The following is a 71,855-nucleotide window of genomic DNA, read 5'->3' on the forward strand; positions in this document are numbered from 1 at the left end:
TGCAGAGATATCTGTGTCATCAATAGCCACAGGTGAGCTGCCAGAAGACTTGAGGGTGGCAAATTTTGTGCCATTGTTAAAGAAAGGCTACAAGGAAAAACAAGGAAACTATAGACCGTTGAGTCTGACGTCAGTGGTGGGTAAGTTGTTGGAGGGGATTTTGAGAGGTGGGATTTACATGCATTTAGAAAAGCAAGGACTAATTAGGGATAGCATGGTTTTGTGTATGAGAGATTGTGTCTCACAAATTTGATTGAGTCTTTTGAAGAGATGACAAGAAGATAGATGAAGTCAGAGTGTTAGACATCGTCTACATGGACTTTAGCAAGGCTTTTAACAAGGTCTCACATGGTAGACTGGTTAGTAAAGTTAGATCCAATGGGATCCAGGGATACAAAATAAGATATAAAATTATCTTGATGGTAGACAGAGGGTAATGGTAGATGATTGTTATTTGGATTGGAGACCTGCGACCAGAGGTGTGCTACAAGAATTTGCACTGGGTCCACTATTGTTCATCGCTTATACAAGTAGGAGGTGATGGTCTAGTGGTATTATCACTGGAATGTTAATGCAGAGAGCCTGATGATGTTCTGCGGACCCAGGTTCAATCCCGCCACAGCAGATATTTGAATTTTAATTCAATAATAAAGAAAAATCTGGATTTAAGCGTCAACAACGACCACAAATCCATTGCCGATTGTTGGAAAAACCCATCTGATTCACTAATGTCCCTTTATGGAAGGAAACTGCTATCCTCATCTGGTCTGGCCTACATCTGATTCCAGACCCACAGCAATGTGGTTGACTCTTAGCTGCCCTCTGGGCAATTAGCGGCAGGTATTAAATGCTGGCCTAGCCAGAGAAGCCCTTATCCCATGAATGAATAAAAACAAAACAATTTGAATAAATAATATAGAAGGTATGGTTAGTGAGTTTGCAGATGACAAAATTGCAGAATCAAAATTAGTGGTATGGTGGACAGTGAAGTAGGTTATCTAAGAGTACAGCGATCTTGATCAGATGTGCCATTGAGCCAAGAAGTGGCAAATGGAGTTTAATTTAAATAAATGTGAGTTGTTACATTTTGGTAAGGCAAACCAGAGCAGGACTTACACAGTTAATGGTAAGGCTGTGGGAAGCGTTGTTGAACAAAGGAACTTAAGGGTACAGGAATATAGTTCCTTGAAAGTGATGTCACAGGTAAACGGGGTGGTGAAGAAGACATTTGGTAGTCTTACCTTCATTGGTCAGAGCGATGAATATAGGATTTGGACATCATGTTAAAGCTATGCAAGACATTGTGAGGTCACTTTTGCAATATTGCATACAGTTCTGGTCTCCCTGCTATAGGAGGGATGTTGTTAAACTAGAAAGGTGCAGAAAAAATTTATGATGATGTGGCTGGGACTGGAAGGTTTGAGTTATAAGGAGGGGCTGGATCATCTGAGACATACCCGGAACATTGGAGATTGAGAGGTGACCTTATCGAGGTTTATAAAATAGAAAAGGGCATAGATAAGGTGAGTAGCCATGGTCTTTTTCTCAGGGAAGGGGATTCCAAAACATGGATTTAAGGTGAGAGGGGAAAAATTTAAAAGGGACCTGAGGGGCGACATTTTCACACAGAGGGTGGTCCGTGAATGGAATGAGTTGTCAGAGAAAGTAGTAGAGGGAGGTGCAATTACAAAATTTAAAAGACATTTGGACAGGTACGTGAATAAGAAAAGTTACCAGTAATATGGACAAAATGCAGTCAAATGGGTCTAGTTAAGGTTGAGATACTTGGTTGACGTAGACAAGTTGAACTGAAGGGTCTGTCTCCTTTCTGTATGATGCTATCACCACATAACTGAGATAATAAACCAGGAAGGTTGCAGAATTCACTGTCAGATTGGATCAGGCAGGCAGACATGCAAGTGATTTACCTTGATTGACTGGATTGAAAAGGTGTTGCCAAGATGATGCTGCTAGAACCATAGATCGTTGTTGAGGTTGAACTATTTTTAAGCAACCTGGCTCCTGGGGTTGACTCAATCAATAGAGAAATTACAATACCTGACACTGCCTTTTGTAACACCTTTTCCAGGGCAGAAACCCATTCACATTGAATAACTGGACAACGTTAATTACATTGCTGTATCAAACTGCTGTAACTACATCAGAGTTTGCATGTCAGTTACCATGCTGATAAATGATAGTATACAACTTTGTTGGGATGACCCGGAGAACTGTATTTAAAGGGGCCACTTGAATCAGAGGTGCTGACATTCGGAGATAACATCAGCACCATGATGTCAGAACCTTGGGAGTGAGAAGAACAGGATCACTATCAATTCAGCTGTAACCGGGATTGTATAAACGTCTTTACCATCTTGCACTTCAAAAGCAGATTTTAACCCAGTGTGAGAATTTAGTAATTATAGAACTGTAAAGAAATTAGAAGGAAGGATGAGTTTCATAGAATTGCATGTATGTGCCTTGTGTTTCACTGATAATAAATAACTTCTTGTGTTAAGTAATGTCTTATTATTAGTGTAAAATGAGTCCCAACAAGTAAGCAATAATTCAGACAAACACTCCTTCATATTTGTTTTTGTTGAGCTAATGATACCAAGTGGGGAAGGATACCCACATGTGAACACAGGCAGAGGTTAGCTAGATCTCAATGAACAATAAGTAGACATATTACATTTAGGATACATGATAATCTCCTGTGAGACATCGGGCTTAACATAAGTGCATGTGCTGCCTTCTAAGTAATCTCCACACTATGAAAATAGTGTGATATTAACACAAGATATTCACAATATTTAGATCCATAAAGGAGTTGACCCTTTCAGGTTCTAACAGCCTTATAAAACAATGATGACCTGATGAACTAATCCCCAACAGCACCCATGGAGCTCATCTGCACCAAACACAAAGCAAACCATATGTCTGACAATCCATCCACCACTGTAAATTTGCACATCCTCTACCAAGTGGTGCATTGTGACAGCAAATACCAGCTACAAACCGGCAATCAGGACAAGCATCCTTTGGGCCAACTCTCAAAATCCACTGTCTGGAAGGTCAAGGGTAGCAGATCCATGGGAATACCACTGCCTGCAAATTCCACCCTGAGCCATGCACCATCCTGGACTCACTCGCCTCAAGGCTTGTACTAGTATAAGAGATGAATACTTCAAGTTCCATAGCATACACGGCTACAAGTACTGGGATTAGAATGGATAAATATTTGATGACTGGCACAACATGATGGGCCAAAGGGCCTCTCAGAATATGACTCCATGACTTGGATATCTGCCATTCCTTTGGTGTTGCTTAGTCAAAATCCTGGAAGTCCCTCCCTAATGGCACTGTGAGTGGCCCTACATCACAGCAGATCAAGAAGGCAACTTGACACTGCCTCCTCAATGGGAAATGAGGGATGCTACAATAAATGATGACCCATCCAGTGACACCCATGAGCTAGCATATCACCAGTATAGCAGGTAACTGGTCAGCCAGGAAGGTCTCCATTGTGAATGTACTAAATTGTCAGACTGTGCAATTTCCCTTCCCAAGACCTCACAAATATGCAATGTGAAAACAAAACCCTTCCTTTACCAAAATGACGACACACAAATGGGACACAGGCTGCTTTTGGTTTGGGGAAGTAACAACATGATAACACTATCGTAGGGGTTTTCTTTACAAATCGAAAGAACTGAGCAGATCTGGCGGCATCGGCGAAGGGAAAAAAAATCAGAGTCCAGTGACCCATCCTCAGAACTGAGCCCCTCCCCCAACTTTGCTTTTATTCCTTCCCTTTACAAAGATGGCTGCGATGCCGTTCTCCGATTGGCTATCTCCGCGCCTCAGGTCGCTATCCGGTACTGCGCATGCGGTTCCAAACAGGGGCAGGAAGATGGCCGCTAATGGGATGGAGGTGGAACCGGCAGGTGAGTGAGTGAAGTGGCGACTCTGACGGTCGACGCTATGAGGGAACAGGGAGGTGGGGGAGCGCAGGGATAGAGATGGACAGGGAGACGGTTGAGGGTGGTGCTGCAGCCCCGGGCGTTGCTATGACGCCAGGAAACTGCCAGGCCTGAAATCGCCACCGGAAGTCCCACCCCGAAACCTCTTCAGCTGCACCACCCCCCCAACCCGATAACCACCCCTAAACCAGAAGCCCCCACAGCCTACATAAAAGACAGAAGAGAATAAACTTCCTCAGACCTACAAACACGCAAATCGAACACCTGACAAGGACCAACTAATCAGAGCAAACAAAACAGGCCCACCTACTTATCCCCGCCCACCTCAGCCCCTCGCCACCCCCTCCCACCACCCAACACATCCACAACATGGGCCACCAACACCTTCCCCCCCACACCAGACCCTTCCCCCAACCCCCCCCCCACCCCCACCCCCCCTTCCCCCCCCCCCCCCCACACCACCCCCCCTCCCCCCCACACCACCCCCCCTTCCCCCCCCAGCACCACCCCCACCCCCCACCCCTTCCCCCCCCACACCACCCCCCCTTTCCCCCCCCCACACCACCCCCCCTTCCCCCCCCCACCCCCCCTTCCCCCCCCCACCCCACACCACCCCCCCTTCCCCCCCCCACACCACCCCCCCTTCCCCCCCCCCACACCACCCCCCCTTCCCCCCCCCACACCACCCCCCCTTCCCCCCCCCCACACCACCCCCCCTTCCCCCCCCCCCACACCACCCCCCCTTCCTCCCCCCCACACCACCCCCCTTCCACCCCCACCACCTCCCCCTTCCCCTCACCACCACTGCCCACCCCCCCAGCCCAGTGTTCCTGTGGAGCACTTTGAAAAAAAATTTGCACTCTGTTGTTACTGTATGGTGAGATCGCGTCAGTGTTTGTGGAAAACACTTGTGTATTTACAGAAGAATGGAAGTCCAAAACTCCCCTGTGCCTTGCGTTCTCTTGCTACAGCAACACCGAGTGTGATGGCGTCTGGAGTGACAGGGAGTGTCTCTGTTGCCTTGCACCCACTCGTTATTCTGAACATCTCTGACCACTGGATCCGGATGCGCTCTCAAGAGGGGAGACCTGTGCAGGGTATGTATGTGAAGAAATGGCCAGCAGGGGCTGTGCAGGGTGATGCACTCAGTTATGGTTAATGGGACCATGAGGGGCATCTGGTGTATATGGCAACAGTTAAAGGGCTGGGCAATGTGCTAGAGGCATGCAGTATTGGTTAAAAGTATAGTTAAGGCCTGTGGTAGATCGACAGTTGTACAAGAAAGGTTAAATGGTCATCAGGATCTGTGTGCCATGCGTTGGGTATGTAACACTAAAGGATTAGACAGGGTATGTGAGTAATGGTTAGACCATCATGTCTGATGCACAAAATGTTGTGCAGAGCCCTGCCATTAAGCCTCCTAGGTTAATACCAATGTTTACCTCCCAGTTGTAACCCAATCAACAACGCTTTCACTTCCTTCTCTCTTCTGTATTTGCCCAGGTCCTTTTCAATGCATCTAAAACACACTGTGTGGTAGCAACCTCCACATTCTGAACCCTCTGAGAAATTTCCTCTCAGGTCTCTGCTGGATTTTTCATTGACTGACTTTTCATTGTAATTTCTTGAATTCTGGCTTCATCTGTGAGCAGCAACATCTACCTGAACAAAATCTTTCATAATCTTGTAGGCCTACATCAGATTGTCCCTCAGTTTATACAATAGAGAAATTGCCCAATAGACCGAATGGTGCCTGATAGTTGTGTGAGTGATAATGGGAACTGCAGATGCTGGAGAATCCAAGATAATAAAATGTGAGGCTGGATGAACACAGCAGGCCCAGCAGCATCTCAGGAGCACAAAAGCTGACGTTTCGGGCCTAGACCCTTCATCAGAGAGGGGGGATGGGGTGAGGGTTCTGGAATAAATAGGGAGAGAGGGGGAGGCGGACCGAAGATGGAGAGAAAAGAAGATAGGTGGAGAGGAGAGTATAGGTGGGGAGGTAGGGAGGGGATAGGTCAGTCCAGGGAAGATGGACAGGTCAAGGAGGTGGGATGAGGTTAGTAGGTAGGAAATGGAGGTGCAGCTTGGGGTGGAGGAAGGGATGGGTGAGAGGAAGAACAGGTTAGGGAGGCAGAGACAGGTTGGACTGGTTTTGGGATGCAGTGGGTGGAGGGGAAGAGCTGGGCTGGTTGTGTGGTGCAGTGGGGGGAGGGGACGAACTGGGCTGGTTTAGGGATGCAGTGGGGGAAGGGGAGATTTTGAAGCTGGTGAAGTCCACATTGATACCATTGGGCTGCAGGGTTCCCAAGCGGAATATGAGTTGCTGTTCCTGCAACCTTCGGGTGGCATCATTGTGGCACTGCAGGAGGCCCATGATGGACATTTCATCTAAAGAATGGGAGGGGGAGTGGAAATGGTTTGCGACTGGGAGGTGCAGTTGTTTATTGCGAACCGAGCGGAGGTGTTCTGCAAAGTGGTTCCCAAGCTTCCGCTTGGTTTCCCCAATGCAGAGGAAGCCACACCGGGTACAGTGGATGCAGTATACCACATTGGCAGATGTGCAGGTGAACCTCTGCTTAATGTGGAAAGTCATCTTGGGGCCTGGGATAGGGGTGAGGGAGGAGGTGTGGGGGCAAGTGTAGCATTTCCTGCGGTTGCAGGGAAAGGTGCCGGGTGTGTTGGGGTTGGAGGTCAGTGTGGAGCAAACAAGGGAGTCACGGAGAGAGTGGTCTCTCCGGAAAGCAGACAGGGGTGGGGATGGAAAAATGACTTGGGTGGTGGGGTCGGATTGTAGATGGCAGAAGTGTCGGAGGATGATGCATTGTATCTGGAGGTTGGTGGGGTGGTGTGTGAGAACGAGGGGGATCCTCTTAGGGCGGTTGTGGCGGGGGCGGGGTGTGAGGGATGTGTTGCGGGAAATGCGGGAGACGCGGTCAAGGGCGTTGTCGACCACTGTGGGGGGAAAGTTGCGGTTCTTGAAGAACTTGGACATCTGGGATGTGCGGGAGTGGAATGCCTCATCGTGGGAGCAGATGCGGCGGAGGAATTGGGAATAGGGGATGGAATTTTTGCAGGAGGGTGGGTGGGAGGAGGTGTATTCTATGTAGCTGTGGGAGTCAGTGGGCTTGAAATGGACATCAGTTGCAAGATGGTTGCCTGAGATGGAGACTGAGAGGTCCAGTAAGGTGAGGGATGTGCTGGAGATGGCCCAGGTGAACTGAAGGTTGGGGTGGAAGGTGTTGGTGAAGTGGATGAACTGTTCAAGCTCCTCTGGGGAGCAAGAGGCGGCGCCGATACAGTCATCAATGTAACGGAGGAAGAGGTGGTGTCTGGGGCCTGTGTAGGTGCAGAAGAGGGACTGTTCCACATAAACTACAAAGAGGCAGGCATAGCGGGTGCCCATGGCCACCCCCTTAGTCTGTAGGAAGTGGGAGGAATCGAAAGAGAAGTTGTTGAGGGTGAGGACGAGTTCGGCTAGGCGGATGAGGGTGTCGGTGGAGGAGCACTGGTCGGGCCTGCGCGACAGGAAGAGCGGAGGGCCTTGAGGCCGTCTGCATGCGGAATGCAGGTGTATAGGGACTGGACGTCCATGGTGAAAATGAGGTGTTGGGGGCCACGGAATTGGAAGTCCTGGAGGAGGTGGAGGGTGTGGGTGGTGTCACGGACGTTATAACCTCTCAGTTTGAATATCAGCCTAATAAAAAATATTCCAGTTCTGGATGTGAGTTTGCTCGCTGAGCTGAATGGTTAGTTTTCAGACGTTTCGTCACCATTCTAGGTAACAGCATCAGTGAGCCTCCGACAAAGCGCTGGTGTTATGTCCTGCTTTCTGTTTATCTGTTTAGGTTTCCTTGGGTTGGTGATGTCAATGAACATCAAGTAGCCACAAAACGACATGACCCACTATCACTAGTATCCTTACATATAGTTGAGGAAGAACACCACTTTGATTGGGACAACACATCCACCCTAGGACAAGCCAAACAGAAACACGCACGAGAATTCCTAGAAGCATGGCATTCCAACCGGAACTTCATCTACAAACACGTTGATTTGGAGCCAATGTGTTTGTAGATGAAGTTCCGGTTGGAATGCCGTGCTTCTAGGAATTCTCGTGCGTGTTTCTGTTTGGCTTGTCCTAGGGTGGATGTGTTGTCCCAATCAAAGTGGTGTCCTTCCTCATCTATATGTAAGGATACTAGTGATAGTGGGTCATGTTGTTTTGTGGCAGGTTGATGTTCATTGACATCACCAACCCAAGGAAACCTAAACAGATAAATAGAAAGCGGGCCATAACACCAGCGCTTCATCGGAGGCTCATTGATGATATTACCTAGAATGGTGACGAAACGTCTGAAAACTAACCTTCCAGCTCAGTGAGCAAACTCACATCCAGAAACTCAACCTGACCTACAAATCTTCTCAAAACTCGCTATATTCCAGTTTTTCTATGCATTTTTAAATATAATGTGGAGACCAGAACCGTTGATAATAATCCGACTATGCTTTAATCAAAGTCCATGAAGTTTAACATTACTTTTGCTTTTCAATTTTATCATTTGAGGGAAGTCATTGATAGGGTGAATAGTCAGAGGCATTTTCCCAGAGTGAAAAGGTCAACTATTGAGGGCACAGGTTCAAAGTGAGAGGGGGAACGTTTAGGGAGAGAAGTGCGGGGAAAATTTTTCAGAGGGTGGTGCAGGGTGCCTGGAACGCACTGGCAATGAAGGTGGTGGAAGCAGGTATATGTTCATGGTGTATCTTGATAAACACGTGAACGGGAGGCAAATAGAGGGATAGAAACCATGCATGGGCAATAAGGAGTGGATCTAAATTTGGAATTGCCACCAACTTGGTGGGCCCGTTCTTGTGCTGAATTAAATTGTTTGAGGACAGTAAGCTTTGCTTGCTGTTCACGACTGTTAATAAGCTACTAACCGTGGTTTGAAGGAGCTATTCATGAAAAAGATGATGATGATGCCGAAATATAGGAAAACATGAATAACATTATGGAATAGGTGCACAACAAGAAAATAATTTTCAATAAGGATAAGAGAAGTTTTGCCATTCTACTGGGAAGTAATAGAAGGCTTTATACTTAATGGAAAATGAGACACTCGTTGAGTTAGAAGACTAGAGGGATCAATGGTTACAGCCTGAATTCTAGTGAGAGTAACTGATGCCCTGACTCCCCGGAGCCTGTTCACCAAGTACAAGGCACAAGTCAGGAGTATGATGGAAAATGCTCAAATTTCCTGAATGGATAAAACCCCAAGAATGCTTGAAGGTCGACACCATCCAAAAGAGACCCTACTTGATTGACACCCAATTCACCATTCACTCCCTCCACCAGTAGCAGCAGTGTGTACCACCTACAAGATGCACTGCAGAAATTCACCAAAGACACTTAGACAGCACCTTCCAAACCCACAATCACTACCATTTTTAGAAGGACAGAGCAGAATGTATGTGAGAACGGCACCCCTGCAAGTTCCCCTGTAAGCCACCTACTATCCTGACTGGCAGTTATGTCGCCGTTCCTTCACTGGCACTGGGTCAAAATCCTAGAGCTCCCTCCCTAATGGAATTGTGCTTACGCTAGGTGGAGTGCAGCGGTACACTATCACCTTCACAAGGGCATTTCGGGGCAGGTAATAAATGCTTTTCCACCCCCGCCCCCTTTCCCCATGATGCCCATATCCCTTAAACCAATAAAGAAAGAGTGGTAGGCCCTCTGTTACTTGCTGTTTGAATAGTTTTTATTTGTGGCCTGTTGAATCAGTTGTGGTTTCTGTTCACAGTGATTGGTGCCTTGATTGGAAAGCAGGAGGGCAGAAACATCGAGGTGATGAACTCTTTCGAGCTGCTGTCTCACACGGTGGAGGAAAAGATTGTTATTGACAAGGAGTATTACTACACCAAAGAGGAGCAGTGTGAGTTATAATCTCACTTCCATGTACCAGACAGTTCCACAGATGCTGCATAATAATGTGGGTGCTGTGTTGGCCCAACACTCTGGCGCTGTGCGACTAAGCTGGGTTAAGGTTTTGTCTGCGTGCTGGGTATGTAGGCGTGAGTGATTACTGGTGGACTGAATGGCAGGTTCTCTACCATTAAATTACATTCTACTCTGTGGTGCTGTATCCTTCCACTCCTTAGTTGGCAAAATGACAGTTTATTCAGACCACAAGCTAAAATCAACCCTCAAGACATCCTATTGCCATGGCATATCATAGAACATATCAACCTCCCACTTTGTGCTGAGACCACTGTGAAAGCCCACTACTACCCATTGAGCCACTTTCCTTTCCAAAAGCCTGTGATATAATCCGTTGACCAACATTTGTCATCCTTTGATAACCTATTTCATAGCATTGCCAGTGGGGATTCAAGAAAAATCTTCTCATTTTGCTTTTTGCGTCCTTTCCAAGGATAGTGTCTTTCACGAATGAGGAGTTTGCTCAAGTGCACTTGGTCCCTTTCCACATTGAACCTATGATCTATCAGTCTGACTTTCATCTCTGTCTCTCTAGTTAAGCAGGTCTTTAAAGACATGGAGTTCCTGGGCTGGTACACCACGGGGGGCCCTCCAGACGAGTCTGATATCCATGTTCACAAGCAGGTCAGTGTACAGCATGCACAGTCTGACGCAAGTGCTAGCGGACTCCTGTCCAGCATGAGATCTTTGTCCCTCTTACTTTTTCTGGGAGCTTCACTTGTCTGCCTTTTTGACCAACCTGTATGTCCTTTTGAACTTATGCCTGATCCACCCCACCGTTTCACAATGCTTTCAAGTTTCGGATAGTTTACAAATTTTGAAATCACGCCCTGGACACCAAGGTCCAGATTGTAACTATGTATCATGGTAAAGCGACCCTCCTCCAGTCCAAAAAACATGCATTAACCACTGCTGATACAACAAGGTGTAGAGCTGGATGAATACAGTAGGCCAAGCAGCATCAGAGGAGCAGGAGGGCTGACGTTTCGGGCCTAGCCCCTTCAGCCATTTTCTGAAGAAGTGTCTCGACCCGAAATGTCAGCCTTCCTGCTACTCTGATGCTGCTTGACCTGTATTCATCCAGCGCTACACCTTGTTGTCTCAGATTCTCCAGCATCTGTGGTCCCTACTGTCTTATTAACCACTGCTGTCTGTTTTCTATCGCTCAACCAATTCTGTATCCATGTTACTAAAGTCCCTTCTTTCATTTCATCACTTGTACCCATAAGCATAACTTAAAACAAAGAATTGTGAATGATGGAGATTGGTAAGAAACAGAAGTAAAAGTTGTTGGAGAAACTCAGCAGGGCTGACAGCATCTGTGAAGAGAGAACAGTGTTAACATTTCAAGCCCAGTGAAGCGTTGCACAGCGAAGAGGATAATTCTGTTAAAGTGGCATAAATGGAATTTGAAAAAACATGTGTAAGTGTTGCACATCAGACTTTTGAGCAGCAGCTGTGAAGAGAAATCAGAGTCCCTCGAACAGACGCAGGATTCACAATATTTCTGTTCACAGATGCTACAGTAAGTCTGATGTACAACACTTTCAGATGTCTTTTCAAATTCCATTTATACCACTTTGACAGCATTATCCTCACTGCGTTATCTTCTATGCTCCATCAGAAAACTTCAACAATTTACTTAATTAATGGATTTGTAAAGGACAAATTATATTTAATTCACATTTGCTGAACTGACTTTTACTTTTGTCTGAAGAAGTCATTTCTAGAAGCTTTTACACTGCCATCTTAATGTAGGGATAGCATTAACTGTCTGTCCGTCCTCTGGAACTGCAACCTCTGCTATCTCTTTCCCACATCATCTGAAAGTACATGAATACAATCTATCCTGATCATGGTTTATCCTCTGAATTTGCTTGGTTTATCCACTGCGTACCCTTTGTAATTTTAAAAGCATTTATTTTATTACTGTTATCCTGTATCATCCCTATCAGTTCAAAGCAAATTAATTATTTAGTATTTTATACCATATCTCTGTTGTTACGTATGTTTTTATTGACTGTTCCTTGATGATCCTAATACCATCCTTCCCCCTTTATTGATGTGTGTATATAACATTTTACTGTTTTGTTTAATGTTCCTTAATTTCAATGTCATAACTCCTTTTTGCCCAATTGATCACTTTGTATTCTCTCTTTAAGTGCGCCCCACGTCTGTATTTAATATGTGCCACTTTCCTTATCCTCTGTTATACCCTTACATTTTTATTCACTTCAAGAGCCCCAGTTATGTTTAGTCTGTTCTTTTAGTGAATTATATTTTGCCTGGATTCTTTCGAGAGCTTTTTAAAATGTTTCCCAATGTTGATGTTTGCCGGTGGTGTTTTTTATTTGCCTAATTCTATTTCAAGATCAGCCTTTTTAAATCTCTGGATTTGAGTTTTGTTCTGCTAACATCCTTTTATCAATTCATTTGCGGGTACTGGGTGACTCTGGCTGGGCCAGCATTTTTTGCCCATCCCTAGTCACCCAGAGGACATTTGAGTCAATATCATTGCTGTGGGTCTGGAGTTTCATGTAAGCCAGACTGGTTAAGGATGGCAGATTTCCTTCTCTATATCCACAGTTAAAAGTAGGGTCTTGGGTAGTGTCATAGAGACCTAATGGTTCAGGTTCACATTCTTTGCAATTTGGGTCACACACAGACAGGTGAAGAAGACGTTTAGCACGCTTGCCTTCATTGCTCAGACCTTTGAGTATAGGAATTGGGATGTCATGTTGAGGTTGTACAGGACATTGACAAGGTCTCTTCTGGAATAATGCATCCAGTCTGGTCATCCTGTTACAGGAAGGATATTTAATGCTGGCGAGGGTTCAGAAAACATTGACCAGGATGTTGCTGGAATGAAGGGTTTGAGTTATGAGGAGAGGCTTAATAGGCTGAGACTTTCTCATTGGAGCATAGGATGTTGAGGAGTGACCTTATCGAAGTTTGCAAAATCATGAGGCGTATGGATAAGATGAGTGGCAGATGTCTTCTCTCTAGGGTGAGGAATTTTTAAGGTGAGAGGAGATTTTAAAAAGTCACGGGGCAACTGTTTTTTTACACAGTAGTGTGTGTGGGGAATGAACTTTGAGGGGAAGTGGTAGATATAGATACAGTTATGTTTAAAAGGCATTTGAATAAATACATAAATAAGAAATCTTTGGACAGATATGGGTCAAGCAGAGGCAGGTGTGACTAGTTTAGTTTGGGATTGTGGCTGGCATAGACTGGTTGGACCGAAGGGTCTGTTTCTATGCTGTGAGACTCTTTCAGTGATCCAGATGAGTTCTTACAGCAGTTAACAATGTTTGTTTGGTCACAATTAGTCTAGCTTTTTATTCCAGAATTTTACTGAATTCAAATTTCACTCTGTCATGATGAGAGCTGAACCTAGTCTCCACTTCTCATGAAGAGTCATATCGGACTTGAGATGTTAACTCTTGTTTTCTCCCTGCAGATGCTTTCAGACCTGCTGAGTTTCTCCAGCACTTTCTGTTTTTGTTCCTTAAACCTTTAGCCTGGGGCTCTGGACTACTAACCCAAAGACATTACCCCACCCCTCCCCTCAAGCCTTCTCTGTCACCATCTTAAATTTTATTTAATTACGGTCAGTATTGCTTGTATGTTCTCCTACTTTCACTTTTCAAAATATTTTGCACTATTTTTAAAGTGCAGTAATTTTTTTAAAGGAGCAAAAGCGCAGTATATGTTTTGGCGAGAGAGAGAGAGATATTAGCTTTTATTTTGTTCTTGCTTGGAAAAATCAGTATAGGTCTGGGCATTAGGGAGAACTGCATTTCTCTTCACTAAGTAATGCCATGGGACCTTTAGCATCCATGTGAGAAGGCAGACCGACTCTCTGTTTTGCATCTCATCCAAAGATACTTCAGTACTCCGTAGGTATTGCATTATCTCGGCTCAAGTTATGGATTTTCCTTTAATTGGATGTGGACCCAGGGCATAAAGGTGAAAGATGAGTGACTGCTATGCATTATTGGAAGGGCTGGAGCCCTGGTTCTGGGTGGGTTAGTCTCCTTGTCTGTATACTGCACTGAGTTTCCTGACCTCCTGTAAGATCTCTTGGACCACCAGTGCTTTTCCTGTCCAGTCACTGACGCACGTGTCCTGTTGTGCCGCAATGCAATGGATTTGCTAAGGAGCCACTGCCTCCATTCGGGGTTTTCCAGTGTAGAATTGAGTAACTTTGCACTAATGCTCATTTTCCTTCTGTCTGCAGGTGTGTGAGATTATTGAAAGCCCACTTTTCCTCAAGTTGAACCCCATGACAAAGCACACAGATGTAAGTAAGATGTGTTAAAGTTAGACAATGGTCAAATAAAAACAGTGTTCATGTAAAATTCCACTGTGCAGTTGCTGCGCCTATCATTAAATCCTGATGTTCAGTGGTACTGCCCCGTGAGATCCTAATGTTCAGTGATACTGCCCCTCATGACATTCTGATAATGATGTTTTGTTGCACTGTTCCCATTTCATCTTGATCCCTATGTTGTGTGGTAGTATCCCCATCAGGCCCTGCTCTGATGTTTTGGAGCACAGTGCCTTGTATAATCTTGATGTTTTGTGACACAGATTGGCATCAGGATCCTGATGCCAATGTTCTGAGAAGCTATCTGCCATTTGATTCCAATCTCAACGCTCTGTAACACTGCAATCCCTGCTACCACACCCCAACAGTCAGCATTCCCTTAAATTTTTGTTTTCTTCTATACACACTTTAGAGGTCAGTGCTGTGACTGGTGTCAGCACAAACAGTCGCTGTGCATCGGCCATCAGAGTGATTGCACGTGACACGCATTTTAAAGGGAACGTTGCCCAACCCCTCATCCACCTTCTTAGAACCTGGTGTTTTGTGACAGTGCTTCCCCCAGCCCCCACCACCCATCGGATCCCAGTCTGAATGCTCCATGATACTGTCTCTCGTTAGGTTATGATGCATTACCACAACCCTTTGTCCTTATTGAATCATAGCCTCTCCGTTCTGTGCTGCTATCCCCTATTCAATCATGCCACCCTATTGTGCTGCCCTTTTTACACATACTATTCCTGTATAAATCCTGATACTGTTACAGTGCTGCTATTAAACCTCACCGTCCTTAGGACGTTCGCATTCATTGAACCCCTGGATCTCGTGTCTTGCAGTTGTTGCCCATCGTCTTTCGCTTCTCTGTTTTGTATCTTGTCCTGTTTGCATTCCCTTTTGCTGTGAACCATCTTCCCAGTTACCACTCAAACTGTCCCTTATCAACATCCAACACCCCACCCACCATCGCCACGGTGACGAGCTTTGTCTGGCTGATTTTCTAACATTGTGACGGATCCATTCTTGATACAGAATGAAGTTTAAAATCCAGCAGTTGCTCAGAAGTTGCACTTACTTTAACTCCATACAAATGTTTTTGATTTGATTGTCTGCAACAATTGAACTTACAGCCAGGTGGCGTCAAACCAAAGCCAGAATCTCTGCACTTGACAGGAGTTTATTTTAAGCTTGGCCTTTAGGAGGCTCCAGTCTCTGTTCTTGTTGATGTTCCGGAGTTGCAGTTGTTTTAGGGAAACAGTTCCTCCAGTGACGTAAGTAGAAAAGGAGGAATAAGAGGCATTGGGTGTAAACGGCTTGTGCACTGGCATTAGCTGGTTGTTCTGCTTTTACTGTTTCGAAAGACTGATCGTCTTCAATGATGTCAAATGTTGTTCATGAGATTCCCCTCCTGCCCCCTTGACCTCACTCCCACTGAACTCTGACTTGGTAGCTCAGTGGTCAGCAGAGTTTGATTCCACCCTCAAGTGACCGTGTGTGTGGAGTTAGCATTTCTTTACGTGTCTGCATGGGTTTCCTCCCACAGTCCAAAGATATGCAGGTTAGGTGGATTGGCCATGCTAAATTGCTCATAGTGTCCAGGCCAAATGGGTTAGCGATGGGAAATGCAGGGTTACAGGGATAAGATGAGTCTGGGTGAGATGCTTTTCAGAGGGTCGGGGTGGTTTCAATGGGCCAGATGGCCTGCTTCCACACTGTCAGGATTCTATGATTCTATAGATCACATGTTGATCCTTCCTGACACTCACTTTGTTGACATTATAAACCAGCTCCTCTCCTCCGGAAGCAAGCACCCCCACTAACCCCCTTTCAAAACTGCCCCCAAAATCAGGATTGTTCCTGATTTTGACTTGTAGCAATTTTGACAATTCCTTTGACCCGCAACCCACGGGTTTAAATCTTCCTATTGGAAAGCAGCTGCAGCCATCGCAGGTAACGAAAGGTGTTGGAAGTTCTGCAATTCAGAAGAAGAGGCATTTTCAACTTGATAGGCTGGTGTTGTTTTCCTTGCAGCAGAGAAATGTTTGACATGTAGAAAGTTGAGTGGTATTGGTAGTGCACAAAGAAGGAAACTTTTCCTATTGGTGGAGGGGTCAGTAACCAAAAAGCACAGATTTAAGGCAAAAGTAGGTGGTTTAGAAGGGATTTTAAAAAAAACTTATTTTTTACTCAGAGTGGTGGGTATCTGGAATTCGCTGCCTGAAAGAGTGACAGAGGCAGAAGCCATCAGTATTTCAGAAGCTTTTAGATAAATACTTGAAATGATATACAATACAAAGTTACAGGCCAAGTGCTGGGAAGTGGGATTAGAGTAGATTGATGCTTGATTACCAGCACTGCCAAGATGGGCTGAAGGGCCTCATTCCCTGTTATAATTCTCCGTGACTCTCGGACTCAACTTCACACCTCCCCCCGCTTCTACAGGCCTGATGTACAGTCCTGCATGAGCCATGGTTTCCTTCAGTTGGGGACTGTACAGGCCAGAAGCATGTTCAGAAATCCCAGCTGCCCTATTCCTCACCTGAAAACAAAAGGCATCTAGAGTTGCAGCCTTTCCTTGCCTGGGCACCAACAAAAGGCGTGCTGTTTCATACTTTACACAAACCTTGTACATTGCCACCAGTTCCCTGACCACCTACTGTCAGACTGAAACACAAAATTCACAACTTATTTGACCCTGAGCTGATTGCTGAGTGTGGGACAGCTATGCATATGCGCAGTCACACAGCCTAGAGGGCGCGTTGCTTTTGACCTTATCATGGAGGGAAAGTCGCTGATGAAATGCTAAGGTTAGATCGGCCTAGGACACTCCCCTGAGAAATGTCTGCAGCAGTGTTGGAGTTGAGTTGAATGATCTCCAGCAACATCAACCATCCTCTGTTTTGACAGGTTTGACTATAACCAGTGGAGATCTCCCATTCCCATTGATTCCAGTGTTGCTAGCTATCCGTGATTCTGCTGCGGTCAAATTCTGCCTTCATGCCAAGGGCAATCACTCTCAATTCAACCGAATTGATCCCTTGAGTCAGGACCCTAACAACATCTGGAACTGAGTGTCCCTGATCAAACTGAACTGAATATCGTTGAGCAGATTATTGCTGACTAAGTGCTGATAGAACTGTCAGTTAAATCTTCCATCTCTTTGCTGACGATCAAGAGTTGACTGGGGCAGTAATTGGCCGGATTGGGTTTACTCTCCATTTTTCCCAGGATATACCTGAGCAATTTTCCACTTTGTCAGTAGATGTCAGTGTAGTAACTAGCGAGTTTTGAGAAGAGTTGTAACTCAGGTTGAGGTTCTGGATGTGAGTTTGCTCGCTGAGCTGGAAGGTTCGTTTTCAGATGTTTCGTCACCATTCTAGGTAACATCATCAGTGAGCCTCCGACGAAGCGCTGGTGTTATGTCCCGCTTTCTATTTATCTGGTTAGGTTTCCTTGGGTTGGTGATGTCATTTCCTGCGTTGGTGATGTCATTTCCTGTTCTTTTTCTCAGGGGATGGTGTAATAACTCAGTGTAGTAACTGTTCAGGAAAGGCTTGGTTTGGGATGCAGCAAGTTTTGGAGCACAGAGCTTCAGTACTATTGCTGGAACGATGTCAATGCCCCTACACTTTGCAGTATCCAGTGCTACTTATTGATATCGGGTAGAGTGAATTGAATTGGCTGAAGATTGGCATCTGTGATGTTGGGGGCCTTGGGCGGAGACTGAATTTGCATTTCTGATTGAAGATTTTGACAAATGCTTCTGCCTTGTCTCATTCTGGGTTCTCCAGTTGGTGACAAAGCAGGTATTTGTGGGGTCTCCTCCTTTTAAGTTATTGAATTGTCCACCACCATGCACAACTGGCTGTGGCAGAACTGGAGTGTTTGGATCTGATCAGCTAGTGGCTTAGTCCTGTAAAATGAATGTTACTTTCTCTGTTTGGCCTCTAAGTAATTATACATTGTATCATCATCAGATTGACACTCATTTATAGATATGCCTGGTGCTGCTGCTGGGATGTCATCAAGTGCTCTGGATTATACCAGATTTGGTCTCCCAGTTTGATGGTAATAGGAGAGATCGGAGGATGCTGGGCCATGAAGTTTTGTGGTTTAAAGAATTCTGCTGCTAGTTTGTGGTGGCTTCTTATACGATTATTGCTGTGCAGAAGGAGGTCCCAACACTCTTGGTGTGCATGGCGTTATATATCCATTTCATTATGCACATGAAAATGAGCCAACTGAGCAACGCTAACACAAACCAGTGACTTCCCCTGTTCTCCTCCTTGGTCTGCTTTGTGTACCAGTAAAGATGCTGCAGTGAGTCCTGAAAGTTAACAGGCAATGGCGCCATGACACATGAGACTTTGTATGTTGAAGACTCTCCTTTCTCAGTTGCTAGTTTCTTGGAGATCAGATACAGTACCAACATGTTGGGCTCATATTCTTCAAAGTTTAGAAGAATGACAGGCAATCGCTTTGAAACAAATAACTTTCTTCGGGGACTTGACAGGCTAGATGCGAAGAGGTAGTTTCCTTGCTGTGACTGTCTCGGACCAGGCAATGTAATGTCATAGATGGCTCATCTGTTTAAGACAGATGAAGGGGAATCTCTCCCCTCGAAGGGTATTGCATCTGAAGAAAACAAAAATACAAAAAATCATAGCGGGTCAGGCAGCATCTGTGGAGAGAGAGAGCAAGCTAACGGTTCAAGTCTAGGTGACTCTTCATCAGAGCTGGCATGATGTATGGAGGCGTCAACATTTGTGCAGTATTGGATGTGGGGTCTGTGTGAATTCTTTGTTGTAGAGGCTGGGTGATTAAATATATTTCAGGCTCAGATAGGTTTTTGAATCAGTAAGGGAATCAAAGTTTACAGGGGAAAGGGGAGTTGAGTTATCAGAGCAGCCATGATTTCATTGACACGATTCAAGGAGCTGAATGAACAACTAATGTTCCTATGTCTTACAGTCTGACTGTTAAGTCATGTGTGGTTACATGGAGCTGTTTTGAATCTAGTCCATTCAACTGTGGCAGAATACCTTGTGTGCAGATAGGACTTTGGCTGCAGAAGGATTGTGCAGTAGTCACTCCTACTAATACAGTCTTGACCATAAGTGTCTGCAACAGGCGATGGCTGAGGCCCTGGTTAAGTAGGTATATCCCCTGCACATACTCATCCAAAACTCCCATATATCCCATAGCTACCCATATTCTAACCCACACCTCGTGCCACTTACCCCCAACCCTATGTTTACTGATGCACCCAACACGTGAAAATTAAATATTTCTACATCTCTCCATGACCTCTCCTCTTCTTTCTCTGTAGCACCTTCCTCCAGGCCTACTACCCATCAACCTCTTTGATAGGGGACCAGAAGTTGAAGAAAGCACTACCCTCGCAAAGGGACTAAAAGGACCTGAAAATTTGCCCTTATTTTCCAACTTGTTTTAATTACCAGAGCTGATTAACATGGCAATGTGGGGGGGAAGCAAATTTATTCTGAACAAATCGCCCATGTTCACCTTTCTAAGTATAAATGAATGTCAGCACAGATGCTATGGATTACAGCTGTTGACTATGTTATAAGTCCAGCTGTTTGCAATTGGAACAGAGCCCTCGTTAATATTTTAAATGTGAAATTTGCCTGAAGTAAAGCTATGGGAGTTTCATCTCCAACGTGTTGGAGCGCTGCCCACAAGGTACCGTTATGGAGGGAGGAAACAAGCCAGTTCAGTTGGGGTCCCAGCAAGCAGCAAGAGGGAGGGTGGAGGAGGACCAGAAATCAACAGTGTTAGATTGAGCTGAGCTTGAGTTTTAAAAGCTGCTGACCCGAGGGAGGATTGAAAACCTGAAGGTGGTGAGGGGGTTCTGGAAAAAAGGAGTTTTAAGTGGGAGAAGTTTGACTCCAGTGGGATGGGCTTTGAACACAGGAGGCTGCTGCCTTTGAAAATGCAGCAGGTAATTAGAGGAAAACATAAAAGCTACCAGATTAATTAAAAGCATGTTCCTGTTCTGAAAGCTCCACAGCTTGATCCTACTTTGTAGCACCTAATTGCAAAAGACTTGGCTTCAGAAAAAAGAACAAGTGTAATAAATGTTTACCGCCTGACTGTGTGTCTTATCTTCCAGCTTCCAGTTAGTGTTTATGAGTCAGTCATCGATATCATCGCTGGAGAGGTATGGAATTAATCAACTTCAGTTCTATCCTGTTGTATGTACGTCTGTATCATGCATGATGCACAGTCCCCCTCTGAATCAGTCTGTGTCTATATACTGCACCATGCACAGTCCTCCTCGGGCTCTATCAGTCTGTGTATATATCCTGTACTATGCGCAGTCTCTTTCTGTCATATCCAATGCTGTGTACAGCCCCTCTCTGTGGGTTTTGCAGGATTTCCCATCCCAATTATCCTGGAGAAGGTGGCAGTCAGCCACAGCAGCCCTTGGATGTAGATATGTCTACAGTGCTGATAGGGCAGGAATTCCAGGCTATGGACCTAGTGACAGTGAAGGATTGGCAACATAATTCCAAGTCAGGATGGCGTCTGACTTGATCTGTCCTGTAGAATGTTGCAGTCAGTCTTTGCGCATCCTGCACTGGACTCTGTCCTGCTGTTTCTGTCCGTGTTTAACTAAATATCCAGCACCATTTACAGTCCCACTCTTCTTACCCATATGTGTGTGTTTTCCACGATATCCCATTGGCATTTTCTTCCTGCTAAAGTTATGCATGTCTTTAACCTAGATTAGTCATATTATATTCAGTCTCCATAATCATTTCAAGTTTATTTACGGTTCTATTGTTTCTTCCTTCCCTTTTTAACTGCCAGAAAAGATTTTTCTAACCAATTCATTTGCCACTGAGATTTGTAGACCTGTTCCATGCTATTTACATAAAAAAAGCAGAGCTACAACACTTCCTGTTTATCACTTATCCTTCAGATAATCAACTCGCAAACATTCTGCATTATATTTCCATTCTTCATGGAGACCTGGGCATTCTTACCACAGGAGAAGACCCTTGGGCATACAATGCATGTGCTGGTTCTTTGCTAGAGAGATCAACTGAGATTTCCATAGTTGCACTCTCTCCCCATAGCCCTGTATCAATCTTCAAACAAATCTCACTGATCCATTCTCTCCCTATAGCTCTGTATTAGACCAAGACTAATTCCACTGCTGTCTCCCCACAGTCCTATATCAATCCCAAACTAGTTCCATTGCCCTGTTATCTATATATAGCTCCATATCAATCCTAAACTAATCTCATTGTCCCATTCTCTTCTGATAGCCATGTATCAATTTCCAAACTAATCTTACTCCAACGCTGTCTTCCCCATAGTCCTTTGTCAATCTCAAATTAATGCCATTGTTCTGCACACTCTGCATAATCTTGTACCAAGCCTCAAACTGATCCCACTGACCCATTGTTTTTCCAGTAGCCCTATATCAATCCTGAAACTGATCTCACTGCCTCGTTCATTCCCTGTAGCACTGTATTGAATCCCAACTAATCCCACTGCCCTGCTCACTCCATGTAGCCCTGCACTGTTTCTCACACTGTTCCAAATATATGCCTCATTTTGAGTTTCAAGAAGCGATTGTCTGTGCCTCCATTGTTCTCTGTGGTAAACCTTTCCACCTTCAGCAATCTTCCATGCAAAGAAGTTTCATCTGACTTTGGCACTCACATAGTGACAGTTTTTAACCGTTAACCTTGCTAACCAAGAACTATTGAATTCCTAACTTCAGCGTGGTGTATTCTTGCTGGTTTCACTCTGTGTGTGGTTGTTAAGTCTGCTTTAACATCACCAGTATCTTCTCATAATAATGGTTTCTCATTCCTGCTAAAGTTCTGATGTATCTGCATAGTCTGTTCCTTCTCTGCGGCTTTTAATGTCTTGCTAGAATAGGTTACAAAACTCCACATGCTGCTCCAGCTGTGAAACAACCAATGTTGTCTGCAAACTCGTCATTATTTATTTATTCCTGCATACTGTACACCTATTAATACACCCCAAATTGTGTTCACACGTATTGTCTGCTCTCCGTTTTCTGGAAGATTTTGTTTCTGAACCCTGAGCTTTTGTATTCCTTCACCCACTCCAGTAACTCTTCACTCCGTGTGAATGACAGATGCTTATTTTTCCCAGATTGCCTCAGACCTTTTCACATTTTCAAGGGTCTAGCTCCATTTTTCCCATGTGCCTGTTAATCTTTTGCTGCTTTCCAAACCCTTTGTAGGAAAGTGTGAAAATTATGGTGATTGCTGTCAAGTTTTAAATTGTCCTGGAATAAAAGTGGGTGCATCCTGGGATGTTAGCACTTGGCACCTGTGCCCACTTTCTCAGGCTGGGTCATCTTTTATCCTCCTCTCCAGGAAGGGCCCCTTTCTCTCTACCTGCCATCTCGACAGTCACTGACTCTCAAACTCTGAAAACTGCAGGAGTCAGGTTTCAGGCAGTCCAGTCTCCCCGTTCTATCAGGACAGATTTAGGGACAGTCATCGCCGTTGACTGTGGTTGCTCCACTGCAAAGTCACAGTGAATTCTTGGGGCTGTTGGCCCCATGGATGTTAGACTCTGCCTTTCTGTCCTACATCCAACTGGAGGATTCACACAACAGCAGACACTATTCCCATCCCAAACCCAACCTGCCCCGTACCACCACCTTTCTCCCATCACCTTTTATTTCAGCTCATGGTTGACCAGGCTAGCTCTGGAGCTTCTCGTAAGCTTGGCTGATTCTTTCCACGCCCCCTTACTATTTTTGCCAGGTCGGTGCCTCGTTCACTGACTCCAACTGGGGTATAGGTCCATGTGAAGACTGGCTAACGAGCAGACCATTCTTAACGTGCGAGTCCAAGGTAGCGTCAGCAAGCCATTCCACCTAAAGAGTCATCACAAAGTCTTCTCTTGTTGTCCGCTCACATGCAGCAGAAAACCTTCCTGAGCTGATGAGTGGATTCCTACTGACTGTAATAAGAGAAGAAGCTATGCATTTTCCAAGTAATGCGCTGGTTAGGCCCTCAGGAAGGGCCCCAGTTCTTGAGGTTTCCCTGGACAGCGCGCACGCTCTCCTGTCCTGACGGTCTTTTTTTCCCCCTTTATTCATTCACGGGATGAGGACATCTGTAACTAGGTCAGCATTTATTGCCCATCCCGAATGGCCCAGAGGGCAGTTGAGAGTCAACCACATTGCCGTGGGTCAGGAGTCACATGTTGGCCAGATCAGGTAAGGATGACAGCTTCCTTCCCTAAAGGACATGAGTGAACCAGGTGGGTTTTTCCGACAATCGACTGTGGATTTGTGGTCATCGTTAGATTCTTAATTCCTGATGTTTTATTGAATTCAAATTCCACCATTTGCCATGGCAGGATTCGAACACGGGTCCCCAGAACATTAGCTGGGTCTCTGGATTAACAGTCCAGCAATAATACCATTAGGCCATCACCTCCTACACTGCTTTTTTCCTGTCCTTTGCCCAGGCCACAGTGCTATTTGCTGAACTGACCTACACTCTGGCCACGGAGGAGGCAGAACGCATCGGAGTTGATCACGTGGCTCGCATGACAGCTACTGGCACAGGCGAGAATTCCACAGGCAAGGACTTTCACCTATGTTCTTTAAATCTGGAGTGGAGGGTGGAGGCGGACAAGGATGGGTGGGGTTAATGCTTGGAAACTGGGGTAAACCTGAGTTCCATCAGACAGGAACAAACTTGTAATAGAATGTAACCAAACTCAGCATCCCAGGCCAAGTATTGCCCTTTTGCCAACATCTCCTTGTAACATGCAAAGAACAGGTCAGTTGGCAAAAGGACATATATTGAGATTGAAGCTGATGTTTTATTTTGGGCTGTCCCTCACTGTTTTTAATGTGGAGCAATTGATTGATCTCTGTCTTGTACATACTCAGTGACTGACCCTCCACAGGCCTCTGTGGCAGAGAATTCCAATGATTTGCCACCCCTTGATTGAAGGAATTCCTCCTCATTTCCATCCTAAGTGACCTGCCCTTTATATTGAGACTGGGTCCCCTGGTTCTAAACCACTGACCCAGCTAGGGAGAAGCAAACGTCAGCTTTTGTGCTCCTGAGATGCTGCTGGGCCTGCTGTGTTCATCCAGCCTCACATTTTATTATCTTGGATTCTCCAGCATCTGCAGTTCCCATTATCACAGCATCCTTCCTGTGTTTGCCTTATTGATCACTATAAGAATCTTGTCACTTTTCGTTCTTGTAAACACTAGAGAATACATGCCCAGTTTCCACAATGTCTCCTAATACGTTAGTCTAACTCGGGAGCTGGTTTGGTGAGCATACATTACACCCTCTCTTTATTAAGTATGCCTTTCCCCTTCTGTAATAAGACCAATACGTCAGTGCTCCAGGCTTGGTCATCTTATGCTTTCTGATTGCAATAAGAACATCTTTATTCTTGTATAAGGACATCCAAGTTCCTTTGAAGTTCAACACATCCCAGCCTCTCACTGTTAAATAAATAAAATGTTTCCATTTTTCCCTACCACTGGTCTGCACTGACTCCCAGGTGATATTTAGATATGAGATATTAAAGGCATCTAGGTATATGAAGAGAGAGGGACTGGGGGCATAAAGTTGAGAAAAAGGGTCAGCTATATTGAATTACACAGTAGGCATGAAGGCCCTAGTTTCTATGTTCTTCTCTTTTCTAAGGACAAGAATACCTTAAGCTGCCTACTGGAATTCCCTACACAACTTTCTCTGCCTTTTCCTTTAAAACCTGTTGCTCTGATTAACAGATAGAGTCACCATGGTCCTACAGACTGTACGATTGCACACTTATTAGGGAGAGAGGGGCAACTGGTGGTCGTCCAACCTGAGGGTGCACCTCAGATGAGGGGGAGAGATTGAGAAGATAACCTGAGCTAGTGTGGGAATTGAACACATGTTTTTGGCATCGCTCTGCATCACAAACTGTCTAGCCAACTGAGCTACCCAACTCCCTATCACTGTAGGTTTTTGGTAATTGGCTCTGCTGTCACTGAATGTGATTCAGTATTGTTTGTCTGATAGCATCCCTGTAAAATGGTGGCTCAGTGGGAACCAGCCTCACCACCAGAGAAAACCCAGTAACTTACTGCCTCTTTCCACAAACAAGTAGCTAACTTCACTCTTGATCCTGTTACAGTGGCTGAACATCTCATTGCACAACACAGCGCCATTAAGATGCTGCACAGTCGGGTCCGCGTCATCCTGGAATACGTTAAAGCTGTAGAGTCAGGTAGGAGAGCCCAGTGCTCTGTCGTCGTCATCTCCCAGCCCTAAGTGGCTGGGGGTCAGTTTGGGGAGTGTGTGGGTCCTGGAGGAGAGAGTGAGTGAGAGTGTGTGTATGTGTTGGGAATGTGTGTCTCAGGTCTTCTGGCTACTTTTTTGTTCATTTGATACAGACATTACTGGCTAAGCCAAGATTTAATGCCCTTCCCTAAATGCCCAGAGGGCAGTTAACAGTCATCCATGTTGCTACAACTGTTGAATCACACGTCGGTCAGATGAGGTCTCCTTTTCTAAAGGACCCCACATGTTTTTATAATGATTGGTGATCGTTACGTGGTTGCTGTTATGCTGTTTTTTTAATGCCAGATTCTTGTTGAATTTAGTTTCACCATCGCCCGTGGTAGTGTTCGGATCCCGGTCCCCAGAATATTAGCTTGCAATTATGCGTTACTAGTCCAGGACGTTACCGCTACACTACTTTCTCCCCTGTGGCTGGTTTTGACATGAGTGTAGGGTACACAGAAGGGATATTATTTGTGAGGAGGTGGATATGTGGGGGCTCAGTCAGGGTGGGCTGCACCATTTGGGGATGTACATCAGTTGGAGTTGGACAGCTGGAATAGAGTACGTCGAGCTGCTTGTTTGCCGATGCTCCATTTGTGTTCTTCCACAGGTGAAGTGCCGTTTAACCATGAAATCCTTCGTGAAGCTTATGCCCTGTGTCACCGGCTGCCAGTCCTCAGCACTGACAAGTTTAAGACTGACTTCTATGATGTAGGTTGAGCTAGTTGCTTATCTGGAAAATGAAGCTACTTCCTGTTTGGGCTGAACTTAACGCAAAACAAAACCCAACATTCCATCCTTGATGGGAACAAAAAGAGACCATTCATTAGAGTAGTACAGCATGAAAACAGACGCTTTGGTCAAATAGTCATGCCGGCCATAATCCCAAACAAAACCAGTCCCACCTGCCTGCCTTTGGCTCGAGTACCTCTAAACATTTCTTATTCGTGCACTTATTTGAATATCTTTTCGAAGTTGTAACTGTACCCATATCCACCACTTCCTCTGGAAGTTCATTCCATACATGAACTACTCTGTGTAAAAACAAAAATTGTCCCCATGCCATTTTTAAACCTTTCTCCTCTCACTTTAAAAACATGCCTCCTCGTTTTCAAATCCCCTACCTTGTGGAAAAGGCGCTTGCCATTCACCTTATTGATCCCTCACATGATTTTATAAACCTTATGGAGTCATTTCTCTACCTCCTATGCTGCAGTGAAAAAAAAAGTCCTGGCCTATCCAGCCTCTCCTTATAACTTTAACCTTGCATTCCTGGCAACATCTTGGTAAGCCTATTCTGCACCCTCTCCAGCTCAATAATATCCTTAATAATTCCTCATCGACATTTTACTTCATCTGTTTTTCTGTGCCATTTTAACTCCTAACACCCTTAACCGGTTACAAACAAAAAGTCTTACCTGTGCCATCCTTTTTATGAAGAAGCATATTCTACCTTCCAACCTAATTAGTCCAGCTCTGGTTTTATAGTCATGCCCCTTTGTCCTATTCTGCCACCCACCAGCAATAGGAGTTTTTGACTACATTCTCTCACTTCTTTTCAAAGTCTTGAATCCTCAAGCAAATCTCCCTGATTTCTACATTGCCACAAAAGACAATGTTTATGTCACGTCGTCTTATAATCTAAGTGTGGAAACCCCAGTTACATTCTCATGAATCTGTGTCCTACGTTGAGGCCAATATATTCTTTCTGAGTTGTGTTCATAGTGTGATGAACGTTTATAGATTTTTAAAAATTATTTTTAAACTTGAGTTCTAAAGTAGAGGTAAATGGAGTTTTGTTTTTCAGTTTGTAAATGTGACTTTTTTCTTTAAGGGTCAAACTTTTTTAAGCACTGGGTTGAAATAGCATTTCCAAGAAATTTTGTGACTTAAGCTGAGAGAGTCCGTCTAATGAGACAATTCCTGAAATGTTCAAGAGGTTGCAAAAATGTCACAGGTTGCTGGAAAAGCTCAGCAGGTCTGGCAGCACCTGTGACCAAAAATCAGAGTAAACATGCCAGGTCTGGTGACCCTTTCTCAGAATCGATAAAGCTCGGAAAATGTTGGTTTATGTGTATAAGATAGCACGGGGGGAGGGGGTAAGGAATAAGCGATAAGTGGGGATAGAGCCCAAAGAGAGAGAAGAACAGTAGGACATACAAAGTTGATAACAATCTGGCAGGGAGGGTGATTAGCTGTTAATGGAGACTTGTTAGTGGCTAACAATAGGTACGTGTAATGGCAGACTGTGATAACAAGGCCTGGTGTATTTGGAGTAGGGGGCCTAGGACATGGCAGAGTTCTTGGCCCTAAAATTATTTGCATCTGTATTAAGCCTGGAGGGCTGCAGGGCCTTGAAGCAGAAAATGAGGTGTCACTCTTCCAGCTTGCACTGAACTTCACTGGAACACTGCAGCAAGCCTAAGACACATTGTTGGCTAGGGAATAGGGTGGTGTGTTAAAGAGACAGGCAACTGGAAGCTCAGGCTGTTTTTGAGAGCAGAGTGTAGATGTTCTGTGAAGCAGTTACCCAGTCTACACTTCGTTTCCCCAATGTGAGACCGTATTGTGAGCAGCGAATGGTTTGTGGGCAGTGCAAGTAAAGTGCTGCTTCGCCGAGATGGTGTGTTTGGGCCCTTGGGTACTGGGGAGGGAGGAGGTAAATGGGTAGGTATTACACCTTTGACAGTTTCAGGGGTAGGTGCTGTGGGGGTGTTGGGAGTGAAGGAAGAGTAGACCAGGGTGTCCCAGAGGGAATGGTCCCTGCAGAAGGTGGACAAGGGAAGGGAGGGGAATATGTGTTTGGCATCTCACTGGAGGTGGTGGAAATGACAGCTAATGATCTTCTGGATGTGGATGCTGGTGGGATGGCAGGACAGGACCTCATACCAGGCCTTGTAATCACATAGACTTACATTACCTTATTGTTAGCCACTAGCAGTCTCCATTAACAGCTATTCACCCTCCTAGCCAGATCGTTATCAACTCCTTTGTCTGTGCAACTGTTCTTCTCTCTCTTTTGGGCTCTATCCCAATCCACCCACCCCCACCAACTCCTTACCCTGTCACCCCCCCACCCTATCTTCTCTAAATAAACCAACATTTTCCTAACTACCACTAGTTCCGAGGAAGGGTGACCAGACCTGAAATGTTAACTTGGATTTTTCTTCACAGATGCTGCCAGACATGATGAGCTTTTCCAGCAACTTCTGTTTTTGTTCCTGATTTACAGCATTCACATTTCTTTTGTTTGCTAGGTTGAGCTTTTATGATTAAGAGGGGCCAGAGGCAGGCACTCTTCAGAAAAACAGATCTGTGCCAACAGATGCACTCTTCACAAGTTTCAGCGTAACCAATAGTTTGAGTTTTCTTAGGGCTAATCAGAAAAGTCAGTGAATTAGCCTGTCCATTACATTACATTACATTTCATTTCCTCCGGTTTGAAAGGCAAGAATTACAATTGACTTTTTGATTGCTACGTTGATTTTTGATTGTGCCTGCTTAGTACATGCATGGAGCCAGGTGAGAATGCACTGCCTGATAGTGTGGTGGAGGCAGGTTCAATTGAGGTATTCAGAAGGGAATTAACTCTTTGTCTTAAGGAATGTGCATGATTGCAGGGAACAAGAGGGAGAATAACACTTAGTGAAATGCTCTTTCAGAGAGCCAATGCAGATAGGATGGGCCAAGCGGGCTCCTCCTGCATCCCAATGATTTTCCAGTTCTGAGTTGGTAGCCAACTAGATGGGTGGGATCTGGCTCTGTGATGTTGCAGTGCCATGTTATCATTGCTGTCTCTATCTCTCTGTCTCTCTCAGCAATGCAACGATGTGGGCTTGATGGCTTACCTCGGCACCATCACAAAGACCTGCAACACCATGAACCAGTTTGTGAACAAGTTCAACATCCTGTATGATCGGCAGGGTATTGGCCGACGTATGCGAGGCCTCTTCTTCTGATTGAGAGTCCAAGCGGACTTTGCCCTCTAGATACAGCGGGAGGTGAGAGTTTACAACACGAGAGGGGCAGCCTCTGACAGACACCGACTGAAGTGCATCAGCGATTCTCTGGAGACCCTTTCCCCCACTCCTTCCCAACCCCCCTCCCTCCCTTACCTAACCCTGCCTCTCAGCATTCCACCCTGTGCTGCCCTGCCCTGCCCTTCCCTTCCCTGAGAAATGTTTGGGCCAGCCTTGTGAAATGGGACAACGTGTCACCCTGTTCCATTGATGACCGGGTTTTTTTTTCTCCCCCTCCCTCTCCCCCGGTTGTGTTACTTCAACGACAACGTGACTGGCTGGATTGGAATTCAAGTTCGCACTGTGCTGCATGCGTTATGTGTTTACTGCTGGCGAGCCGATGTGAAGTTGTCAGTTGTGCAGCTGAAATATGTGCATTAGAAATAAAGTTGAAAGGAATTCGTTTGTTGTCAATCTTCTGAAACTGCCCCGAAGCCCACTAAACTTGCAGATGGGACTCATTTCTCTGTGTGATGCCTCTTTACGCCAATGTCTGTATTTCCTATTTACCTTCCCACCCCATTCCCTTCCTCCTCCATTCTTCCAGTCTGCACCCGTGCCCCAACTCTCCTCACCTACTGCTGAACCCTAACCCATTCTTCTGCTTCCTCCAGGCTTAACTATTTGGTTGCTCTCCTAATTGCACTCCCACCTTCCAATTTCTATAAACTTGGGCTTCTTCGAAACCCTTAATGCCAAATCCTAACCCACAGTATGTTCCTTTCACTCATCATGCAAATGCTCACAGTCTCACTTGGTTTCCAAGTGAGCACTATATCAATTGTAAAGTTCCTAACTGCATTTATAACTGCATTCAGCTGTACAACCCACTGATATCTCTGCACTCCTCCAATTGTGGTTTGATCCCTTATTTTAACCATTTGACCATGCCTTCAGTACGTAGGTTTTGGAATCCCCTCCCTAGATCTCCCCACCCACCCCTGTAGGTTTCTCTCTGCAAAAGGACATTAGTGAAGCTGATGGATTTTCACAACAATTAACACTAGTTGCTATGATCGCAACTGTCAATTCCAGATGAATTAATTAGCTGAATTTAAATTCCGCTGTTGGTGGTATTTGAACCCATGACTCCAGTGCATTTACCAATACACCAACATCTTTGAGGACTGCCTGATGATCCTTCTATGAAACACCTTGAGGTATTTTCACTGTGATAAATGCAATTTGTCTACCTCAGTTGTTGGAATACCCAAGGTTGGAAGTTATGTTAGAGCTTTTCAGAACATTACTGACATCCTATTATGATGGTTCAGTGGCTAGCGCTGCTGCCTCACGTCGCCAGGCACCCAGGTTCACTTCCAGCTGTGGGCAACTCTGTATGGACTTTGCACATTCTTGCCATCTGTCTGTGGGTCTCCTGGCTGCTCCAGTATCCTTCCACAGTCCAAAAATGTTCAAGTTAGGTGGATTGGCCATGCGAAATTGCCCCATTTGTGTCCAGGTATGCGTAGGTCTGTTGGATCAGCCATGGGAAATCCAGGGTTACAGAGACAGGGTCGGTGATAGGTCTTAGTAGGATGCAGTCCACAGGGTCTTGATGGGCAGAAAGGCCTGCTTCAATGAACTGTGTTCAGTTATATGCATATTGCCTCAAGAAAGGTGTGTTGGCTTTGAAACAGTTTGATTAGAGTGGCACTGGATCTAAAAGGATTAAATTATTTGGAGAGGTTGCGTAGTCCCAGCTTCTGTTTTCATTAATATAGAAGGTAAAGGGGAAATTTGATAATGGTGGAAGTTACTAAGTAAAGGAGAGAAAAAAATCCCCCCACTGATAGGGGATTCCAGAACAAAACCTCAAAATTCAAATTGGGTGGTAGTTCTGGTGGGGGGAATGTCAAGAAATGCTTCACACAAAAGGGAGTGAAGTCTGGAACTCTAATCATCCCAATAAAAGCCTCGGATACCAGGAAGCAATCACAAGGATTAGCCCATCAACTGCAGAGCCTGTGCCCATTCAGTTGAGCAGTTCAACAAAGCTTAGGGCAAGCACAAAGATGTTAAAACAGAGTAGGAGGCATGTGGAGAGAGGGAAGGATAAAAGGAATGTCAGATATTGGATAAAATTAAGGAGTAGCAGCACAAGAAAGCAGGTAAGTGATCGGCATGAATGAATTTCTCTTGTAAACTAGGGCAGTTGTTTAAAGCATGAGCTGGAGAAATATTTTACTTTATTAAATGAATAACAGAGAATATAACTTGAGGAATTATGTTAGAGCCACAATGGGAAGCACTCAGAATGATGGCCAACAAAGTGCAGGAAAATATGTTTCTCACAAAACAAGACGGAGCTAAACACTAACATATCACTGAGTGACTGAAGAGGAGCTAAATCTTCCAGTCTCTGTTGACTGAAGATGGTCATTGGGACCCTGTGGAAGCTCTGATGTATGGAACGGGACGGGAGTTGTTTTAAGAAGTGTTAATATCCAGGAAGCCAATTCCCTTTTTCCACTGGGATCCTTGGTGAATACCTCTGACTCCTTAACAGAATCAGAGATTTTGGACCCTTCCACACTGCTCAGCCAGGGAAGTTGCATCATGAAACCTAGCACTGTATTGCCTAACTGCACAAATGACCCTCACTCTTGACTATCCCCTTCACCTTGGTTGCCAAGCAACCACCTGACTACTCCCCTCATACCTCCTGGTACAGACCTGACTACGTGTCCCCATCACCCTTTCTCCACAACTAAGTAAAGTAAGAGATGGAACAGGTTTGGAGGGATTATAGGCCAGGAGAAGGCAGATGGGACTATTTTACTTTGGAAATATGGTCAGCATAGGCTGGTTGGGCTGAAGGATCTGTTTCTGTGCTGTATGATTCTGCGTGCAGCAGGCTCATGGCTTCTGCTGTACTGACTAGAAATAGGCCATTCAGCCCCTCAAGCCTGTTCCACCATCCAATAAGATCATAGCTAATCTGTGGCCTAGCTCCAGATAAATGCCTTTGGCTCATATCTCTTAATATCTTTGCTTCACATAAATATGTATCTCAGATTTAAAACCTCTATCACTCTTTGTGTGTCGAAGTGCTTCTAATGCCTCCTCTTGCTCCCAGTTTATCGACAATGCCCCCTCGTTCTTAAGTCCCTAACCGATAGACATTGTTTATCTACCCTGTCTTTTCTTGTTAATATCTTGAAAACTTCAATCAGTTTACCTCATAACTTTCTAAATTCTGGAGAATTTGTATAACTTTCCCCATAATTTAACCCCTGAAGTACAAATATTATTCTTGTAGACCTACACTGTACTTCCTCTCGTGCCACTATATTTTCCTAATGTGTTACCAATGTATATTGGCTTTCAGAATAAATAAGTTGTAGAAATTTTAAAAGAAACAGCAGTGGAGAGCAGTCTTGAGAGAGTATGAAGAAAGGAACTGGCATAAAACATAATTAGTGCAAAAGAAGACCTATAAAATCAAATTATCAAGGAATGTAAAACAAAGCTCTTTTGTATCTCATTTTTAACTTGCAGTCTTATCCAGCTGGATTGCATTAACATGAAAAAGCCAAAATGAATTAAGTCAGGAACTGTAAGTGTTTATAGTTTCTAAAATAGCCAAGATAATAAATTATTATGAATGTGCTATGAGAGCTTCATTATGAAAATGGCCTAAAGAGGTTTTAATTCCAGATAGATTGTTGATGCAGCTGACTTTGCTAATAGCATTATAGACTCAAAAAAGTCAAGTCGCGTGGTAATTCAATTCGGTATATTTTAATTTTGTTTCTTTTTCGTCTTTTGGTACACAAAAGCAGTACATGCATTTTATTGAGCATTTATGCAACTTCTGCAAGACGCAATTGTTAACTTGCCAAATATTTGACCTGAATGCCTTTTTTTCTTTGTTTTGGGCAAATCTCTCTAAACAAAGCTCTTCAGGTAGTAAGACGCGGGCAGCAGATGCAAGATCATAGAATCCCTACAGTGCAGAAATAGGCCCTTTGGCCCAACAACTCCGCACTGGCCCTTGGAGCATCCCATCCAGACCCATCCCCCTATAACCCACCTAATCTGCAGACCCCTGAACACTACGGGCAATTTAGCTTAGCCAGTCCACCTAACCTGCACATCTTTGGTCTATGGGAGGAAACCCACACAGACACGAGGAGAATGTGCAAACTCCACACAGACAGTTGCCCGAAGGTGGAGTTGAACTTGGGTCCAAGAATGTGCAAACTCCACACAGACAGTTACCCAAAGGTGGAATTGAACTAAGGTCCCTGGTGCTGTGAGGCAGCAGTGTGAACCACTGAACCACCGTGCTGCCCACTAAGGGAATACCGCTGGCTGCAACACACAATCATGACCCGGAAACACTGACTATTCCTTCAGAGATAACAAGGTGTGGAGCTGGATGGACACAGCAGGCCGAGGAGGAAGGCTGATGTTTCAGGAATAGACCCTTTTTCAGAAATTTTCTGAAGAAGTGTCTAGGCCCGAAGGATCAGCTTTTGTGCTCCTAAAATGCTTGGCCTGCTGTGTCCATCCAGCTCTACGCTTTGTTAGCACAGATTCTGCAGCATCTGCTGTTCCTACTATCTCTGAGACCATTCCTTCAGTGTTGCCAAGCTAATGTGCTGGAGCTCCTTCCATAAGGGCACTGTGGGTGCCTCTATACATGCATGGACTGTTGCTGTTCAAGGCGGCAGCTTGTTGCCACCTTCTCAAGGGGCAGTTGGGAATGGGCAATAAAATATTGGACTAGTCAGCAAGACCCATATGATGTAGTTTTTTTAACCTGTAATTGGTGTCTGCCACTGCTAGAATATTCGAGTGCAGCACCTTGCATCCGTTGTGTGAAGGCACCATTCAGATATGAATTGTCGCGCATGACGCTACAGAAATGCACCTTGGAGTCTGAAGGTCGTTTGCCTTCCCCAATTAGTCACGGCAAATTCTCTCCTGCTCTCGGTTTTTCCTCCCCACCCCATTGATCGGGTTACAAGGTAGAATGCTGTCGGAGAGCTGGTGAAGGCCAATTTAAAGCAGACTGATAGTGACTGGTGTACAGAGGCGTTTATTGATCACGACAATAGCCAAGTATAGTTACAGCAACAGCTGGCAGCGGGAGGACAGACTGTTCCCAGCATCAAGTAAATCCGCGGCACGGGCAAAACCCGGAGGAAGCCAAATTTGTGTCTGAGCAGACAAGACGAGGCGATTGGTGTCTGACTGAAAGAGAATGCTTTGTACTTCTCATGGCTGAGAGTAGATTAACTTTCATACAACCACCAAATGCTGTTTCAATATTTACTTTAGAACAATCGCATCAGTAACAGTGAACCTCCAAGACAACAGGTCACAATAATCACACAGGGCACTCCATCCTCTTTCCCCTTTCTTCATGTTCCCAGGTGCAGCTCTGTATATGCAGGAAGGGCAGCTGCTTTATCACGCTGTGTGACCTGGGGGTGGCGGGAGCGCATAACTAGCGATAACTTGGGGGCGAGGGGACTGATGAGGGAGGGGTTTGAGCCTGGGCTACTCACTACCTCCTGGGTTCCTTTATGCAAACCACCGTGAGGCTGTCTCTGATCTGATCCAAAAGAGTGAAAATCCCACTTCCTGGAGAAGCTTGGCAGGGGAGGGGGTAGAAAACATTCGTGGTCCCTGGCCCTGCTGACTTGGAGGGTCGACATTTTCTCGTTAGTACTCATCCTCATCCTCATCCTCATCTTCGTCCTCGTCCTCGTGATCATAACGAGAGTCATAAGGTGCCCCATATGGAGAGTTGTACGGAGATGGATATGGGAAGGCGCCATATGGATTTTCATGGGGTGAGGCGCCATATGGATTTTCATGGGGCGAGGTGCCATATGGATTTTCATGGGGAGAGGCGCCATATGGATTTTCATGGGGCGAGGCGCCATATGGATTTTCATGGGGAGAGGCGCCGTATGGATTTTCATGGGGAGAGGCACCGTATGGATTTTCATAGGGAGGGGAGTCGTATGGATTTCCATAGGGAGAAGTATCGTACGGATTTCCATAGGGAGGGGCCCCATATGGACTTCCATAAGGAGGGGCACCGTATCGATTTCCATAAGGAGAGCCACTGTAAGGATTTCCGTAGGGAAAGGCACCATATGGATTATCATATGTAGGGCCACTGTGTGGATTGCTATATGTCGAGGCACCATATGGATTCTCATTTGTGGAGGTGTCATCTGGATTTCCATTCATTGAAGCACTGTGTGGATTTCCATATGTGGAGACATCATATGGATTCTCATCTGTGGAGGCACCATGTGGATTTCCATATATAGAGGCATCATACGTATTCTCGTTCGTAGGGGTGCCATGTGGATTTCCATACGTGGATGCACCTTGCTGATTATAGTGGTCATAGTGTGAACCAGCTTGTCCATAGTAGCCAGGATAATATGGATCATAGGGGTCAACTTCATCATTCTCCCCGAGACCCTCATGTTGGCGTGGCTGGGGTGTCGGAGACTGGTCCTCGCTCTCCTCATCCTCCTCATCACAGTCAGGGTCGTACACGGGGTCGCAGTACATGGATTTGGAAGGCGCACAGGACGGGTCGTACTTGGGGTCGCAGGGAGGCGTTCTGGCCACCCGCGGGCACTTGGGATCCATTTTGGGGTCGCACTTGGAGTCTGTCTGAACGTTGGCTAGAAACTGGTAGAAGTACTGCAGCAGGCACGCCGGGTCATGAGGGCTACAGGGCAGTTGAGGTGGGCCTGCATGCTGAGCCTTTTTGGGTGCAGGCGGGGGCTTAGCTACGGGCACCTTGGGGTGTGGAGGCTGAGATTTACAGTTCTTATCCATTTTGGGGTCACAGGAAGGTGCAGGCACTCCTTTGCCATGTGTTGGGGGAAGGCCAATCGTGTACTGATAGAACGGAGCATTCTTTCCATAGACATTCTCCAGATGCCTCATTTGCAGATAGATTAACCGAATCCGATCAATCTCATACAGCTGGAAAGAGCAAAGAGAGAATGAAATAGAAGGAAAACCGATCTTTGCATGTCAGCCCCTCATCGTCGCCTTCCTTGACCCCCTGAGATACCACAGCTGCTTTCTGCGCCCAGCCTCCGCACAGAACCCACCTCACTCACCCTTTGCCGGTTTCAATATCCCGAGACCGTTCGCCTTCCCATCCTCCCAACCCTCCCTTAATCTCACTCCTTCCCCCATGAACTGTGCCACCTCTGAATCTATGGGCAACACTGTCTGGAGAAGTGAGGAGTTAAGGGGTGAGCAGGCAGATCGCAGCCCCTGTTCACTGGCTCCCTGGCCTGGCCAAAGTGAGCAACCTCAGGGCCAGGCAGTGGGCTGATGGGGATATCTGACTGCCTGTCCCTGTTCTGCTTTGCCATCCACACTATGGTGCCCATCACTGATGGAGCTTACAGTGACCATGGGTATGACAGTGATCTTTAGGGGACTGGTGGGCATCATGGGGGCTGGCAGGCATCAGCACGCCAGATAACAATATTTTGATTTGATTCTCAAAAGTTTACATTTTCAGTCTTGCAAGTTTCCAAAAGACGTTGGCGAGCTAGGCCATTCAGCCCATCAGATCTACTCAGTCATTCAATGAGATCAGTAGCCAACTTGATCATAGTTATAGCATCATACAACATGGGACAGATCCTTTGGTCCAACACATCTGCTCCAACCAGATATCCTAAACTGATCTAGTCCCATTTGCCAGCATTTGGCCTATATCCTTCTAAACCTTTCCCATTCATGTCGCATCCATATGCCTTTTAAATGTTGTAATCTGGCAGCTTGTTTCATACATGCACCACCCTCTGTGTGAAAATGTTTCCACTCAGGTCCCTTGTAGGCATTCCGCTCTCACCTTGAACCTACGCCCTCTAGTTTTGGATGCCACTAGCCTGGCGAAAAGACCTTGGCTATTCACCCTATTCATGCCCCTCATGATTTTATAAACATTTATAAGATCACTCCTCAGACTCCAACGCTCCAGGGGAAAATGGCCCCAGGCTATTCAGCCTCTCCTTACACCTCCAACCCTGGCAACGTCTCTGTATCTTCCCTGAGCTCTCTCAAGTTTAACAACATCTTTCCTATAGAAGTACACAGTATTCCAAAAGTGGCCTCACCAATACCTCAACAGCTTCAACATGACATCCTACATTCAGTGTCCTGACCATCAAAGGCAAGCCTGCCAAACGCTGCCTTCACCACACTGTCTACCTGTGACTCCACAGTCAAGGAACTATGTATCTGTACCCCAGGTCTGTCTGTTCGGCAACACTCCCCTGGGCCCTACCATTAAGTGGATAAGTCCTGCTTTGATTTGCCTTCCCAAAATACAACACTTCACACTTACGTAAATTAAACTCTGCTCAGTGTGGTAGGGTGGCCAAGTGGCCTAAGGTGCTGGATTCAGATTCCAGCCTCCTCAGAGGCATGGGTTTAAATCCCACCACCTGCCACTTGTGCTGGCAGCCTGTTGTGTTGGGTCAGCTGTTATGCTGAAACTCGGTGGGGATTTGCCATGTTTAGAGCGCAAAGCAACAAAATCAGACATTTTCTTTTCTTCGGTTTTCACAACTGAGAGAGACCTCGTTGTAGAGGAGGACAGTGTGAAACAGGCTGGTAGGCTAGAGGAGGTGAATCTTACTAAGGAAGATGTACTAGGAATTTTGAGGAACTCAAAGATAGATAAGTCCCCTGGGCCTGATGGGATTTATCCAAGGATTCGATGGGAAGCAAGGGAAGAGATCACAGGATCTTTGGCAACGATATTTTCATTCTCACTGTCCGTGAATATAGTGCCGGAAGATTGGAGAGTGGCAAATTGTTCAAAAAAAGGGAATAGGGATAACCCCGGAAATTATAGGCCAGTTAGTCTTGCTTCAGTGGTGGGCAAATTATTGGAAATGGCTCTGAGAGATAGGATTTATGATCTCTTGGATAGGCATAGTTTGACAGTCAGCGTGGATTTGTGAGGGGTAGATTGTGCCTCACAAATCTTATTGACTTCTTCAAAGAGGTGACCAAACGCATGGATGAAGGTAGAGCAGTGGATATGGTACACATGGATTTAAATAAGGCATTTGATAAGGTTCCCCCTGGTAGGCTCATGCAGAAGGTAAGGAGGTATGGGATAGGGGGAAATGTGGCAGATTGGAGTCAGAATTGTCTGACCCTTAGAAGACAAAGCATGGTAGTGGACGGAAAACATTCAACAAACAGTTACAAGTGATGTACCACAAGGATCTGTTCTAGGTTCCCTTCTATTTGTGATTTTTGTAAATGATTTGGATATAAGAGTGGAAGGGTGGATTAGGAAATTTGTGGATGATACAAAGGTGGGTCACATTGTGGACAGTGCAGAGGGCTGTTCTAGGTTACAAAGGGATATTGATAGGATGGAGAGCTGGGCTGAGAAGAGGCAGATGGAGTTTAACCCTGAAAAGTGTGGTGTGATTCATTTTGGAAGGACAAATTTGAAAGCAGAATGCAGGGTTAATGGAAAGATTCTTGGTAGTGTGGAGGAGCAGAGAGAGATCTTGGGGTTCATGGTGACAGTTCCCTGAAAGCTGCCACCCAGGTGGATTGAGTTGTTAAGAAAGCGTATGGTGTGTTAGCTCTCATTAACAGAGGGATTGCGTTCAAGAGCTGTGAAGTTATGCTCCCGCTATACAAAAGCCTGCCAGTCACAAATGGATATTGTGACTAGTTCTGATTGCTTCATTACCGGAAAGATGTGGAAGCGTTGGAAAAGGCACAGAGGAGATTTACCAGGATGTGTGCCTAGAATGGAGGGAAGGTCTTACGAGGAAAGGTTGAAAGACCTAGGGCTTTTCTCTTTAGAACGACGAAGGATGGGAGGTGACTTGATAGAGGCATACAAAATGATCAGAAGTATAGATAGATAGCTGTACAGCCAGAGACTTTTTCCTAGGGTGGAGGTAGCTATTATGAGGGGATATAGTTTTAAAGTGAGTGGAAGTAGATATTGGGGAGATGTCAGAGGTAGGTTCTTTACTCAGACAGTGGTTGGGGCGTGAAATGCATTGCCGGAGAGGGTAGTGGAGTCGGCCTCATTAGGGGCATTTAAGCGGCAATTAGATAGGCATATGGATGGTAATATAAAATACGAGTGGAGGTTAGATAGACGTTAGGTTTAAGATAAAAGTTCGGCACATTGTAGGCCAAAGGGCCTGTAATGTGCAGTACTGTTCCATGTTCTATATTCTGTGTTCTATGCCTCTCCTCAGCCAGAGGTCCCATTGTACTCTGAGATAACCTTCTTCACTGTTCACCATTGGTGTCATCTGCAAACTTACTAACACAATTGTCAAAATATTTCCTTTTAAAGGGTGTAGGCTGGTTTCGACACCCTTTCATAATCAGTAGTGGTTGCTTCGTGCTGGCTGGAATAATTCAGAATAGTACACAGCACCAAGTTGACATGCTTGCAGCTTTTCATTTAACACATTTGAGTTTGTTGTAATTCCCACACCTGTCCTTTATTCAGGGAGCGAACTACATTGGCATTTGTGGTACACCCTACTACCCAAGAATGTCGTAAGGTTTACGAACAAAAGAAAACATTATCACATGCAATTTCCTGGTCAGTTAGATTCTTCCAGATATCTTATGGGTGTCAAAGTCATCTTCTAATGTCCCAGTCTCTAGCCACTGCTCGCTTAGTGAACAATTCCAGTTGATTGGTCAGTGCCTCTTGACACTATTAGCAATTGGGAAGGTGACTGTGGAATCGTTGGCTCCAATCCCCACAGGCAGAAGTTTGAGTGTTGCCAGGAAGATTTGAGATAAGACTGGAAGCACCTATAGCTGTGTCTATCAGGTTCCTGATTCGCCACAAATGTACAATTGGTATTTCAAAATGGTGTGCAGCTCCATCAGACAGCAGCGCGTGAGATATCACCCGAGGTGTCTTTTCTCTGTACTGTTCTATGTTCTATGTTCTGTGTTCTATGCCTCTCCTCAGCCAGAGGTCCCATTGTATTCTGAGATAACCTTCTTCACTGTTCACCATTGGTGTCATCTGCACCTTGAATCCCTTACTAATTAAAAATCCATCTTGGCTTTGAATATATTCAATGACCCAACCTCAACAGCTTCCTGTGGTGAATAATTACACAGATACGCTATCCTCTGAGAGAATAAATTCCTCCTAGTTTCTGTCTTGTAAAGGGATGACATCTTCCTCCTCTTTCATCCCAGCTCTCAACTCTCCAATATTTTGATAGTCCACCTCCTCCTAAATTACATTGTGATCCAGCCTCCCTGAGGATTAAGCTTGGCTTCATTAGAGTGAGGGAACAAGTCTCAGGAGATGGAGTGGACCATTTAGGGTCGTGATCAGGATATATTTCTTCATTCAGAGGGTAGCGAACTTCTGAAAGGCTGTGAAGGGCACATCACTGAATGTATTCAAGCACGTGACCAATGCCTTTTAAACCTATCAGGAGATATGGAGAGAAAGTCGGAGTATGGTGTTGAGGGGGAGGATCAGCCATGATTTTATTGAGTGACAGAGCAGGTTTGAAGGGCTGAATGGGCTACTCCTGTTTTCCATTCATTGACTTTTGATTTAGTGTTTTAATGACAAAGCCAATGATTGCATACACTTTTTTTAATTTGCACCCTCGCTCTCAAAGGCTTGATGATGTGTGTGGGCCAGCAATTATTGCTTGTGCCTGATTGTGTTGACATCAGTTAAGAAGTCAGTCATATTGGCTTGGAATCACATGAAGGCAGATTTCCTTCCCGAAAGGGGCATTAGTGAACCACATGGGGTTTTTTACAACATTCAGCAGTGGTTGCACGGTCCCCATTAGTACCAGATTCTTATTGAATTCATCATCTGCCGTAGTGGGATTCGAACTCATGACCCCAGACCATGAATCTGGGTCTCTGTGTTGCTGATGACATTACCGCTGACTCCCCCCTGCCAGTTGTATATAATTCCTCCTTGCTCTTCAACCCAACCCAAAATTGGCCCATTTAGATTATTGCACCTCCTTGCTGCTTCATCGAGTAGCTCAACAGAGTTGCCTGGAGAAAGTCTCTTCTCGACACATGTTTCTCTAAGACAGGGTTCATTCTTTCCTTGACTCCAGCCTCCAGTGATTTTGATATTTGAAGCCTCACATCAACCGCGAGCCCCAGCTGATTTAATGTTATGGATCAAACCCAACCTCACGACTGGTGCTCACCCCTTCGTTGTGGCCGATTTTCTGGTAATACTTGTACCACGCTTGGAAGTCGGGATTCTGTTGATACCACTTGGCGTGGCGTCGGCTTCGTGTGGGAGGTGTTCGCAGGAAGTCTGTCGCCTCGTGCGATTCCAGTGTGATTGCATCAGTTCCCTTTGCTGTGGTGAGGGAAGGTACAGTGCCAGGTGAGATTTCATCATCGCTATTATCAACAGGCACATGTACACAGTTAGCTCACAGAGCTCGCTCACATGCAGGCATCCCTCACACACACAGATCAGTTCAGGCCTCTCGCACATGCACACACCAGCTCTCACACACCAGTGCATACACACAGAACTCACACCTCGAACACACACACACGATGTGCATAAACCTTGCACACTCACACAGAACCTTCTCTTAACCACCCCACCCACTTTTACCTCCTCCACTTCTCTTCCTCGCCCCTCCCTCTCCTTCCATCTCCCTTCCCTGTCCGTCCCTCCCTCCTCCTTTCCACACACTCTCCCCTTTCCCTCTCACACCCTCTCCCCCTTCCCTCTCACACCCTCTCCGCCTCCCCTCTCTCTCACTCTCTCCACCTCCCCTCCTACTCTCCATCCCTTACCATTTCTCCCTCCCTATATCTCTCTTACCCCCAATTCCTCCTTTCCCTCCACTCCCCTCCATCTCTCTCCATTCCACTCCTCTCTCTTCCCCTCCTCATGCCTCATTCCTCCCACTCCCCCTGCCTCACTTACCCCACTCACTCCCCCCTCACTCTCCCCCTCCCACTTCCCCCTCCCATTTTCCCCTCCCCTTCCTCCTTCACCCCTGCTCCTCAATTCTCTCTCTCTCCCCTGCTCTCGCCCCTCATTTCACCCCCTCCTTCACCCCACTTTCCCATCCTCCTGCCCCTCACTCTCCATCCATTCACCTCCTCTTCCCCTCATCTTTTCTGCCTTCCCTTCACACTCCTCCTCCCACTCTCTCCCCTCCCTCACCTCGACCATCTTCCCTCTCCCCCTCCTCTCATTCTCGCCCCTCTCCCCTCCCCCTCGCCACTCACTCTTGCGGCTAACTCTCGCTCCTACCCCCCTCCCCTCACTCTCACCCCTCTTCCTCTCCCCCTCTCCCCTCATTCTCGGCCCTCCCTCCTCCCCCTCGGGCCTCTCCCGTCTCCCCTCACTCTTGAGCCTCTTCCCTCACTCTCACATCCTCCCTCCTCACTCTTGCCCCTCTTCCCTCACTCTCGCCCCTTTCTCACACCCCTCTCCCCTCCCATCTCCCACCACCCACACCCCCTCAGCCTGCACCTCCCTGTCCCTGAACCACCTCCACCTGCCTCCACTGTCCTTCCATCTCCGCCCTCCCTCTACACCCATGACCCTACCTCACCTCCCTCTACCCCCCTCTATTATCCTCCCCTCATTACCCTCCCCTCTATTACCTTCGCCCTCTACCCCCTTCTCTCTCTTTGCCCCTCCCTCTACCTCTCTGTCCCTCCCCCTCATTCTCCATGGCCTCTCTCTTTCCCGTGGCCCCCCAACTCCCCTGTCCTCCCCTCTACTGTTTCTCTTATTCTCCTCCCTGCCCCTGCCTTTCCCTTTCCCTTTCTCCTCCCCTGTTCTTCAGCCCGGAGGTGTATGGTGCACTGTGCACTTGGGCTTCACCTGACTTGATGACATCCCAGAGGCTCCCAGACTCGACTGGGCCTGTAACAACAAAGAAGTTATAATTTGTAACATGGAGACCTGTACTGCAAAAATAACAAAATAATCTCTCCAAAGAGCCACAGGAACTGGTGCCCCAGGGACTGAGTCAGTCCCTGGCAACACATCACAACCTGCTCCATCTGCTCCCCCCATAAACTCAATTGTCTCAGCATGGCTTTGGGCCTGAGCCTATTAACAAGTCCCTGGTAGAGGAGCTGGAAAATAACCAGCTTTAAACCTGAGATTACAACCACATGACAAAGGAATGTGAGCCCATTAGTAGCAGAACACAGGAGTCAAGTCATGGACCAAGAAATCAAGCCACAAACACTTGAGAGCGAAGCCACTGCGCAGAGAGAGGTGGCATGCAATGCCGTGAAGGTGGGGGAAGGGAAGAGAGAGATAATGTGCGTACAGGGCCAAAGAAAGAGAAAAGGTAGGAAAAGTGTAGAAAGTGAGAGAATTCAAAACCAGGGAGAGATAGAACACTTAGCCAGAGAGAAAGACAGCAGGGCAATAAAGAGAGGGAGAAAAAGAGAATATAGGCCAGAGAGAGAAAACGTAGGATCAGAGAAAGTGAGTGAGTGTTGCAGGGCCATAAAGTGGAAGCAAAAGTGAGTGTAAGGCTGTAAACAGGGAGAGAAAGAAAGAGGAATGTACAAGGCCGTAAAGAGGGACGGAAATTAGGAAAGAGTATGTGGCCTGAGGAAGTATGCAGGGCCATTGCAGAAGGATAGGAAGTTGCTCCTGTGCGACAGTAGTGGAGGGGTAGATGTTTGTGAATGGGGTGTCAATCAAGCTGATTGCTTTTTCCTGGATGGTGTCAAGTTTCTTGAGTGTCGTTGGAGCTGCCCCCATCCAGGCAAGCGGCGAGTATTTCATCACACTCCTGACTTGTGTCTTGTTGATGGTGGACAGGCTCTGGAGAGTCAGGAGGTGAGTTATGCACTGCAGGATTCCTAGCCTATGACCCACCCTCGTAGCCACTGTTTATACAGCCAATCCAGATCAGGCCAATTCCTTGCAGATTTGTTCCCCTTCAACTTTCTCACTCAGTGATCTATGGACGATATGGAGCACTGAGAATGCCATTTTTTCTGCTCCTTAGTGCTGGCTACATTAATTCTGTCCTTGACTCCCAACCCCAAGAATCTCTCCCACCCATCTCTGCTCTGCTGCTGGTTGTGTTATTTCACAGTCCCTGTTCGCCATGGGATCATGTGATCAACTGGAGGGATCTGATCCCACGAATGCCAGAAGATAATGATCAAGTGCCAGAATTGAGCTTTGTGTAAGGATGGCTTTGTTTTCTGACATTGGGAGCTTTGTCTCGAGTTTGGAATCATCTACTTTCCTGCACAGCCACTTAGACTAGTGCAGCCCCTCCAGACTGGGCTCTGATCTCGGCTTTGGGGAGCCAGTAACCAGGACAACCATCAGACCAAGGTTTGGGAGGGGAGGGTGACTCACCAGGTAGCACAATCACTGTCAGTACCATGGCTAGCAAGCTCCAGGGCGTTGACCTTTGCTGGCTCATCATTTCTCTCCACATCTCAATGCCTGTGAGTGAAAACACGACGAATAATGCCATATTAAAAGAGGCCATTCATCCCATCTTGCCTGTGATGACTATCTGAACGATCTCCCCAATGAATCCCAGTTTCCCTGCTCCAAGTATTCATCCAATTCACTTTTGGGTGTCCCAAATGAATCTGCTTCCTCCACCACTTAAGGCAGCGCTCCCAAATCATACGACTCGCCACATTAAAAACATGTCATTTTTATTTCCCACTGATTTTCTATACCACCAGTCCCCTTCAATCTATTTGACTAGTTCCTTATTCTTCTTCCAGTGGACATTTCCTCTGACAAAGAGCACATCTATTAAGTCTTAACCTCCTCTGCTCTTAGGAGAATGATGTTGCATTGAATCCCCACAGTGAGGGAGCAGGCTGTTTGGCCCATCAAGTCCATACCATTCCTCCAAAGAGCATCCCACCCAGACCAGCGCACACACAGCCCTATCCCTGTGACCTTGCATTTCCCGCGGCTAACTCACATAGCCTGCACATCCCTGGATACTATTGGCAATTTCCAAGGACCAATCCACCTAATTTACACTGAGGAAGGAAACCAAGAATGTGCAAACTGGAGACAGTCACCCAAAGTTAGATTTGAACCTGAGACCTTGGCACTGTGAGCCACCGTGCTGTACCTGGTATCATCTTAGTTCATCCTTCCTAAAGTGTGGATTAAGACAGTTAGTAAAATTGAAGTGCAGATAAGATAAATGCGAGGGATTACATTTTGGTAAGACAAACCACAGCAGGATTTATACAGTCATTGATAGGGCTCTGGGGAGTGTTGCTGAATGAGGAGATCTAGGGTACAGGTACGTAGTTCCTTGAAAGTGGAATTGCAGGTAGACAGGGTGGCTAAGGGGACTTTTAGCAAGCTTGCCTTCATTTGTCGGTGCACTGAGTACAGGAGTTGAGATGTCATGTTCCGGCTGTACAGGACATCGGTGAGGCCAATTCTGGTCTCCCTTCAACAGGAAAGCTGTTGTTAAAGTCTTCAGAAAAAATTTACAAGAATGTTGCAGGGATTAGAAGGTTTGAACTATAAGGAGAGGCAGACTAGGCTGGGACTATTTTCCCTGGAGCTGATGGATGACTTTATAGAGGTTTATAAAATCATGAGGGGCATGTGTAGGGCGAATCTAAGACAGGAGGGCATAGGTTGGAGGTGAAAATCATGGATTCCCAACAGTGTGGAAGCAGTCCACGCTAATCCTCTGAAAAGCATCCCACCCAGACCCAGCCCCACTCCCCATCACTCTACACCCTGCATTTCCCTAATCCACGTAACCTAGGGAAGGGAGGAAGCCCACACTGACACAAAATGTGCAAACTCACACAGACAGTCGCCCGAGGGTGGAATCGAGCCCATGTACTTGGGACTACAAGACAGCAATGGTAGCCACCATGCCACCAATTCCTGAGACAGGGTAGCAGTGGGGAGGGCGGGGGGGTGGTGGGGGGATGACAATTTGGAAGAGACCTGATGGAAAACTTTTTCACGCAGAGAGTGTTGCTTGTATGGAGCAAGCTACCATAGGTAGTGGAGGAGGCTGGTACAGTTCTGACATTTAAAGGGCATCTGAAGGAGTATGTGATTACTAAATGTTTAGGGGGATATGGACCAAATGCTGGCAAATGGGACTAGATCAGTCCACCTGGTAGCTGGTCACCCTGACATTGTGCTTGTGGAGTTTGATAATGAGGTGCAGGCTGGGGCAGCGCATGAGGCATTTGCAGGGATTCAAGATCACACAAATCTCCTTTGCAAAGAAATGACAAGTCAGGCTATTCGAGCCAGTTATTTCCAACTTTAAAAAATAGAACGCAACACCTTTTGAAAAAAAAAGTGAGGTAACTGGTCTGTGCTAGATTTGAACCAAGGGTCTGTTTCTGTGCTGCATGACTCCATAATAAATTGGTGAAAGATTAGTGGTGAATGTTAATTGACTCCAAGCCAGCTGTGAGGTAGAAACTAGCGGACACAGCCTTTTTTTAAAGTGGAGATTTTATTGATCTGCTCAGTCTTACAGTTGTCATTCAACATCCCCAATGTTCCTGTTTCTATGCACTTCCAAAGATAATGAATGGCCGCTTACTGTTCCTGGTAAGCTTAACAAAGAAATTAACAAAAAGCTCGGACACTGGGGATGTTGAATAAGAGTTGCAAGACTGAGCAAGTCAACAAATTCTCTTCAAATAAGAAAATGTGCGTATCTTAGTTTCTACCTCTGCATCTGCAGTGGAGTCTATTAACAATTGCCAGTGCTCTTAAAATGAAGATTAACAAAGCGTTACAGATTCCAGAATTCTGACATAAAAACAGAAAGTGCTCGAGAAACTTAGCAGGTCTGGAAGCTTCGACAGAGAGAGAGAGAAAAATAGAGTCAATATTTCTGGTCTGTGAGCTTGTATGAACATCAGTTTGATGACATTAATGTTGTAGCTGTTGAAACAGATTGCTGGGATGAAGTGACTATTGTTACTATGTATACCACAAAGGGGGTTACATAGGAAATAGGAGCAAGAGTAGGCCATTCAGAGCCTGCTCTGCCATTCAGTATGAACATGACTGATCATCCAACTCTGTTCCATGTTCCTGCTTTCGCTCTCTACTTTTTGATACCTTTAGCCCTAAGAACTATATAATTCCTTCTCAAAAACATTCAATGTTTTAACTACTTTCTGTGGCAAGAGAATTCTACAGGCTTCCCACCCTCTGGGTGAAGACATTTCTCCTAAGCTTTATCCTATTTGGCCCACCTTAGATCGTGACCCCTGGTTATGGACACCCTAGTCACCAGGAACATCCTGTGTTTACCTTATCCAGTCCTGTTAGAATTTTATAGGTTCCTATGTGATTCCCCACCCCTCCCCAACATCCTCCCAAATTCTCCTGAATTGCGGTGAATATAGTACTAATCAATCCATTGAAATCTGGTCCACTGGGCACTGAATTCTCTTCCTAGTTCTGCCATTCTGGGAATCAGTCTGGTAAATGTTTGCTGCACTCCCTCCATAGTTAGAACATCATCCTCAGACAGGGAGACCAAATTGTACACAGTACTCCAGGAGTCGTCTCACCAAGGCCCTGTTAATTTGCAGTAAGATATCCCTGCTCCTGGACTCGAATCCCCTTGCTATGAAGACTAGTCTACCCTTCACCTTCTTCACTGCCTGCTACATCTTTTCCGCTAACCGGACTGCAGAAATGGTAATAGTGAGTTTTTTTTTAATCATGCATGTTACCCTGTACCTTCCCTAGCTGAAGAAAGAAAAAGTGCTTCCTATCAGAAGTGTAAGATGTCAAGGTAAGACAAAGTCAAACGTGTCATGCACAGAATTTTATGTTGATTGCACCTTCTGAAGTTTGTAATTTGAAAATGCTTTGCCAGGAAGCTGCACATCTGATCTGGAGCGTATTTGCTAAGTATGAAAGCAGATTCAATCGTACAAATTGAATTTGCTTGCAAATCCTGCATTATTCTGAATGAGATGTTCATCAAACATCTTTTGATTGAAAATCGTATGGAAACAGTATATTTTTGGAACCAGAAGTGAAGCATTTGGCTTCACCTCAATAAAACACCGCCCCCTGCCCCCCGCTCCCACTCCCGGAAGATTAAATGGACATGTAGTCATGCTACAGGGTTGAAACTAGATATTTAGCCCCATTTAACCTCCAAATGACAAATAACTCAATCGTATTTATCTCTGCAAGTTTCCACACTTTGTTTTATTATGTTATGTGCTGGCTGGGCTAGCATTTAATGCCCATCCCTAGTTGCCCCTTGAGAAGGTGGTAGTGAGCTGCCTTCTTGAACCATTGCAGTCCATGTTGTTATAGAGATACCCACTCAGTGCTGTTAAGGGAGGGAATTCCAGGGATTTCGCCCCAGTGACACTGGAGGAACAGCAATATATTTCCATGTCAGGTGAATGGGAGCATGCAGGGTCTGGTGTTTCCACATAACTTTGACCTTCCAGATGGTAGAGGTCATGGGTTTGGAAGGTGCTGTCTGAGGAGCCTCGGTGAATTTCTGCAGTGCATCATGCAGATGAAAGATACTACTGTGACTGAGCATCGATGGTGGAGGGAGTTCAGTACAGGAAGTACGATAGAAGATGGAAGTTTTACTTTACCTCCACCAACTCACCCAAGTTGCTAACTGAAAGAACAATTAACACACACCAGTCTGACAATAACAAATATAGGGGAGGGAACTAACTTAAAATGGAGTTCAGAGGGGCAATGAACAAAGTCCAGTGCGCATTACTCTCTCTCTCTCTCTCTCTCTCTCTCTCGAGAGAGAGAGAGAGAGAGAGAGAGAGAGAGAGAGAGAGAGAGAGAGAGAGAGAGAGAGAGAGAGAGAGAGAGAGAGAGAGAGAGAGAGAGAGAGAGAGAGAGAGGGAGAGAGGACACAAGCAAGTGAGAGCTGGACTTTATTCTGATCACTTCTTCCCAATCTCAATCCTTTCTTTCTGTTTTGTTCTTTGATGTCTCCTCAGTGTTGGAACCGGGGAGCTTGTTTCTGAGAAGCAGCCAGTTTACCCACGAGGAGTCCTGACACAATACAGTGCCATTTAATAGAGCATTGAACACTACAGCGCAGTACTGGCCCTTCAGCCCTTGATGTTGCAGCGACCTGTGAAACCAATCTGAAGCCCATCTAACATACACTATTCCATTATCATCCATATGTTTATCCAATGACCATTTAAATGCCCTTAAAGTTGGCGAGTCTACTCCTGTTGCAGGCAGGGCATTCCACAGCCTTACTACTCTCTGAGTAATGAACCTACCTCTGACATCTGTCCTATATGTATCACCCCTCAATTTAAAGCTATGTCCCCTCATGCTAGCCATCACCATCCGAGGAAAAAGGCACTCACTATCCACCCTATCTAATCCTCTGATCATCTTGTATGCCTCTATTAAGTCGCCCCTTAACCTTCTTCTCTCTAACAAAAACAGCGTCAAGTCCCTCAGCCTTTCCTCATAAGACCTTCCCTCCATACCAGGCAACATCCTGGTAAATCTCCTCTGCACACTTTCCAATGCTTCCACATCCTTCCCATAATGCGGCGACCAGAACTGTACGCAATACGCCAAGTGCAACCACACCAGAATTTTGTACAGCTGCAACATGACCTCATGGCTCCGAAACTCAATCCTTCTGCCAATAAAACCTAACACACTGTACGCCTTCTTAACAACCCTATCAACCTGAGTGGCAACTTTCAGGGATCTATGCATATGGACACTGAGATCTCTCTGCTCATCCATTTTGTGATCTATATATAGCCCCGACACCTCAAAGGCAGCCGGTGCCTCGGAGCTGGTGAGTCTGGATGCAGTGCCAATCACCGGAGCCTGTGTGTCTTGGTTAGGCTTTGGGGTTGGGGGGTGCAGCAGTGCCTGTGTTTAGCCTGTTTTACCTCCTTCGTCACCACCTGTGACCAATGAGAGAGAACATTTTTCCCCTGGATGCAAAGGAGACAAAATTCTGTGACCCACAAAGTGCTCTTGCAACTCAAATTTCTGGTTTCCCTCGTGCTCGTCCAATCACAGGCTATCTCTCAGCCGTAGGGAACTTGGCAGATTTCCAGAGGGGTTTGTGGGAACGGAAGTGGTTCTGCTGAGTGGGCCAGTGGGGCTACTGGAAGTGGGGTTCTGGGGATTGCTGGGCTTGAAGGCTCAACAAGTGCCACTGAGCGGTTAGTGAGATTGCAGAAAAAGAGGCTGTGGAATGGTTGGTAAGGGGCTGCGGAAATGAAAAAGGCTAGAAATGGCAGGAAAGGAGGAGGCTGCAGGGTTTGGGAGCTGCCGGGCGGAGCCTGCAGGAGATTTTGCAAGGAATGGATGGGGATAAAGGAGGAGCCTCCAGGCGTGAGAAAATATGGATTCTGCAAACTGGGAGATTGGAAATGAAGGGAGAAATGGAAGGAGAGCTGTTTAAACCTGTCAACATAAGAGAACACAGCTAACTTGGAACCGGCAAATCTTGAAATCCCTGAGGTAATGGATTCCTTGCAAATTAATGTGGAATCTCTAACTTAAGGCTATATCTCTCCTAGAGATGCAATATGGGGACACGTATCATGGATGCTATTGTAATGAACGCAGTTTCAATTATTAAATTTAAATCTGCACTTGAGATCTGAGATAAATTTAAAAAAAAGATAGTAACTGCCCAGTTGAAATATTCCAACTGTGTGTTTATGTGACAGGAACACTTTAGCTGTGACCACCTCAGTCTGTGGGAGATATATTTAGAATGATGACTTTCTTTGTCTAGAAATGTCAGAAATATTGAAAGTACCTTTTGCCAAATTATGTGATTTCTTGTCAACATTCCCTTTGATTTTGTTACTGGCTATATGGACATCTGAGGCAGCAATGTCCAGAATTGGACATCAGCATGCTGATCCCAGTCATCGCACAGGGAACATCAGAGCACATGCAGAGAGGGAATGTTGTTTCTTGTACCAATTTCAATAACATGGTGCCTAGCGTTTAAATTTTTCTTGTGTGTTGTGGTTCGAAGTTTGATGGGCAGTTGATAAATGATTCTGGTGATAAACTCTTCTAATTCTACTTCTTTGAGTCCAAATATGTCAAACAAAGAAGATACTTTTGGGAGAATCTTAAATCTGACTTTTAATGATCCTCCACATTGTTCACCTTCCAACACAGTCCTTTCTAATCTAACTGAAAACTGCTCTCTAATCCGACCAGAAACCATTCTCTAATTCAACTTAAAACTGCTAACTAATATGACCAGCAAACCTCCTTAATCCGACCAGAAGCACATGGTAATGTGTTCTGATCTGACCAGCAAAAGCCAAATTATCAATTGCTCCCATCCTGAGTTCCCTAGTTTTTGCCCCCAGTGCCTGGGGGCAAACTGAGACTCAACTCTGCCCCTGAGTCAGTCTCTTAACACAGTCCAAACTGGGATAGTGCTGCCTTGTGCTGGGGTCCTCCTCTTTCTGAGTTGAGGGAGAGGGTCCCCTCCTGGTTCAGAGCAGTTCCAAGGTTGTACCCTGGTCAAGAGGGGCTGTGCCCCCGGTTATAGGCATGGTCACTGGGTAGAGGGAGCTGGACAGCCCAGAACTCCTTCAGCTCCCAGTGATCCTGGAATACTTCAGGACAGAATCCTAAACCTGAGATGCACTTGTCTCGGGACAAATGGTAACAGTGATAGGAGAAGCATTTCAGCTGCGCTGAGACCATGAGATGATGGTGAAGAAGAAAGCCATTCGGCCCATCAGCACTACTATTCGGTGAGAATGTGGCTGATCTGATCATCCTCAACTCCACCTTCCTGCGTTCTCCCTACCACCCTCCATTCTTTTACTGATCAAAAATCTCAGTCTTGAATATAATTAATGACCCAGCCTCAATAGTCCTCTGCAGTAAAGAACTCCACGATTTACTCCCATATGAAAGAAGAAATTCCCCTTCATTTCCAGCTTGAATGTGAAATAATAACCCCCAGTAACATATACAGGAATATTCACCCCCTGTATCAAGTCATAAATATTCTTTACACGTAACACAGACAGGAATATTCACCCCCTGTATCAAAGACAGAAATATTCTCTACAAGTAACACAGACAATATCTTCATCCCAAAACAGAGACAGGAATACTTATCCCCTCTAGTAAGACAGGCAGGAATACTTACCCTCAGTAACACAGACAGAAGTACACTCCCTCGGTGACACAGGCAGGAATACTCACCCCCAGAAACATTAACACTAATATTCTCTTCCAGTTACACAGAGGCTTACCTCCAGCTCACCCAAAGCAGTTCATTTTATACCAATAGAGACACTCCTACACACACCTCCAGACACACCTCCAAGCCCCCAGGCACCTGGCCAGTCCACACAGTCCTGCCCTAACGCAGTATCCCAGACCCAGAACAATTCTTTAATAACAGGACAGACCCTCCTCGAGCAGGTTCTGCTGATTGAGCTGAGCAGCTCCTAAAGGACATTGCTGAGAGACAGGGGGAAATTGATGAGGAAACCAACGAGAGGGGGATCTGGATGTCAGCTTCTCTTTCCCTGAAAATGTACCATATTTATTAAAATCAAATGCGCCTCCTTTCCAATGTATCTCAGACAGTGCAAAACCAAATTGCCTTCATCCAACGCTGCTGCATTTACAAGCAGAGGTTAGAATGTTCACATCAAACATACATGATCTGAGCTGAATAGGTGTGAGGAGTTTGTTTCTTTGTAAAAGTCACTTGAAGAAGATTTGGACAGTTTGAGGAGCGTCTTTCAGTGAGTTGATGGCTGCTGTTAATGGTTGTCCCTAGCAGCAGCCTCCAGGGCACAGACCCTCTTCCTTGCGGAGTTCCTTGAGTTGAGCCTCAATATCTGTGTGACCTTTCCAGACGTACTTGACAAGGAGATGGACAGTCTGGCCCTCACTAAGCTGCCTGCTGCAAGTACAGCAATCCGTGACAATATCATACAGTTGTAGAGGCCCAGAGCCCAGAAAAATGTACTTCGGCCCATCAATCCAGGTAGTCAAAAATGGGCAATTTGTTGTTCTAATCCCATTTCCCAACGCTTGTTCCAATTTTGGCATCAAAATTACATACCTAAATACCTCTTCAGTGTTAAGAGGGACTCTGCCTGTACCAAGCTTGGAGGAAGTGAGTTCGGGGTACACAACACCCTCTGAGTAAAAACATGTTCCCTGACATTTCCGCTAAACCTTCTGCCCCCTACCTTAAATCCATGTTCCCGCTCATTCATCTCTCCATCAAGGGGCAGAAAAATTCCTTCTTGTCTACTGTGTCCCACTCAGTTGTCCTGTCTTAATTTCCTGTACTCTAAGGAAAACAATCCTAGTCTGTCCAAAATAATGAAGTGTGGAGCTGGACGAACACAGCAGGCCAGGCAGCATCAGAGGAGCAGAAAGGCTGACCTTCGGGGTTTCGACCAGTCTTCAGAAATGGGGGAGGGGAATGGGGTTCTGAAATAAATAGAGAGGGAGCGGGTTTGGGCTGGGTAAGGTAGGTGGGATGGTAATAGCACATAGGTAGTGGTGGGGATTGGTGAGTGAGGTGGGAGGAGCAGGTAGGTGGGAGAGAAGATGGACAGGTCAAGAATGTGGGGATGAGAGGGAGGGTTATTCTTGGAATGAGGATGGGGTTGGGGAGATTTTGAAGCTAGTAAAGTCCTTACTGAGGCCATTGGATTGTAGGTTTCCAAGGTGGAATATGAGGCACTTCTCCTCCAGTTTCTGGGTTTAAGGTTGTTAGATAGGGGAATTGAAGTTTGATGGGAGGTATCAGTGAAATTCAATGTACAAACAGGTCAGCCACAATCTTATTGAATGGCAGAGCAGGCTTGAAGGGCTGAGTGGCCAAACTCTGCTCCTATTTGTACGCAAGGTATTGCCAGAGGGGTATTAGCCCAGGGGTATTGCTGATTACCTTTGACTCTGGATAAATTGTAGAGAGAGAGACTGGGGGTGGGGGTGGAGATCGACAGTTGGCTGAGAGGAGATGAAAGAATGACACTTTTGGCTGAGGGCACAATGCACAAACAATGTCTAAGCCCACTGAGTCTCTGAATGGCAGAATCGTGGCAAGGCAGAAGGTGGCTATTCAGCCCATTGAGACTGTGCCAGATCTCCGAATGAGCAATTCACTGTCGCTGACCTGCCTTCTACAACTCTCTCTGCAAACCCTTCCTTTTCAGGCTCCCTAATGAGTTTCTACGGAACCTACCTCCATGACTCAGACATTCCAGCATTCCACATCCTAACACTTCAATGTGTGAAACACTTCCTCATCTGGGATGAACTCTCAATGAAGAGTGAAAAGAGCTGGGATTAAGATATTGAGAATAGAGAGTAAGGGTTGAGATATTGAGAAGGGAGAGCCAGGATTGAAACACTGAGAATAGGGAGTGTGGATTCAGACATTGAGAATAGGGAGTGTGCATTGAGAAACTGAGAACAGAGGGTGGGATTATTATAGTGTGTACCTGTAGTTCCTTTGAATGACTTTCTCAGTTGACTGTCAATCTACCCCCTTATCTCTCTACAATTTATCCCAAGAGGAGAGAACAGGGGATGAGATTCTGAGAATAAAAAGCGAGGATTGAGATACCAACAAAAAAAGTACTGGAACAGGATACTCAGAACAGGGATTAAGATACTATGAATACAGCAGGGACTAAGTTGCTAAGAATACAGAGCAATGAATGAGATGCTGAGAAAAGAATACCTACAGTGTGAAAGCAAGCTGTTCTGGCCATCAAATCCACAGCAAGCCTCTGAATAACACCCACCCTGACCCATACCCCTAGCTAATCCACCTAGTCATTATAGACAATTTTTCATGCACAATCCACCTAACCTGCACATCTTTGGACTGTGGGAGGAAACCCAAGCACTCAAAGGAAATGCACACAGACACGGAGAACATGAAAATTCTACACAGCCAGTCGCCCGAGGGTGGAATCGAGCCCTCATGCTGTGAGGCAGCCACGCTAACCACTGAGCTGACAAGCCACCCCAGAGAATGAGGATTGAGATGCTGAGAATTGAGAGCAGGGAATGAAGTTCTGAGAATAGGCAGCAAGGATTGACATTCTGAGAAGACAGAGCAGGGATTGAAAGAGTGACAACTGACAGCAGGGCATGAGACACCTAGAATAGAAAGCAGGGAATGTGATATTGAGAAGAGATAGTGAGGATTGATTTCCTGAGAATAGACAGCAGGGATTAAGACACTGAGAATTGAGCAGGGAATGAGAAACTTAGAATGGAAAGCATAAATTGGGATATTGAGAATTTGGAGGAAGGATTGAGATGCCAACTATGAACAGCAGGAAAGGGAGAATAGAGAGTGAGGATTGCGATACTGAGAAGACAGATCATGGAGTGAGAAAGCTGAGAATAGCGAGCCGGACTTGAGATAATGAAACTAGAGAACAAGGAATGAGACACTGAGAATAGAGCAGGGGTTAAGATACCAAGGATAGAGGACAGGTCATGAGGTACTGAGTGTGAAGTGCTTCAAGAGATTAGTGATGTCTCACGTCAACTCTAACCTACCCATGTACCTTTACCATCTGAAATTCTCTTACCAGTGCAACAGGTCTATGGCAGATACCACCTCCCTGACGCTACAATCATCCCTGGAACATTTGGATAACAATGAAACCCGACATCAGGCTCCTACTTATTGATTACAGTGCCACCTTCAACACCATCATTCCAAACAAACTCTGCCCAAACTCTGAGAATTAGGTCTAGGCTCCCCCTCTGTAACTGGATCTTTGACTTCCTGACCCATAGACCACAATCAATAAGAATTGGTGACAAGACATCCCTCAACATAATCATCACCACCAGTGCCCCACAAATCTGCGCACTCAGCCCTCTACTGTAATCCTTAGACACTCACGTCAGTGTGGCCAGATCAGCCCGGGCTTCATTCAAAAGTTTACTGATGGCCACCACCGCTGTAGGCCCGATGTCAAATGATGATGAGACCGCACACAGGACTGAGATTGAGTCCTTACCAGCACAGTGTAAGGACAACAATCTATCCATCAAAGTCAGCGAAATGAAGGAGCTGGCCACTGACATCAGGGACTGGAGTGGAGGGCACGTCCTTGTCTGGATCGATGGTCCTGAGGTGGAGATGGTTGAGAGTGTCAAGTTCCTGGGAGTGACAATCGCCAACAATCCGCCCTGGTCCACCCACATTGACACGCTGGCCAAGAAAGCGCAGTGACACCTCTACTTCCTCAGGAGATGACAGAAATTCAGGAACTAAGGAATCCTGCCGAATTCCTCTCAGTGACCCATTTATTCCCCTCTCTCAGATCCCATTATTCCACTCTCACCAATCCCACTATTTATCTCTCACTGACCCCATCACTCCCTCTCACCAACTCCGTTACTCCCTCTCACTAACCCCATCACTCCCTCTCATCGACATCATTATTCCCACTCTCACTGCCCCCATTACTCTCCTCTCACTGACCCCATTACTCCCCTCTCACTGACCGCATTACTCCTCTCTCACTGACCCCATTATTCCCACTCTCACTGCCCCCATTACTCACAGCTCGCTAACCCCATTATTCCCTCCTCACCGACCTCATTATTCCCACTCCCACTGCCCCCATTACTCGCCTCTCACTGACCCCATTATTCCCACTCTCACTTCCCCCATTACTTCCTCTCACCCAACCCAGTTATTCCACCTCCATTGTTGCATCTCTCCTCCCTCTCTCTTAGCCTTGTGTATTTTACCTCAGCACTGCTGCCTCTCCCTCACACTTGGTCCTTTCTCCGAGGATGGTCTCCAAAGCCTCAGCCCCCACCCTTACCCCGACAGTGGAACTGACTCCATAAGCTATTTCAAATTCCTCTCCAGTTCCCCTCAACCCATGTGTTAATGATTTCAGCATTCGCTTGTAAAATGTAAAAATAAATGCCCACAGCTGGATGTACAGATGGGTTACTTTGATGAGAGCTGGTTCGCAAGAGAACACCATAATCTATAAATGTGGAACGAGGGACAGTGTCCAACATGTAACATCAAAACAGCCCCTATTCCTTCCAGGCTGTACGTAGTCTGGGGCTAGCTAGGATCAAAGATTCCGTCATGGGCTATAGATGGAGATTGGACTCAGAGAATGAGTGGAGAGGAGGGGGCGAAGTGTTTAATTGATGGGATGTGTGCTTCAACTGGACTGGGGCCAACGTCCTGGCCAATTCGATCGTAGTTGGGCGATGGACATTATTAAGGGTTTTGGGGAGGGTTCAGGCAAAGGAGAAGATTTTCACATCCAGAGAGAGAAGCTGAAACAATGGGATAATGTGGTCAAAACCAAGCTCAGTAGAACAGGGTAGTTTTTTTTAATCAGTAAATGAATTAGGGCTATAGGGAAAAGGGCAATAAGATGATTTGATATAAACATAGAACATCAAACAATACAGCACAGTACAGGCCCTTTGGCCCACAATGTTGCTCCAACCCATTTTCCTACATGATTTATTTATTTACTGTCGCGTGGAATTTGTTACAAACTACGGTGAAAAGTGCTGTCTGGTGTCACCACTTTAAAGTGCCATCTTAAAGCACAGAAAAATAAATCAAAATATGGAATCCCAAAGCAGAGAAAAGAAAAAGAAATAGTGCCCTTCTTGTTACCTGCTGCACCAGGGGGCATGGGCCTGGTGGCCAGGTGCGAATCCCATTCACCGCACCACTGTCGCTGGCACGAAAGTCTCTGTTCTTCGGTGCTGCCACGTCCCCAGCCCTCGTCACTATGAGTCCTCGCTGGATGTAGCCAACACGGATGCCATTCTGTACCGCACCGGCCTAAGCTCACCTCCGCTGCGGCCGTGAGTCTGCTTCAGGTTGACCTCCCCAGCGCTGAACATAGGAAACAGGCCATACGGCCCAACAAGTCCACATTGCACCTCTGCAGAGCATCCCACCCAGACCCACTCCTCCACCCCTGATTTCCCCATGTCTAACCCACCTGACCTAAACATCCCTGGGCACTATGGGCGATTTAGCATGGTCCGTCCAACCTACCTGCTCATCTTTGGGCTGTGGGAGGAAACCCACGCAGACACAGGGAGAACATGCAAACTCCACACAGACAGTCGCCTGAGGGTGGAATCGAACCTGGATCCCTGGCCCTGTGAGGCAGCAGTGCTAACCACTGTGCCACCGTGCTGCCCATGCTGCTAGGTCTTGTACTGGGCCTAAAAAGTCACCTCTGCCTCCATGAGTCTGCGCTATAGGGCGGCACGGTGGCTCAGTGGTTAGTACTGCAGCCTCACAGCACCAGGGACTCAAGATCGATTCCAGCCTCGGGCGACTGTCTGTGCGGAGTTTGCACATTCTCCCCAAGTCTGCATGGGTTCCCTTCGGGTGCTCCGGTTTTCTCCTACTGTCCAAAGGTGTGCAGGCTCGGTGGATTGGCCATGCTAAATTGCCTGTAGAGTTCAGGGGTGTGTGGGTTATGGGGGATGGGTCTGGGTGGGATGTTTCAAGGGGTAGTGTGGACTTGTTGGGCCGAAGGGCCTGTTTCCACACTGTAGGGAATCTCATCTAATCTGGATGCAATTACTGCTGGGAACCCAAAGATATCAGAGCCAATGAAATTGCAGAGCGGACTTGAAAGGATGAATGGCCTACATGAGTTTTTATATTTTAGGAAGGGACAGAGAATTTAATGGAATGATGGGCTCAACTTGACAAGTTGATAAATTGATGACAGGACAGCATATGAGGTGAGTAACAATTCATAGCTTCGTGCAGCTCAGAGAAGACCCTTCAGTGTATTGTGTCCCGCACTGACAGTAACTATCACTATAAGTGCACTGATTCCAATCTCCTGCATGTATCCCATATCCAAGACGCAATATCAGAGAAATAGACAGGAAGAACACTTTCCCCTTGGTGGAGGGATCAATGACCAGGGTTTTAGATTTAAGGTAAACAGCAAGAGATTTAACAGGGATGTGAGGAGAGATTGTTTTCACCCAGAGGGTGGTGGGAGCCTGCAACTCACTGTGTATAAGGGTGGTAGAGCCAGAAACCTTAATAACATTGAAAAAGTATTTAGTAAGTTTGCATTGACACCAAAATTAGTGATAAAGTTGACAACGAAGAAGGTCAGAGATAACAAGGTGTATGAACACAGCAGGCCAAGCAGCATCAGAGGAGCAGGAAAGCTGACGTTTTGGGCCTAGACCCTTCTGAAGACCCTTTCTGAAGAAGGGTCTTGGCCCAAAACATCAGCTTTCCTGCTCCTCTGATGCTGCTTGGCCTGCTGTGTTCATCCAGCTCTACACCTTGCTATCTAAGATTCTTCAGCATCTGCAGTTCCTGAAGGTCATCTAGGATTACAAAGGGATCTTGATCGATTGGGCCAATGGGCTAAAGGGTGCCCGATGGAATTTAATCTGCATAAATGCAAGGTCTTGCGTTTTGGTAAAACAAACAAGGGCAGGATGTACACAGTAAATGGTAGTGTCCTGGGGTAGTGTTGTTGAACAGAGTCTGAGGGGTCTGGGTACATATTTCCTTGAAGTTTGCATCACTGGTGGTCAGGGTGGTTAAGAAGGCATTGAGCACACTTGCCTTCAGTGCTCAGAGCATTGAGCTTGGGAATTGGGCCATCGTGTTGAGGTTATTTTGGTGAGGCCACTTTTGGAGTAGTGTACCCAGCTCCGGTTGCTCTGCCACAGGAAGGGTATTTTTTTTAAATTGGAGAGGATATTACTAATTGGAGAGCATTCAGAAAAGATTGAGCAGGATGTTGCTGGCAATGGAGGGTTTGAGCTAAAAGGAGAGGCTGGGAATTTTTTCCCTGGAGGCAAAAGAAAAACCATAAGGTGAGTAGCAACAGTCTTTTGCCTAGGGTGGGTGAGTTCAAAAGCAGGGGACATATTTGTAAGGTGGGATAAGAAAGATTTAAAAGGGACCAGTGGGGAAACTTTTTCCAAAGAGGATGATTAGTATGTGGCCTGAATTTCGTGTCACATTTGCAACATTTAAAATCATTGGGACAGTTTCAGGTATAGGAAAGGTTTAGAAAGATATGGGCCAAACACAGGCAAGAGAGGCTAGTTTAGGCTGGGAAACTTGGTCGGCGTGGACCAATTCAACCAAAGGATCTGTTTCTGTGCTGTATGATCCTATGAATAGTTGGGTTTGCATTTGTAATTCCAGTGCTATGGGCCAAGTGCTGGAAAATGGGATTAGAATATTTTGGTGCCTGTTGTTTTTAAGCACCACAGACTCAAAAGGCCTTTTCCTGTTCCGTAGATCTCTCGATGGCTGCAACTGTCAGAACAATCATATGTTTAAGATGTTTGTCACACAAGGGAGCCTTAACACTGTGAAGTTTAAAACTCTGGTGAGTTACAGAACATCAATGAGGCTTATACAGATTACAATAGTTCACATGCCTCAATCTGTTACCTTTGTGTTGTACAACTTTTCACACGCATTGCCTGTTCTTCCACCCGAAGGCTCAGATAGCATGGCTTTTAGCTTCTAGGCTTGACAGTGTGAATGCCTTGTTATGCACCTAATTCTGACATACTTTGCTAATTACTGAAATATGGTGAAAACTTTAATCCTTAACTGGCCTAACCCCTTCAAATGGCATTAACCCATCAGTGAAATACGGTCATGCAGGGATTATGATAAAAACAGAGACACCAATAATAGGAGGCTGTTCAAACCCTCCAGCCTGTTCTGCTATTCGATAATATCATTGGCTAATCACTGAATTCAATATCCTAACCTGCACACCTCCCCCTATAACCCTTGATCCTTTTAGCCACACGAGCTAATATCTACATCCTTCATGAAAACACATTTTCAGCCTCCACCACTTTTTGTGGCAGTGAATTCCACAGGCTCTGCGTGAAAAAAATTCTCATCTCAGTCCTAAAACAAAAATTACCCCTTATCTTTAAACTGTGATCCATGTTTCTGGACTCCTCCAACTATTGTGGATGATACGAAGGTGGGTCACGTTGTGGATAGTGTGGAGGGCTGTCCTCGGTTACAAAGAGACATTGATAGAATGCAGAGCTGGGCTGAGAAGTGGCAGATGGAGTTTAACCCTGAAAAGCGTGAGGTGATTCATTTTGGAAGGACAAATTTGAAAGCAGCATACAAGGTTAACGGAAAGATTCTTGGCAGTGTGGAGGTGCAGAGGGATCTTGGGGTTCATGTCCACAGTTCCCTGAAAGCTGTCATACAGGTGGATAGAGTTGTTAAGAAGGTGTATGGTGTGTTAGCTTTCATTAACAGAGGGATTGAGTTCAAGAGCCGTGAAGTTATGCTCCAGCTATACAAAAGCCTGGTTCTGCCACATCTGGAATATTGTGTCCAGTCCTGGTCACCTCATTACAGGAAAGATGTGGAAGCGTTGGAAAAGGTGCAGAGGAGATTTACCAGGATGTTGCCTGGAATGGAGAGAAGGTCTTATGAGGAAAGGTTGAGAGAGCTAGAGCTTTTCTCTTTAGAATGATGAAGGATGAGAGGCAACTTGATAGAGGTGTACAAAATGATCAGGGATATAGATAGAGTGGACAGCCAAAGACTTTTTCTTAGGGTGGAGGTAGCTATTACTAGGAGATATAGTTTTAAAGCGAGTGGAGGTAGATTTAGGGAAGATGTCAGAGATAGGTTCTTTATTCAGAGAATGGTAGGGGCGTGGAATGCATTGCCAGAGAGGGTAATGGAGTCAGCCTCATTAGGGGGTATTTAAGCAGCTATTAGGTATGCATATGAATGATAAAATAAGGTAGCGATGGAGGTTAGATAGACCTTAGGATTAGGTTAAAAGTTTGGAGCAACACTGTGGGCCGAAGGGTCTGTACTGTGCTCTACTGCTCTATGTTCTATTGAGAACATCCTGACTGTATCGAACCTGTCTAATCCTGTTGAATTTTATAGGTTTTTATGAGATTCCTCTCCATTCATTCTTCCAAATTCCAGCGCGCACATTCCAAACCAACTCAATCTCTCCTCCTCTGTTAGTTCTTCCATCCCTGGAATCAATTTCATTGCACCCCCTCTGTAACCAGAGCATCAATTCCTTAGATAAAGGAGACCACAACTACACACAACACTCCAGGTGCGGTTTGATTTTATTCGATCTGATTTACTGTTGTCACTTGTACCTAAGCATTGGGAAAAGCTTTGTTTGTGAGCAGTACAGGCAGATCATAGAAAATAAGAACATTCAGAACACAGGGTGCTTAGACAGAGCGAGGCATACAGGTTACACTGCACAGGAAGCGCACAAAGCAAGATCTGCATTATTTGAAGTTTGAGAATAGAACATTATTAGTAATTTTTACAGACTTAAACCTAAATTCTAAAAGTGCATAACAGTTATAAGAAATATTAGAATAAGATCTGCTGTAGGGAGCTTGCTAAGTCAACCCCTATTGGCACTGTCTTGAATCAGGTGTGGTCTCAGTATTGTCTTGTGTTATCAAAGGGTTTGTTGGCCCCAGACAACATACATCAACTGCAGAGAAAGCAAGAACTGGAGATGCTGGAGTTAGAGACAACGCAGTGTAGAGCCGGAGGAACACAGCAGTCCAGGCAGCATCAGGGGAGCAGGAAAGTTCACGTTTTGGATTTCGACCCTTCTTCCATACACCAGCTCCACATGGTCTCCTGTAATTCCTCTCATTCTGTGTGTATCCAATCAAAGAAAAGTCAAAAAATTAATAAAAAATAAAAAAGACGACTACTTCGCTTGGCACTTTTCTCCATAGAATCTGTGCAGTGTGGAAACAGCCCATTCAAGTCCACACTGATCCTCAGACGAGCATCGCACCCAGACCCACCCTTTCCCTGTAAACCTGCATTTCCCATGGCTTACATACCCTAACCTACACATCTCCGAACACTATGAGAAATTTAGCATGGACATTTCACTTGGCCTGCACATTTTTGGACTGTGGGAGGAATCGGAGCACCTGGTTTGCACACAGACACATAGAGAATATGCAAACTCCAAACGGACAGTAATACCAATATCTACTTTTATTCTTTGAGAAACTCGGCAGGGCTGGCAGCATCTATACAGAGAGAAATAAAAACAGAGTTAATGTTTCAATTGAGTGACCCTTCTGCAGAGCTGGATTTGCAACACAGAACCCCATTTTTCTTCCCTTCTCTCCACACTGCTGAGTTTCTGCAGTACTTTCACATTTCCGGCTTCCACAGTCCTTTGGTCTTTCCTACTTTTATTCAATTCCATTAATGTTTATGCCTTTGCCAAATTCTTATTGCAGTAAAGTGTCTTGGATGTCAGTGAATGTAGCCTGTAAAAACATGGATGTTCCTGACATTCACAGTGTACAGTGTGTAATTGCATTGGAAGCAGTCATGGTAAGCTGGACAAAACAGTATTTGAATTAGCTTTACTGCCGGACATACTCGCGTGAGGAGCGAATAGTTTGCAAGTCAGAAGTCACACGACGCCAGGTTATGGTCCGACACGTTAATTGAAATCACATGCTTTCGAAGCGCTAACCCTTCATCAGTCACTGCATTGCGGTGCCATCTTAGCTTCAGAGGTGCCTAGGTATGGATTATTGAGAACAAATTCTTACTGGGGGAAAACAATTAGAAAAATAAAGTCCTAGGATAACCCAGGCCACGCCCACACCTAACCTCCAGTAACTGAAAGTGAGAGACCTCCACCACCTTGCTACCATCTGTGCCAGGCCCACCAATGTAGGAGTTGCCACATTTTAAGGCACCATCTCTTTGTCACTGAACCCACAGTCACCCCGCAACCAGGTGGCCCCAGCTCCACTCCTGCCCACAAGTCCCCGCTCCAGGCCTGCCACTGCTATCGCAACTGGGGTTCGCTGGCTCTGGACAACCAGGAGGATCCAGCTCCACCGCCAGGCCAGGCCGCACCACTGCACCAGCACTGGGCGCCACCATCTGCCACCAGCCATCGCTGCCACAGGCCCCCACCTCCACCTAGGGAGGGCGTCCTTGCCACCGGCCCCAAACACCAGGAGGACGTCCTTCCTGACTCTGTCTCCAATCGTCAGTAAAAGCCATGCCCGCACACAGCCCACTCTCGCTGCCACAGAAAACAAAAACAACAAAATAAAATAAAGGGAAATCAGATGGGAATGGTGAGCCACGAACAACAGCCCACATGCAGTCCTCCTACTCCACCACCATCTTGGACGTGAAATAGTGGCACAAATTAGGGGAAAATTGCTCAGGTCTAATCAGCATTGCAGACATGGTTGCAAGGCGACCAAGATTGAGAAACACATTTTCCAGGGAACCCAACCATTTTCAGCTGCTACATCAATGACCTTCCCTCCATCATAAGGTCAGAATGGGGATTTTCACCGATGATTGCACAATGTTCAGCACCATTCGTGACTTCTCAGATACTGAAGCAGTCTGTGCTCAAATACAACAACATTCGGATAGTGTGGAGCTGGACAGTAGGCAAGGCAGTTTCAGAAGAGCAGGAAAGTTGATGTTTAGGGTAGAAAATCACTTTCTTAAGAAGGGTCCCAATCTGAAACGTCAGCTTTCCTGGTCCTCTGATGCTGCCTGGCCTACTGTGTTCCTCCAGCTCCATACTGCGTGTTATCTCGGACTCCAGCTTCTACAGTTCTGGCTATCTCAAAGATCTAGGCAATATCCAGGCTTGGGCTAACAAGTGGCAAGTGACATTCATGCCACACAAATGTCAGGCTATGACCATCATCACCCCTTGACATTCAATGGTGTTACCATCACTGCGCACCCCACTATCAACATCCTGGGGGATATTATATAAACACAATGGCTACAAAAGCAGGTCAGAAGCTAGGATTACAGCAGCCATTACTCCTGACTCCTCAAAGCCTGTCCACCATCTACAAGGCACAAGGCAGGAGTGTGATGGAATACTCCCCACTTGCCCGGATGAATGCAGCCCCAACAACACTCAAGAACTTTGACACCATCCAGGACAAAGCAGCCTGTTTGACTGGCACCACATCCAGAAACATCTATTCCCTCCACCACCAATGCTCAGTAGTAGCAGTGTGTACTATCTACAAGATGTACTGCAGAAATTCACCGAAGATCCTCAGACAGCACCTTCCAAACCCACCACCACTTCCATCCAGACGGACAAGGGCAGCAGACATATGGGAACACCACCACATTCAAGTTCCCCTCCAAGCCACTCACCATCCTGACTTGGAAAAATCTTGCTATTCCTTCGCTGTCACTGGGTCAAAATCATGGAATTCCTTCCCTAATGGCATTGTGGGTCAACCCACAGTGGGTGGACAGCAGCGGTTCAAGGCGGCAGCTCACCACCACCTTCTCAAGTGGCAACTAGGGATGGAAAAGAAATGCTGGATGGCTAGCTATGCCCACATCCCACAAATGAATAACAAAAAGGACGGAAGAGGGGAGATGGTCCCGAGAGTGAAAAGGTGACAAATGGATTTTAGCCAGAAAGGATTTTGGCTCAGAGATAGTAGGAACTGCAGATGCTGGAGAATCTCAGATAAGGTGTAGGGCTGGATGAATACAGCAGGCCAAGCAGCATCAGAGGAGCAGGAAGGTTGATGCTTTGGGCCTAGAACCTTCTTCAGAAATGGGGGAGGGGGAGGTGGATAGAAGATGGATAGAGGAGAAGCTTCGGTGGAGGGGAGATAGACAGGTCAAAGAGGCGGGGATGGAGCCACTAAAGGTGAGTGTAGGGAGGAGATATGTCAGTCCAGGGAGGACGGATAGGTCAAGGGGGTGGGTTGAGGTTAGTAGTTAGGAGATGGGGGTGGGGCTTGAGGTGGAGGAGGGTATAGGTGGGAGGAAGGACAGGTTAGGGAGGCAGGGATGAACTGGGTTGGTTTTGGGATGTGGTATGGGGAGGGGAGATTTTGAAGCTTGTGAAGTCCACATTGACAACTCCCCCTCCCATTCCTCAGACGACATGTCCATCCTAGGCCTCCTACAGTGCCACAACGATGCCACCCAAAGGTTGCAGGAACAGCAACTCATATTCAGCTTGGGAATTCTGCATCCCAATGATATCAATGCGGACTTCACAAGCTTCAAAATCTCCCCTCCCCCACCACATCCCAAAACCAGCCCAGCTCGTCCCCCCCCCCTCACCTGTCCTTCCTCCCACCTATCCCCTCCTCCCACCTCAAGCCATACCCCCATCTCTGACTGATCAACCTCATCCCACCCCCCTGACCTGTCTGTGCTCCCTCTACTGACCTATCACCTCCCCACCTACACTCACCTTTAGTGGCTCTATCCATGCCTCTTTGACCTGTCTACCCTCTCTCCACCTAGCTTCTCGTCTATCCATCTTCTATCCGCCTCCCCCTCTCCGTGTTTATTTCAGAATCTCCTTCCCCACACCCATTTCTGAAGAATGTTCTAGGGCCGAAACGTCAGCCTTCCTGCTCCTCTGATGCTGTGTTCATCCAGCTCTACACCTTGGTATCAAGGACTTTGGCTAATGTGGTCAGGAAATGGAATGGCTTTGGGTGAAAACCAGGAACAGCAAGGTTCAGTAACAGGCTGGTTGAAGTAACTTAGAAAATTGATGGAATTGACTATTAAGCATGGACGTAGAAGACTAGTGGATGGTCAGCCAAAGGAAATGTGGATTTAAGAAAGGGAAATTACATTTGACAAATTATAGATTTTCTTCTGAGGATCTAACTCATGGGATATGTTATGGGGAACAAGTAGAATACATCTGAAAGATAAGTTGTCAAAGAAAAGGGGATGGTGGTGGACTGGTAGTCTGGGACCCTAGTGGGTTCCAATTCTACCAAAGTAAATATGTGTGAGCTTTGAATTCAATTAAACTCTGGAATCAAAAAGCTAAAGATGATGCGCTATCATAAAGACCCATTTGGCTCACTTTAGGAGATGGATATCTGCCAACCTCACCTGTATGTGGTTCATCCTCAACTACCCTCTGATAGGCAATAAATACCAAGCCAGTGGCAAATAGAAAAGTCAATGTGCAAGGTAAGAGTTCATCAGGTTTGTGGGGCAAGTATTGGCATGGATAGAAGAATGGTTAACAAAGGCAGAGCAAAGAGTGTGGGTAAATGGGGCATTTTCATTTTGGCAGTCGGTGATTAGGGGAGTAATGCAAGGATCAATACTGGGCCTCAGCCATTTTCAATCTATATTGATGACTCTCAGAGTCATACAGCATGGCAACAGAACCTGAAACCAACTGGTCCCGCCTGCCTGTGTTTGGCCCAAATCTCTAGAAACTTTTCCTTTTCATCTACCTGTCCAAATGTCTTTTAAATGTTGTAACTGTACCTGCATCCACCACTTCCTCTGGCAGTTCATTCCACACACGAACCACTCTCTCTGTGTAATAAAGTTGCCCTCATATCCTTTTTAAAGCTTTCTTCTCTCAAGTTAAAAATTTGCACTCTAGTTTTGAACTCCCCCCACCCTAGGGACAGCATCCTTCGCTCTTCACCTTATCAAGTCTCTCTCAATTTTATAAACCTCTACAAGGTCACTCCTCAACCTCCTGTGCTGCAGTGTTATAGAGAGTAATGTGCGTAAGTTTACTAACTACACAAAGTCAGTTGGGAATGTCAGCTTTGAGGAGGATACAAAGAGACATAGAGAGGGTGAAGAGATATCCCTAAAAAGGTGGCATATGGGGATTTTCTTTTACCCCACAGTTTGGCAAGAATTGTTGCCCGCAAGGATGGTAGAGGTAGAAACCCCCTATCGCATCAAGAAAATATTTGTTTATGTATTTGACAGGCTTTAATTTATGGAGTTGTGGGCTAGGAATGGTGGGTAGCTTTTTTGTTAAGAATCAACTGCCATTGATTTATCGGCCAGCTTGACATTTTTGTTTCTAAATTCTTTTGATTATCATTAGTAAGGAATTGGCTAGAAAACCTAACATTCAAGTTCCTTAATTTTCCACAAGTGGAAACTCTGTGTCCACACTAGCAAATATGCAATGATTTTTAAGAGATCTATTAGGTTTCAAAATATCTAGCTAGTGTGTCTATTCCTGATACACGGTGATGGAATTTACTGTACAGGAGGACCATACTGTTTGCACCAGCTCCCAAAAGAGCTATCCAGCTAGCCCACCCTCCAGCCTTCTAAATTCATTTTTCAAAAATATATCTAGTTCTCTTTTGACACCTACATAATTCACCTCCACCACTCTCCCAGACCATGCATTCCAAATCCACACAACTCTCCGAGTAAAGAAAATTTCTTTCTCATCCCACCCCTAGCTCTCTTACCGACAATCTTGAAATCATGACCTCCCGTTAGTGACCTACAAACTTGTAGAAACAGAATATCCTTCTTTACCCTATCAAAGCTGTACATGTTTGTGAACATCTCAATAACATCATGTCTTAATCATCTCTACTTCTAGGAGAATAAGTCCTATTTCTCTAAATTTATAAGATCCCACGTTAACAGCATTGTTCTTATAAATCACTTTTAAACTCTCTCCAGGGCTTTAAAATCCTTGCTTAAAAAAATGCCCAGACCCGAACACACTGCTCCAACTGTGGTCTGACCAATGATTTGTACAGGTGTAGCGGCACTTCCTTGCTTTTATACTCAATGCCTTTACTTATAAACCCTCAACCTTCTACATATATCACTTCATAGTGCATGCATAATCCAGATGTCTTTTTTAAATTTTCTGTTGCTGTCCCTCTGAAATATCGCTACTGTAAGACAGTGACCAGAAACATGTACAGTAGCTGGAGTCCAATCAAATCAAGGTTCCTTGGATTTAAGGTCTGGGTGTCCCTGTGCATGAATCACAAGAGGTACTGCATGTAACCAAAAAAGCTAGTAGAATGTTCTCATTTATCATGAGGGCAATCAAATACATAAGTAGGGAGGCTATGCTTCAATGACACAGAGCAATGGTGAGACCATATCAGCAGTACAGTGTATGTAATTGAATTGCAAGTAGTCCACAGGTTCACGATGAGGAAAGATGGAACTAGCTGGTCTTGTGTCCACTAGAGTTAGAAGCGTAAAAAGTGATTCTATTCAAACAGATAAATGTGAACATAGTCCGGACCATCCTGCAAGCCAACCTTCCATCCACACTTCTCGTTGCCAACATAATCAAAGACCCTTCCCAACCTGATTGGAATTTCTTTCAACCTCTTCCATGGGACAGAAGATACAAAAGCTTAACTACATGAACCAACTGATTCAAGAACAGTGTCTTCCCTGCTGTTACTGGACTTCTGAAATTTTAAATTTAATGTTGCTCTCGCTCTTCGTGCACCGTCTACGCAGCCATAACATTGTATTCCTCACTCTGTTCTATTACAAATGCACTTTGTATGGTGTGATCTGCCTGTATTGCACACAATGCAAAAACTTTTCACTCCACCTAGGTACCATGTGACAATAATAAATCAAATCATACAAGACCCCAGAGGGTTCTTAAGACAGGGTGGATGGGGAGAGGATAATTCCCCAGTGGGAGAATCAAGATCTAGAGGGTACTGCTTACAAATCAAGGGTCACTCATTTTAGTCTGAGATAAGGATTTTTATATCCCTCTTCAAAGGGTCAAGTGTCTTTGGAACTCTCTTCCTCAAAGTGGTGGAAGCAGATCCTTTGAATATTTTTAAGGCAGAGTACGGGTTCCACATAAGTGAGTGAGTGAAAAGGTTATTGGGTGGGGTGGGAGTGTCAATTAGGAGTTGTTATCAGATCAGCCATGTTTTGAGTAGCAAAGCAGGCTTGAGGAGCTGAACAACCTAGTTCGAAAGTTTACTTTAGACACATTCCCGCTGCCATCTCCTGGTAATGTTACAAAATCACATTCTAGGGTACGCACGGCTGCAACTGCAAGCGACAAAGTACTATTATGTATTACGTAGCTCTGCAAGTATTACAAATCTGTCAATGCTCTATCATTACTTCACTCTCCACTTTCATGTTGCTCAATATTATCCCAAGCAATGCATTCACCATGCTGTAAAACAATCATTCGTGGTTAATACTCTCATACTGGAAACTCTCATCACCATTACCATCAATTACAAAAAGCTAACACACAAGTGCAGCAAGTGATAGGGAATGCACACGGAACGTTAGCCTTTATTTCAAAGGGAGTGGAATGTAAAAACAGGGAGGCTTGCACTGGTCAGACCACAGCTGGAACACTACGAGCCTTTTTAGACCCCTTATCTCAGGAAAGACGTACTGTCAGAGATGCAGTCCAGAAAAGGTTCACTAAGCTGATCCTGCATATGGATGGGCTGTCTTTTCACAAGCTACATTGTGTGGGCCTGCACTCATGTGAATTCAGAAGAATGAATGGTGACCTCACTGAAGCATTAGGGTACTTGACACAGAGGATGCGGAGAAGTTGTTTCTTATGGGAGAGTCCAGGACCTGAGAATTCAGAATGACAGGGTCACACACAGAACACAAAAGTGAGATAATTACCTCTGAGAGGGGAGTGAATCTGTGGAATTCTGTACCTGAGGGCTGCGAACAGCTGAGATTTTTAGTGCAGAGACTGATTTTAGGGCAGTCCAGGCGGAGGAGGATGGGCAGGAAAGTGGATTTGAGATCACAAGTCATTGAATGGAAGAGCAGAATCAATCAGCTGAATAGCTACTTCTGCTCCAAATTTTGTAGGGAACGAAGACCTGCAGGTTCAGTGCAGCCTCAAGCCAGGTATGCAGTGGGAACAGAAAGTTATGAAGATACCGGAACCCCAAGACTTAAGATGCAAGATCGGGGGCTGGAGCAAGATGAGTGGAGAGAAAAAGAGGGGGAGGTGAGATAACAGAGAAAAGAGGGAGATGAGAGAGCTAAAGGAAGGGAGGACACAGAAGGGAAATGGGAGACTGGGAATAAAACAAACCAATTCCAATCAATGAGTTGTGCCAAGTTGCATTCACAATGTTCTGTTCCAGGGCTTCAATGTTTCCTGATTCAGCTAAGAGAGTTTGAGGAGAGCTAGTGCGAGTTAATTAGGATACTGTGCCATGTTAAGAGACGGTATAGATAACAAATACTGCTCAGAGCCACAGGAGCTGTGCCCATTTGTCCAAGAGGCTGAAGGTTTTTAAATTATTGAAGACCTCACTGTTACATTATTCCAGCTGAGATTAAG

General features: G+C 45.7%; 2 protein-coding genes across 3 annotated transcripts; one reads left to right on the forward strand and one right to left on the reverse strand.

Moving 5' to 3' along the window:
• Positions 1–3,842: 3,842 nt before the first annotated feature.
• On the forward strand, positions 3,843–30,053 carry cops6 (COP9 signalosome subunit 6). 2 transcript variants are annotated; one of them, XM_059642596.1, is made up of 10 exons: positions 3,843–3,947; positions 4,955–5,080; positions 9,788–9,919; positions 10,520–10,608; positions 14,228–14,290; positions 20,445–20,492; positions 23,804–23,918; positions 25,487–25,579; positions 26,246–26,346; positions 29,454–30,053. In XM_059642596.1, the coding sequence occupies exons 1-10, from the start codon at positions 3,914–3,916 to the stop codon at positions 29,592–29,594; spliced, it is 942 nt and encodes a 313-aa protein (XP_059498579.1). In that variant the 5' UTR covers positions 3,843–3,913; the 3' UTR covers positions 29,595–30,053. The 2 variants fall into 2 exon arrangements, with proteins under 2 accessions (XP_059498579.1, XP_059498580.1); XM_059642597.1 differs by lacking the exon at positions 26,246–26,346.
• A 4,150-nt stretch (positions 30,054–34,203) lies between these two features.
• On the reverse strand, positions 34,204–52,938 carry LOC125448795 (uncharacterized). The gene is made up of 5 exons (XM_048524336.2): positions 52,838–52,938; positions 45,040–45,129; positions 43,528–43,569; positions 41,873–42,030; positions 34,204–36,623 (listed from the first exon to the last, which is right to left on the reverse strand). The coding sequence occupies exons 2-5, from the start codon at positions 45,119–45,121 to the stop codon at positions 35,331–35,333; spliced, it is 1,575 nt and encodes a 524-aa protein (XP_048380293.2). The 5' UTR covers positions 45,122–45,129; positions 52,838–52,938; the 3' UTR covers positions 34,204–35,330.
• Positions 52,939–71,855: the final 18,917 nt, after the last annotated feature.

The sequence above is a fragment of the Stegostoma tigrinum genome, chromosome 45, assembly GCF_030684315.1.
Source record: "Stegostoma tigrinum isolate sSteTig4 chromosome 45, sSteTig4.hap1, whole genome shotgun sequence".
NCBI classification, from domain to species: domain Eukaryota; kingdom Metazoa; phylum Chordata; class Chondrichthyes; order Orectolobiformes; family Stegostomatidae; genus Stegostoma; species Stegostoma tigrinum.

Bases quoted from the DNA above. Each gene is read 5' to 3' on its own strand.
- cops6 (XM_059642596.1), top strand. From the start codon at position 3,914: ATGGCCGCTAATGGGATGGAGGTGGAACCGGCAG. The intron at 14,291-20,444 runs GTAAGTAAGATG...CTTATCTTCCAG, and splicing joins CCATGACAAAGCACACAGAT to CTTCCAGTTAGTGTTTATGA. The intron at 23,919-25,486 runs GCAAGGACTTTC...ATCCTGTTACAG, and splicing joins CACAGGCGAGAATTCCACAG to TGGCTGAACATCTCATTGCA.
- LOC125448795 (XM_048524336.2), bottom strand. From the start codon at position 45,121: ATGTGGAGAGAAATGATGAGCCAGCAAAGGTCAACGCCCTGGAGCTTG. The intron at 42,031-43,527 runs GTGAAGCCCAAG...CCCTCACCACAG, and splicing joins CTGGGATGTCATCAAGTCAG to CAAAGGGAACTGATGCAATC. The intron at 36,624-41,872 runs GTGAGCACCAGT...TGCTCTTTCCAG, and splicing joins AAATCGGCCACAACGAAGGG to CTGTATGAGATTGATCGGAT.